This window comes from Papaver somniferum, chromosome 3, assembly GCF_003573695.1.
Source record: "Papaver somniferum cultivar HN1 chromosome 3, ASM357369v1, whole genome shotgun sequence".
Taxonomy (NCBI): domain Eukaryota; kingdom Viridiplantae; phylum Streptophyta; class Magnoliopsida; order Ranunculales; family Papaveraceae; genus Papaver; species Papaver somniferum.
In genome coordinates this window covers 81,847,925-81,920,013 of record NC_039360.1, presented here as the reverse complement: position 1 = coordinate 81,920,013, position 72,089 = coordinate 81,847,925, and the positions used below count along the sequence as shown (strand labels likewise).

Genomic DNA, 72,089 nt, shown 5'->3' with positions numbered 1-72,089 from the left:
CTCCTGGAAGTTTACTATTTCGTCTTTTTCAGGCCCTAAACGTGCTCAAAACTTAAAAAACTTCTGAGTAAAGCTTGGAAATTTCCTGGGCTTGAGGATACATATGCAGATATCGAAAATCCAACTCCAGATGAAGATTTTACGGCGTTTTTAGTAAAAAACGGGGTTCTGAATTTTCCGACGACTAAGTTCGACCAAGTTTTTCGTATATACACATAGATTCCCATTCATTCATTAAAAAATCAGCGCTTTCACACTTCTATGAAGAGGATACAGGGTATATACTTACTTTGGAGGTCTCCCAAGTACTCAAGGAATTATGATTGTCCGTATTAACGACAAGGGGTTCATTACTTCTATTTGGCTCCGAATCTTTGGAAGTGCCTTCGTCTACATTCTCAAAGGAAGATCAAACATCAACACTTTCCACCTCCATGATGACATCTTCCTGGACATATTATCAAGTAATTAGCATTTTCAAATGAAACATTTATGTCCGATGATAGAGGAAATTACTCACAGCGACTTCTTCTTCAACGCTCAAATCAGAAGTCGCCTGCCCAGCAGCAGAGAATCGAAGACCGTCAATACTAGACGGAGCAAAGTCCTATGACCAAATAACAAATATTGGTTTTGAGATCCTGTTAATGCGTATGGAAGAAGTCACAACGGAAAAATATCAACAACTCACCAAAAAGGCGACTGGGGACTTTATGGTGTTGGGAAATAACTTGCAATTCTTGCTCCTGCCTTCTCCACTATGGGCAATTGCCTCCGCCTCTGAGAAATTCACTTCAATTCGAGGTCTCACAGCACGACCCTCCTGCAAAAGAAATTGATGTGATAATTAAAGACGATTATACGAGTTGTATGAGGAGTATGCAAAAGAATACATACCGGTGAACCTCCTGGAGATGTCTTTCGTTTGTCGCCACCAGAAATACTCCTTAGTCTGGGAAGAGAGGCACTCATCTCAGAAGAAGGGGGATCCTTCACTAAAGTTTGGACGACCATCACATAATCATTAAGACGCTCAAGCGGCTGATCCCAGAATTCCATGTAACCTGGAGTCACGTACGTGGTTCGATCAATACAAGGGAACCAATAAGAGCTCCCTTCATCATGTGTATGATCTAAAAAAGTCTTAAGTTGTTCCACTGATGGTCTTCTCCTTCTGAAGGTTGGAACACATTGGTCTATACCCATCTGACGGGCGACTCTGTCAATGTTATACTCCTCCACCGAAAAATCTCCATACGTTGCTGATATTAGGTGACCGGGAGTACAGCTCAACATGAAAGATATTTCGCCATCGCTCAAATCAGCACCGGATTTCAAATACTTACTTTCCAGCATTGAAAGTCTTCAATTGAGAAACGTGAGGAGGAACCACCACCCAAGGACGGAAGTTGAACCCAGACTCGTCATCTAATACGTCAATGAAGCGCGTCTTGGACTGAATTTGCTTCGTAGACCAGCGCATAATCCTAGCGTTGTCTTTTTCATGGAAGATACGTCGAGCATAAGCATAGTATAGACTTTGTAAGACACTACGGGAAATGGGTGCATAGTTTCCGAAACACTCCCACATCAGAGCTTGGAGGAACATCCTATTGGCGTAGCATTCAATCTTCATGAAGCCGTTCGAAACACTGGAGTCTACGACTAAAGAGTCCAGGTTAGAATATAAAGAGCCCAAGAATAAGCTACCTAGCGGAAGTTGTTCACCTTGAGCCAGTTTAATAGCGAAAGGAATTACAAACGGCTTCAACAAGGTACCAGCATCTTCAAACACATCTCTGGACAGCCATAAGCACAAGAAAGCAGCAATAGACAACATACCGTCGGGTTCATCAAGAGGGACGTCTCGTGGCCACCAATGTGTCAACCAATGAGCGTAACAACCTTTACCAAAAACCTTGTTGATTCTTTCCATATAAGCTGTTAAAGTTTTGGAAACTGCTTTCTATTCCGCCGTCCAAAGTTCTTCAGGAAAGTTACATGTATTTGGAAGATGCAATAAAGAAACTACATCTTCCAAGGTAATAGTGAACTATCCCCAGCTGCATATAAATATGTGAGTTAGGATGCACCAGAGAGGAAGAAGAGCTACAATACCTTGTACGTCATGAAAGATATACAAATCTCCAGATATTTGAACGTCCCTGGTAATTTATGCTCTATCCAGCATAGCTCTAACACGAGGAAATCCCAGCATGTGTCTAGACCATCCCGAGAACTTCTCTAAAAGGCGTCGAGAAAGCTTGAATTCAATCATTGGAGCCTGGAATAATCCTCGTTCAAGACAGAACCGAATAGAAGCACGAGGAGTCACCAATTTCTTTTGAGTGACCGTCCTGGGATTGATCAGAAGGCGATATACTGGGGACTTGAGACGATTTTCGGGCTCCTAAACCTCAAAGAAAGTGTCATCTATGTTTAAGACATTCTTGACTCTAGGTGTTTCGTCTTCCTCACCAACAGAAGTCTTATCTATGCATGTTTCCTCTATGGAGATATCATCATATGCACATCTTTCATCTCTGGAAGCGTTAGTGGCTGGAGAATTAGACATCCTCGCAAAGCTGCCGTAAAATCCACACAATGTTTCAGTCATCCGCAAATTCAACAAGATGATTGAATCATGTAAATTAAAATGCCGATGTCTACAAACGGTAAATCTTGAACTCTTACCTCTTTCAATTTCACTAACAATAGTGGTTGCAATACAAGAGTTAACACACAAAACCAATTCGTTCCTTGAAACCTGCAATAACCAACAACACTTCATTAGTTCATAAAAAATGATTTTCTCATAAAATCATATACATAATTTTCATAATGTGAACATTCACACAACTGAACTATGATATTTACAATAAGACATGACTTCATCACAAATAAGTTGTATAGTTTGAGGGTTACTTAAAACCCATGTCTTGATTTTACAAAACAATAATTAATGCAATTTGTTCATATAAGTTTTCAGAATTTATCTAATAAGAACAAATCCACGTGAATAAAATATGTCATCATGTTTCACATAAAATATGTCACGGCTACATATATATAAAAAAAATAATCTATTTTCCTTCGTATTAGCATTTTATTAAAAATGAAGGTTTATGCTACTTTTATGAAAGCTCACACCTATTGTGATAAAATACTAACTCTCATGAAAGCTCATAAATAAAGTTTTATCACCGTACATAAGTTTACATACATAAAAATATATATGTATATTCTCCTCGAATGAACATTATCCTTTAAAATGGAGTTTATTTCGGTTTTGTGAAAGCTCACATCTATTAAGGTAAAATCTCGGTTCACATGAAAGCTCATACACTAAGTTTTATCACTGGACCTAAGTCCACATATATAAAAAATCTCTCATAAATCAGGGGTTTTTATTAGTTTTCAAAACTAACGATCGAACGAACATATGTTTGATAAAATAAGGGTTTTTCTACAAAAATCACGTCAACATATACACATGTATAGAATTTTAACATGATGGAAGCATGAACAACTCATGAAATCAGCAAACTCTGAAAAAAAAACTCACATGACGGCGCCGACCGGAAATTGACCGGCGATGATCGGACGGCGTCGATTCCCGACGGATTTTTTTTTCGCTCCTCCTGATGCTCGGACGTGAGATTGGAGGAAGATGATGATGATGGTGGTCGGTTGTGGGAAGAAATAAAAAAAAAAGGATTAATTTCCTTTTATACCTAATTTTATTTCCAAAACCTAATTCCATAAGGATTTCCCTTTTGGGCCCGACCCGTGAATCCTAAACCAACCAAAGTTCCACCATCGAACCAGCGGTGCTACACGGTTTTATGTTCACTGGATGATGCTCTATTATGCCACAGAGGTTTCCGCTCGAACCATGGTTTGCTCATTCAGTCGAAATTCGGTAATATCTTATCTCATGACTAAGTTCGATTACTTATTTTTATTTTACCTGGAAAATCACCATTCAATGATGACTGAGGAACATGATTGTTCCTCACTAAGCAGGGGACTTAATGTAGACGGTGGATTTTCGACAAAGGGTAGAATTGTAAAACTATACTCCAAATTCGGCAACCGGATGAGTATTGAGGCTCATGTCTCTCATTGCAGCATGAAAGCTCATGCCATGAATCTCTGACTGAGAAGGCTGTCTCTCAGAGTATGTGTAGTCTCTCAGCTGAGGCCATGGCACATCTCATGAATACTGAGCAATTTCAGTAATTACTCCGGATCCGGCAATCAGATGAGTATCGAGACTCATGTCTCTATGCATGAAAGCTCATGCCACTTCTGATGGAGAAAGTCTCTCAGAGAAGATGAAGATGTGTAGTCTCTCAGCTGAGGCCACGTCACATCTCATACTGTATAGAATCGAAAGATTTGGCGGCTCCTAGACAGCATGTCTGCTAGTAGAGAGCGACAACGTCTTCGGGATGTAACCAGGTTTTCCCCGACTATGCAAGAGGAATATGACACTCCAACAAGTTCATATTGCTCAACCCGCAGATAATTAATGCTCCTAGACAGGAAGCCCTTCTAGTATAGAGCCAACAATTAATTATCTTAAATCGTCTGGATATCCAGCATTATTCTACGAGCCATCGCCTGAATATCCAGCAATATTCTACGAGTTGTCAATTAATCGTCTGAATATCCAGCAATATCCTACGATTCCTCGTTATATTTCATTACTTCAATCTGTGGTTCTTCCCAGCAGAATTCCACAGGTTAGTAATAAATATTCAATGAAACGGGCATTTGAGCATCGAATAAGCCCTGACAAAAATGGTGCAAGTTTAATTAGCAGATAATGCACAGACCAGAATTTTAAATGCACGAACGAGCATTTCAAAAATACGAACGAACGAGGAACCTATGCAAAATAGGAAGGGAAAATAATAATAAAATATTAAGCAAAAGCGCCAGGGGACTAGGCTCACCAGCCGGCCAGTCATGCCGTGACCAGTCCCGCGCCCAATTTTATGTTTTATCATATTTTATTATTTTCACGATCTCATGAAAATCCTCTCGTTCGAGCAAATTTCCTTTATTCCAAAGAAATTATCTAAATCACATGATTTTATCAAAAATAATAAAATTAGGGAAAGGTGTCGCAGGACCGAGTACCAGCCGGCCATGTCTTGGCCATGGTTGGTCCCACACCTCATGTCTCCATTATTTTATTATTTTCTCAAATTATAAAAAATCCCTTGATTTTATGAATTTTCCCTAAAATCATGAAAATTACCTAATTTCATGTATTTTATCTAAATCATATGATTTTATCAAAAATAATAAAATTAGGGAAAGGTGTCGCGGGACCGCTGGCCGGTCATGCCTTGGCCGTGGCCGGCCCCACACCTCACGTCCCATTATTTTATTATTTCTTCTCAAATTATGAAAATTGCTTGATTTTATGAATTTTCCCCAAAATTACCTAATTTCATGTATTTTCTCTAAAATCATGGAAAATATTAAAAAAATTAGGAAAACTTGTGGGACCGGGCTCTAGCCGGCCGGCCATGCCCTAGCCGGTCCCACATGCCTATTATTTTATTATTATTTTGTGTTTTGTTTCCTGATTTCACGAAAACTCTCTGATTTCAACAAAATATTTTGGTTTTCAACAAATCTCTTTGATTTTATGAAAATTATCTAAAATCATCAAAATTACATAAAATTGGGAAGAGTGCCTTTGGACCCGCGCCTATTGGCCGGCGGCCATGCCACGGCCATTGCCAGTCTCACACTCCCGTTCCCTATTTTATATTTTAATTTATGTCTCTCATCTCATGGAAGTTCCCTAATTTCGCCAAGCTCTCCAGTTTCATGGAATTTCCCTTAAATCAAAGAAAAATACATAAAATCACATAAAACTGGGAAAAGCATGTGGGACCGCGTGTCAGCCAGCCGGCCATGCCCTAGCCGTGGCCGGTCCCACACCTTGTGATTCCTTGTTTATTTATTATTTTCATCACCTCATGTATTTTTGTCGGTTTGAGCAAAACCATGGATTTTGCATATTTTCTCCAAATGTTGCTCAAACGTGCACCAGAAAATATCAAAATTCTCAGGGCTGAAGCGCGAACACTATGGTGACATGGGTACATCCCCTTGACCGACCAAGGGTGACCCTGAGGCTTGCAAACAGCTGGTCTCGCGTGCTTTAATGATTTTAACCTAATTTGCTCAGCTTCTCATATTAGGTTCAAACTCTTTCCAAACAATTGGAAGTTCGCTCAAACGACCATCTACTGGTCCCACGACCACCAAGAGCCGGTCTTATGACCTCTTGGTCGGCCCTCATATTTTCTACATCAGGTTTTATGATTTGTTGCTCACACGAGCATTATTTCAGTAAATGATTAAACCAGCATTTAATCATTCTTTCATCAACTGGTCCTCAAGAGACTTTGATATTTTTACTCATTCGAGCATCTGGGCGTTATGTGGTGAACCCGTCATCCCATGTAGCCGGTCCCGTGTTGATTTGAAATAAATCATTATCTCGGAAAAATTAGGGTTTTGAATCCAGAGCTCTGCAGAAACGTGATTGTGAGCAGATTCGAACACTATGATAATTTTATGTTGATTCCATGATTAACATTCATATTTATTTTGCTCGACCCAGCAGTCAGTAACTTAAATTAATATTTTATTTGGTCCAGCTACCAAAAATTCATCAAAGAACAATATTTGCTCAAACTAGCAATATTCACTCGAACCGGCAATATTTACTCAATTAGCAATATTCGCTCAGACTAGCAATATTTGCTCAAATCAAAGAATATTGGTTCAACTATCAATATTCAATAATTTAGCAACACAGTTTTGCTCGTCTTAGGTTATAATGATACCTCGTCTCAGCAGACACGTTAAATTCATGAGTTTCAGAACATTTGCTAACCATGTACGCTCAGCAATACATGGACTCATCGTCCCATAAATCCAGCAACTGACTCCACAATCACGAGATTTCAATCGTGTCACATGGGGGGGATATTAACTAGGGTTTTGGTCTGGCGATCTACGGCACGTGTGTTCACACACGATGAGAATGTGAGCAAGTCGTGCAATCAGTTGGAAGAGTCGGCAAAGTAGTGGGTGGAAAGTTAACCAAGTCTCCGCATGATGAGTAATTGGTTTTAACACGATTTCCCCATTTCCCACTCTCTGATTCCAGCAACTGTCACACTTCATGGGATCATGGTGTTTTCAACTCCGGCATTATAAAATGTCCCTTAATCCTGATTGAAAGAACAAGAAGTTTTCGAACAATCGAACAACATTCGCTAAGACGAGCAATTTATCTTCAAAGTTCATACAGACGATCTTTCGTCTACACGAACTCACAGAAATTATTCTCAATTAAGCAAAATTCAATCATTCAGAGCATTTTCACGCTGAATTCACAACACACCTACAACCTCAGATCACCATTGATCTCATGCATTTCTCAGCTTCCCTCCTACAGATCAACCCATCCTCTCTTGTGACCGAATTGACTCTGGAACGGCCATTGTTCTTGGATTAGGCCGGGGTCTTACAGATTGATCTCTCTAACTTAAAGCACTCCCTTCTTGCAGTGCATCTGTGTGAGGTTCAACATTTCTCTCGGTTCAAGGAGTCTCCACACGGTCGACTCTTCAATTCCGTAAAAACCAGCAAATCGTTTTTCCCGACTCACATAATCTAAACTCTCATTTCAATCATTGAGACATTCTCAGAAGACGCTACGTATCCGTTATTCACAGACAGATTCACGTTAGAGCAATTCTCAAAGTGATTGAAACTTTTCATGACTTTCGTCACTAGGTGAAGATAAACTTGATCAAAGCAAAACGCTTTACCAACACACGATTTCGAGAAAAAATTAAGCAATGAATGCTCAGCTCGAAATGTAAAATGTGTATGATCTAGTCTATATAGCATACGACTTTTTGTCTCATAATAATTAGGAGATAGAATATATATACTTTTGAGTGATAGATAAGTTCAAGTCTCCACATAGCTTTTTGTTGATGAAGTTTCGCAGTTCCTTGTATAGATCTTCGTCGTTGTATGATGAATCGCCATGAAGTCCTTGAGTTCAACTGCACTTTTCTATCCTAATCCGAGACTTAGCTATGTAGGCTAGAAATCAAGACTCATAGTTTTGATCACTAACATTGACAAACATGCTTGAGATAGCAACGCATGCGAGGTCGACCGAGCTATTCTCTAACACATCTGTTAGCTTTCACTTTCTGATACAATTCAAACAACTACTCTTTCAGAATTAACTATTCTGGTCTCAACACTCTCTTTGTTTCCCTCCCCAAAACCAACCCTTCTCCTTCCCTTTGTGACCGAAGCAAGTCTGGAACGGCCATTTGTTGGTTTAGGCCGGATTTGTACAGATTGATCTCTCCAATCTAAAGTACTCCCTTTTAGTACATTGTTTAGGGTTTAAGCTTGTTTCTCACCCACAACACACGAAATTACCGAAACCAGCTGAAACTGTTTTCACCCTCAAACAATTGGCGACCACAGTGGGAGATTAATCTCTCGATTACAATATCAGTTTCCAATTCCCGATCTCATACTTCGACCTGGGCATCAAGGCGGTAGAAGCAAACGATCTACTCAGGTATCGACGACTCAGTTACTGGATGACCCGATTACCAGTCATGACATGACAAGGGATGACTGGGGACTTCCCAGAGGTTAGAAGCAAACGATCCGACTACGGATCGACGATTCGGTTATCAGGTGGCTCAGGGACGATTTGGGACTTTCCACGGTCACGGCGGCGTTTCCCACAAAACTCGGACTTGCACCCGGAAGATTCATTTTTCGTTAGGAGATCCGAAAAACCGAGTAAGTCTTGCCTAGACAAAATACATGGCTACTACTCCAAATCTTCACAGAGATGATAAAAACCGATAGCCATATTGTTCCCATGTTTCATTTCGTGTTTTCTACTGTCGCACAACATTCACAATTCCATGGCTTTCCTGGGGTACTTATGCTACTTATAGTCATAACCAAAATAACATTTTTCTAAAATAATTCATTCCAAAAGAATAATCCAAAACCCTTATAGATAAAGTTATCTATCAATTCAAATCAAACCATAAACCAGGCGCTTTGTTTGCCTTTCGAAAAAAAAAAGAGGAAAGCCAATCCCTTTTATAGGCATAACACTTTTGGAATTTGAATAAGGAAAGGATTTCCTATTTGAGCTACGTATGGAAAGAGGCAACTGGGCCCGCAAGAGCAAGCCTCACGGTGCCCAATGGTCCGCGCCACGCCAAGCCAGAGCCGTGCCAAGCCAACGGTCAGCGCCAACGCCAAGCCAGCGCCCATTCCAAGCCGATCCAGCGCTAACAACTTGGATATTTCCGGCACCAACAGCTTGCATCCTTTCCAGCGCTAGAAGCTTGCATCCTTCCAGCGCCAACATCTTGCATCCTTCCAGCGCTAGCAGCTTGCACCCTTCCAGCGTCATCTTCTCCGCTCCACAACCAGCTAAAGCAGCGCCATACTCACCCTTCGAAACAGCGCCATGGATCCAGCACTCCGTGATCAAAACCGTGCCATCTCTGCACGATACACCTATGATCACCATAACCAGAGCCGCTTCCGCCACCCCAACATTTCTTCAATTATGACAGCTCCAACCATCACCAGAGATGCTGCTACTCCACAATCAGGGGAAGATACTGGAAGAGTCGGAAGAAGCCGACCTCCTTTTACCACTATTGATTTAATGAAAAGACAAAGGGTTCTCGTAAGGCTCAGATATACGTGTTTATAACTCAGGAAGAGATATTATTTCCTCAAGATACTGACGGAGCGGACACCATAAGAGTCACGTCAACCCAAGAGGGAGCTGACAAATAATACTTTTAACATCTGGCACAGGCACTTCAGCAGGACGTGCGTTTATAGATGAAGAGGCTCGCGTTTCTCTTGAACGCCCAGTAGAAGGAAATCAGCAATCCAGTTTCATCACACGTAAAGATCAGGAACAACTTCTCCAAAAACGAGGCAAAGCAAAATCAGCAACCCTCCTGAGTTCACAGAGACCCTCTTCCTGTCAAGAGCTGCACGATTTCTGGGGACTTCGCCCACAAAGTCGTGCAGTCTATGATGAAACAGTTATTTGAGATTCTATATTTCTCCAAGTCGTAGCGTCAAGACATATTTGCATCCCTCAACCGCACTGCATCAGGAAAGCAGGTGTTTCTATCCAGGGAAGCCGTTCCCAAACCCCAAGCTCTCCTGGAAAGCACGATCGATAGATGGAACTGTGGACTCCTAACCTCTGTTCACTTGAGGGATGTCGAGCTTAACAGAACGCGGTCTCCGACTTCAACATGGTAATTGTCAAGGCTCTGAGAGTTGCAAGGCGTCGTTTCAACATTCTCTCTAGAAGTGGCTCCGCTTCAACGTTCTCCAACATCGGCTCCACTTCAACGTTCGTTTCAACAGCCGCTCCACTTCAACATTCTTTTCAACAGCCGCTCTGCTTCAACGTTCACTCCAGTAGCCGCTCCGCTCAGCGTTCTCTCTATAAGCTGCTCCAGGATCCGAAGCCGAAGCTTCAGCGCTTGGCTCCTTGAGTTTCATCGTCCTCTCTAAGAGCCAAAGCCACTTCAACACCACTCCTTCCTGCAAAGGGTCGTGCCACCACACTCCCAATGTCAAGGATCATGATCGCATCCAGCCAATCTTCGTAGTCATGGCCACCTTTTGATTCATCCCACCAAAACTCGTGACCATGGATAGTTTGCTCGGTTACGCATCCAGCAAATCCTATCACTTCCATGGATGCTCATACAATTCTATCCAACCTACATTGTTCCCACGACAATGTAGTCTCTTCTGATTACATCTGCTACCAAGAACTGTTGCCGCTTATTTGTTGATACCAGCCAGAGCTTCACAGCAGCAGCAATCACTACAAATATCTACACGGAATCCCTTCACTGTCAAAGCTCAGAAGACACAGTCAACCAAAAGGCCATAGCCACAACAAGGTCATCTACTCTTCAAGGGTGTAGCAGAAGAATATCATCACATCTCTGTCTAGAAGACGCCTTCAACACTTTACGAGGCCGCGGCGGATCCCAAGCCTACTTAGAGGAAAAAAACTTCAGAAACTAAAGAAAAATGCGACCGGGGACTGCTCATCGCAGTTCATCCCGACGACCATCAAAGACTCATGAGATGACTCCAGAAACGCGGCTGAAATATTTTCTTGAAGAAACAGAGGGAGCCAAGATAAACAACATACTCTCTCATTCCTACCTTTTCGCTATCCAGAATATTTCGTTCATGTGCATCCCAGCAACACATCCACAAGAGTACAATAAGCTTGTATCAAATCCCGTGGACATGGATTCAAGGCGATGCAATGAAAGTAGGCTACACAAGGGGACTACCAGCACGGGACAATTTCATTCCCCTCAACCTGGTTATTTCTGATTTCAACATCATCACTGCCGAAGTTTTACGAGCCGCAAGAATTTCTCAATATGAAGCCGTACATGTGCATCTGAAGACTCCAAAAGCACGCCACAAAGATACATTCACACATTTGGCCATGCCATCGGATCTAACAGAAATATAACTGGGGACTTCTCACTGCATCCCATTCCATACGATAGTCCAAGATTCATAAGCTGGTTCGAAGGGTGTCTCCTGGGGAAAAGTCCTTGAAGACTTGATAGCATCACATCGGCAGCAGAATGCCTCCCAACTCATCTATTTCATCATGTGGCTTCGGAAGATTTCTACCATGCAATCATCCACGACATATCATCATCGCGATCAGAAGGCCCAGACACTGAACAACCTAAAATCAAGGATGGTCCGACAACGCAACCGCAATCTCCAAGATTATCCCTGACATGATCATTGCCGAGCATATATTTCATCCATCCATCCCAAGAATGCAGTGGAGTTTTGGTAAATTTTGGTAAATTTCTCAACATGAAGCCATACATGTGCATCGAAGACTCCAAAAGCACGTCGCAAAGATACATTCACACATTCGGCCATGCCATCGGATCTAACATAAATATAACTGGGGACTGCTCACCGCATCCCATTCCATACAATAGTCCAAGATTCAGAAGCTGGTTCGAAGGGTGTCTCCTGAGGCAAAGTCCTTGAAGACTTGATAGAAGCACATCGGTAGCAGAATGTCTCCCAACTCATCTATTTCATCTTGTGGATTCGGAAGATTTCTACCATGCAATCATCCATGGCATATCATCATCGCGATCAGAAGGCCCAAACACTGAACAACCTAAAATCAAGGATGCTTCGACAACGCAACCGCAATCTCCAAGATTAACCCTGACATGATCATTTCCGAGCATATATTTCATCCATCCATCCCAAGAGGCAGTGGAGTTTTGGTAAATTTTGGAATCCACTGGAGAGACATTGCAGAAGAAAGCACAGATCCAGACGAGCAACAGAAGAGGGTCGATGCCTCTTTTCATGCGGACGAAGTTTCTAGAGTTTGAACAGAGTGAAGATTCCTACTTTCTCCATGAATAGATGATTGGGCACGACTATGCCACCTCAGGCCCGCAACATCCCTTCTGAATTCTTCCTGAATTTTACTGTCGGGATGTTTTCACCTCCTAAACGAGCTCAGAACCTAAATATTCCCTCGTAGAGAGATGGAAAATTCTTTTCCGATAGAAATGGAAAATTCGTACCAGAATTCTACAACGATTCTAGTAAAGGGCGCTAATTAGGGTTTCGGCATCCCAAACCCTAATTTAGACAAAGTTGCTATCATTCCACGGAACTGAAGCCGGTCATTATCCTTACCAGGAACTCAAGATAGCTCCACTCCAAACCGTGCAACGCCTGCTGCTCCACTCCAAGTCGTGCAACGCAAGCGAATCCATTCCAAGCCGACCAATGCTGACGGCTCCGTTCCAAGCCGACCAATGCTGACGACTCTATTGCAAGCCGATCGATGCTAGCGGCTCCATTCCAAGCCGTGCAATACCTGCGGCTCCCATTTCAATCCGATCAACGCCGACAACTCGCTAAGCCAGCACCTCCGTGTTCCCTAGCCCAGCAAAGATGACGCGCGACCAAACCAAGCTGACTGCCTCCATCTCAACCAGCAACCGCCTTTATCATTTCGCGGTCTATCCAACAACACCACGGGTAGAATCACACAAGGCCGCCAACACAAGAATCACGAATTCTCCTTACCTCTCGAAAAAGGTTAGTCGGGTCTTCCTGACCATTTTCCATGACTTTTCGTTTGGATTTTGTCCTTGTCTGTCACCATCTTATGCTTACCTCGCAACAATGCTCCTATTCCGAGCTAAGCAGGGGACTTAATATGATGGTGGTTTTTAGCTTAGGGTTACATTCGTAAAACCTTACATCTGACATGACGTCACTAGCGCATTTATTGAATCAATCAGCATGCCTAAGAATTACCAGGGTACCTTTATTTATGTACGTGTGTCATGTTCCACGACAGAACCATTAGTATTGACTGACATCACCTTCGTATATGCCAAACCTAATTCTCACTCCACCATGCCAGCCACGTCTCCGCGCCAAGGCATGCCAACCATGCCAGCCGCACCACCGTGCCAATGGCAAACCATGCCAGCCACGTCTCCGCGCCAAGGCATTCCAACCATGTCAGTCGCACCACTGTGCTAATGGTAAACCATGCCAGCCACGTCTCCGCGCCAAGGCATGCCAACCATGCCAGCCGCACCACCGTGCCAATGGCAAACCATGCCATCCACGTCTCCGCGCCAAGGCATGCCGACCATGCCAGCCGCACCACTGTGCCAATGGCATGCCATGCCAGCCACGTCTCCGCGCCAAGGCATGTCGACCATGCCAGACGCACCACTGTGCCAATGGAATGCCATGCCAGCCACGTCTCCGCGCCAAGGCATGCCGACCATGCCAGCCGCACCACTGTGCCAGTGACATACCATGCCAACCACGTCTCCGCGCCAAGGCATGCCGACCATGCCAGCCGTGCCACTGTGCCAATGGCCTGCCATGCCAGCCACGTCTCCGCGCCACGGCATGCCAGTTGCACCGCCATGCCAATGGCAAACCATGCCATCCACGTTCCCATGCCAACGCCATGCCGGCCCTGCTACATGTCGCTGGCTGCCAAAACGAAGGCGTGCGACAATCAACGACCATCCTTCTATCTGAGACGCCAATCTTAGCCGTCCAAGGTCGCCAACCAACGCATGGTAACCTTTGGCCAAATGCCAAAACCCTAGTTTTGGCAACGCCTAAACCGCGCCAAGGCATACCGGCCATGCCACATGTGCCAATGGCATGCCAGCCACCTTTCTGCGCCATTCCATGCCGGCCTTCCCTTTACGACTTCCAAAACAAAGGGTTGCACCAATCAACGACCACCCTTTCCATCTCAGATGCAAATCTTAACCGTCGAAGGTCGCCAACCAACGCATGGTAACCTTTGGCCCAACGCCAAAACCCTAGTTTTCGCCACACCTAAACCGCGCCAAGGCATGCCGGCCATGCCACATGTGCCAATGGCATGCCAGCCACCTTGCCGCGCCATTCCATGTCGGTCTTCCCTTTACGGCTACCAAAACAAAGGGTTGCAACAATCAACGACCACCATTTCCATCTCAGATGCAAATCTTAGTCGTCCAAGGTCACCAACCAACGCATGGTAACCTTTGGACCAACGCAAAAACCCTAGTTTTGGCCACGCCTAAACCGCGCCAAGGCATGCCGGCCATGCCACATGTGCCAATGGCATGCCAGCCACCTTGCCGCGCCTAAACCCTACCATGTAGGTCTTCCCTTTGCGGCTACTAAAACGAAGACTTGCGACAATTAACGACCATCCTTCCATCTTAGATGCAAATCTTAGCCGTCCAAGGTCGCCAACCAACGCATGGTAACCTTTGACCCAACGCCAAAACCCTAGATTTTGGCCACGCCTAAACCGCGCCAAGGCATGTCGACCATGCAACATGTTCCAATGGCATGCCGTGCCAGCCACCTTGCCACGCCCAAACCATGCCATGCCGGCCTTCCCTTTATGGCTTCCAAACGAAGGGTTGCAACAATCAACGGACACCCTTCCATCTTAAATGAATATCCTAGCCGTCCAAGGTCGTCAGCCAACACATGGTAACCTTTGGCCCAACGCCAAAACCCTAGTTTTGTCCATGCCTAAACCGCGCCAAGGCATGCCAGTCATGCCACATGTGTCAATGGCATGTCGTGCCAGCCACCTTGCCGCGCCTAAACCATGCCATGACGGCCTTCCCTTTACGACTGCCAAAACGAAGGCATGCAACAATCGACGACTACCTTTCCATCTAAGATGCAGATCTTAGCCGTCCAAGGTTACTGATCGGTGCCTAATAATGCATATTTCTAGGTCATTTTGTTGTCTTTGGTCACATCTCAAGTACTTTAATGTATTATTTCAAGTGAAATTATGCATTTTATGTGTCGGGTATCAATAATCCTTTTTGTTTTAAATATTGATGATATTTTGTGCTCATTTTATAGGATTGATAAATATGGGGGATCATAAAGCGAGCCGGGGACTGAAGGTTGGAGTGGCAAAATTATATAGAGTGGAGTTTGCGTGTGGCCTTGAGGAGCAACGCATATCAGAAAGAAGATGGACCAAGTAATGGGCTTAATCTGTGTTTGGGGAATGAGGAAACAAATGAAAAATTCATTTATGAACTATGATTTTGAGCATACCAAAATCTTTCAAGGCATATTCAATAAAGACAAAAAAGGGTTGTCAAATAACAAAATCAGATATCCGCTTAACCCAAATTTTTTTAAATGGCAAATCTACCCTTTACGTATTAGTGTTAGTAATCTGGATTAGTGATATATTTTGATTAGTGGTTAAGATATTTTCAGAATTATAAAGGTTGTTTAGATGAAAAAAATTGTGGGAAAAAAATCAAAGTTTTGGTTAAGAAGGAGAGAAAGAGAAGGAGAAAGTGAGAAAATTTTATTCTTGATTCAATGGAGGATGAGGAGGGTCATAATTCATATAAAAAACCTAGGAAAATACATATCAACTACAACAATGATTCCCAAATGGTTGATTTCTTAGATTATGAGAATGATTTTACACAAACTCAAACTCAAGCTCAAACTCAAACACAAACTCAAGATGATGATTTTTATGAGCCAAATCCAGATGATGAGCACATATATGAGGAACCCAATGCTTCTAATACACAGGTACACTTCTATCTTATGCTCAATCTCACTTCTATAACTACAAATTATCAAAAGTTTGGATTTTTGCTTCATGGTTCGGTGAACCAGGTTGAGGTTCGGCTCACATCTATGAGCCGAATCAACCAAATATTGAATGGTTCGGCTCACTGAATCTGTTTACAGCATGCGTCGAACCTATAATTTTCAATTCTCACCCTTTTGCTACACACTAGTTCGGCTTATATGAAAGTTTCATATTAAGCCGAAAAACATCCTGCATAGCCCGGAATAAGAAAATTAATGGTTCGGCTTATATTAATAATAGCGTATAAGCCGAAACCTATGAATGTTTAAGGTTCGGCACATAATTTCATTACGTATGAGCCGAACATTAGTTTGTTAATTTTTGGGTTAAAATATTGAGTGTGGTTCGGCACATATTTAGAATATCGTATAAGCCGAAACCTGTAAATGTTCATGATTCGGCACATGATAGGATTATCGAATGAGCCGAACCTTGCTATTATAATTATTTTCTAGTATTTAACCTTGTGATTCACGGAAAATCGTGGTTGGACCCATGGAAAATCAACCTGATCCATGGAAAATCAACCTGATCCAGTAGACATGATTCACGAGGATACTAAGGATCACTTCCAAAATGATTTGGTATGTAAGAACTTTTTGTTTACCTTAATGTTGTCGGAATATTCCAAAGTTTTTCTTACAGATTATTTATTTTGGAATGAACGTAGACATGGAAAACTAAACCCGAAGTTCTTGATTGGCTTGAGGAACATGCGATGAAGGTAAATTGTGTACTAGTTAAAGGACAACAAAGCCGATGGGATCGGTTTGAAATGATTTGTGAGCGTAGTGGAACCGGCTCTAGCAAGGTTAAAAAGGGTACCGTATATGTTGGGAAGACCGGGAGAAAGAATAGAACGAAGACGAAGAAAAGAAATTGCCCTTTCAAGATCGTTTTCAACCTCAAGAATAAGACCATGAAGAAAGAAGATCAATATTGGATAATGAATAAAGATATGGATTGTCGTCATAACCACCCACGTCCCAAAAACCTTCATGGACATGCGAAAGTAGCGCGACTCAAACCCGACGAGATGCTAGAAGTGGATAAAATGACACGAGCACGTTTGCCACCTTCTAGGATTCTTAGCAAATTGAAGGCGGACAACAAGAATAACAAGTCGACTATGCAAACTATCTACAATGCAAGACAAAAGATTAGAAGACTCAATTTGCAAGGTAGGATGGTGATGCAACAAGTAATGTGGTTAGGGATGAAGAATAACTACGCTTGCCAAAAGAAGTTGGATGACTTCGGTCAAGTCACACACATTTTCCTTGCCCACCCGAAATGCGCCCAATTGGCTCTATGCTTCCTACAAGTTATTATATTGGGTTGCACGTACAAGACTAATAAATATGAGATGTCGTTGATGAACATTGTGGGGCATACTTCGACAAAGGCACCGTTCACCGTGGCTTTTTGTTTCATGAAAAACGAGAAGAAAGAGAGTTATGTTTGGGGGTTAGAACAATTGAAGTCAATCTTCCGGGAGGGTGCTCTTCCTAAAGTGTTCGTTTCCGACCAAGATTCATCGTTGATGTATGCTATTAAGAATGTATTTCCGGATGCATTCAATTTTCTTTGTACGTTTCACATATGGTGTAATGTAAAGAAAAAATGCCAACCGATAATTCAACCACTTAAGTTGAAAGAATTAGAGAATATTGCTAAGCTACCGTTGGAGACACGAGTAAAGAAAAAGAAGGAATTCTTGAAAGCATATGAACATAGTGAGATGTTGTGGGCTTCTTTCCAAGGCGAATGTGAAGCTTTGATATGTTCAATCACCGAGGATGTCTATGAAGAAAATTTTAAAATGCTTATTAAGCATTGGAAGACCGCCTACCCCGATGTCATTACTTACTTGGTCAAAGATGTGTTGGAACCTAATAAAGAAAGGTTCGTGAGTTGTTTCACAAATCGGCACAAACACTTCGACAACCAAGCCACAAGTATGGTAGAGCCGGCTCAATATCGGTTGAAGAAGAACCTTTTTGGTTGTGTTGACACTTTTGTCACGATTTTTGATGCAATTGATGAATATTTCAAAAGTGATGTTGTGAGAATTAAATCCGCGTTCGAGCATGACCTTATGTTTAGACACAAGAATTATGGTACTAATTGGCTACGGGAATTAACTTATAGAGTCTCCCATCTATGCATCGACTTGTTGATGATAGAAGTGGATTTGATTAAGACATTAGGCGCCACCTTGGAGGAACAGTGTGTTTGTGCAATGAAGACATCTATGGGACTTCCATGCCTCCACGACCTACTTCGATACAAGGATGGTATCATACCATTTGAGGATATTGATCATTTTTGGAAACAATTAAACTTCGATCCTCTCCCAACCGAAGACGACGAGGATGATCTAGAGATATGGGACACGACAAATCAGAAAAAATTGGCGGAGATATTTAGGAATATGTCCCGACCTCAAAAGAAATTTCTATGCCAGTCATGTATCCTTTCAACCCAAGAAAATATTTTGGAACCGGAGAAGAGTGAACCGAAAGGTAGGAAGAGTAAGAAAATGAATAATTTTCAAACTAGACAAGCTAACAAGGAACTATTGGCTAATAAAAGGGATCCATCCGGCGTTGACTACCATGATGCAAGGTTTGAAAATGCAAAGAAAGAAATTGACAAGTTGATGAAGGATGAAGAAGTCAAAGTTCCAAAAAAACGAGGTCGTCCGAGTATTCAAAAAGCGGAAACAAGTAACAAAGAGGTGAATGATAATGATTGTTCGTCACAAGCAAAGGATAGTAAATAGGATGTAAAGGGGAAGGCTAAGATGTATCCTTCACAAACTAAGAACCAAACTAAGATAAAGGAGAAAAGGACCGTACATGAAATTGGTAGGATGAGAGGACCCAAAAGAGATAAGTCCGGTAAGTATATGAGGCCTATCAATTTTATATACGATAACTACTTGGAAGATCTATCGCCAATAATTCATGAGCATATTATAGCAATGGACGGCGTGCAAGGTGATGGAAATTGTGGTTATTACGTCACGGCGGAACAACTTGATCCTTTTATGGAAGGGAATAATCTGGTGCTCCCTGAAAATGAAGTGAACTATATTCGGCAACGATTGTTACAAACCCTACGTAAAAACAAAGAATTCTATAAGACAATGATGAGAACGGGTCCAAGAAAAGATGCAGGGGTGGCAGCGGAGTACGTTGCATTCGAACGTCGTTTGCATGGGGATTTTATCATTACCGAAGAACATTGGATGGAAATGCCCATTTGTGGGTTTTTAATAGCGGAGACATTCAATTGCGTCGTACATTGTTTCGCATGGACGGGTAGTAGCTTTACTTACGCGCCTCCAACAAAACCTTGCAATGATGGTGTAAAGGATAGAAGACTTGTTATGTTCAAGATTTTCATTTTATCGGCCTCAAACTTAGACCCGGTTGCCCATTACCACCCTTGATGAGTGCAGCCTTTTGGCCTATATTTGAAAATAATTTTGCAATGGATTGGTGTGCAAATTATGTGACGGAAATGGAAGATGATAAGCAAGAGGTCAGTGAAGATGATGAGAATGAGGTCAGTGAAGATGATGAGAATGAGGTCAGTGAAGAGGATGAGAACGAGGTCAGTGAAGAGGATGAGATTCGTTTAGGATATCCATAAAAAATGTTTCATGGATTTATCCGTTTATTTTGTGTCTTTTGATTTTCGTGTATGATGAGGATGATATTTTGACTTGTTGCCATAGTTACATGTACCCATCAAAACGAAATACTTGAATGATTTACTTTTTAGTTACGGAACGTGTCGTTTTCTGCAAATTGGAACCATGAAAACAGGAGAAGGTTCGGCTTATCACATAACGAGTATTATAAGCCGAACCTGACAACAACAAAAAAACCAGAGTTTTTTTGTCAGGTTCGGCTTATAATAATATTTCACTGCAAGCCGAACCTAAAAACTTAAAAAAACCAGAATTACTTTGCTAGGTTCGGCTAGTAGTATATTTTTAAAGAAAATCGAACCTTTCATGATTCATGAACACAAGAATTATTATATCATTCCAAATAGACTTTTCAAATTCATAGAAATTGTGGATTACATCCGTGCTACATAGTAGGCTTGCAATTAATTTTTAATATCATAAACGGGTAGTAAGAAACCTTCTAAGAATGTGGTAGTGATCTTTGTATTTGAAATTCTTTGCCTTCCATCGTCGCCATTCCTCTAGAGCTCGAACTTCAATCTCAGAGTTTGTTTCACCTTTGAGTCGATATCGACTCACAATCCGAACTAAAGTTATGAAGTCTGTGACTTTTTTTCTTAATACTTTCAATTCGGCAAAACAAGTTCGCACTATCCCGGTTGTGAGGATTACCTGTTTCCATGCTGAAGGCTTCATGAATTCTAACCAAGTAGTACATACTCATCAGACCTTTTACTCGTCGTTCTTCACCTTTCTTTGGATAGTATGCTACATAATTAGTGCAAAGAGATAAATCTTCTTCTAGAGTAAAAATAGGAGTTGGGGGTGCCATTTTTTGAGCATATGTGGTTAAGAATATGAAAAAACATGTAGGTATATATAGAATATAGTTTTACAACGGCTATATCTTTCAAAAAAAGGTTGTTCCTAGATTTTCGTGAAAAAAGTAAAAGTAACGGCTATTTTTTTTTTAAAATTTTACAGGTTCGGCTCACCATATTGCTGAGATATAATCCGAACTATATAGTGGTGGATTACACCAATAAGGATTTTTAAGGCTCGGCTTATAACTCAAATTATAGAGAAAGCCTAACCTGAAGGACAAATGAGTCGGCGCGTAACTAACATTACTGGATAAGCCGAACTATATAAATTCGGCGCATAACTCAAATTTCAGGATAAGCTGAACTTTATAAATTGCAGGTAGTAAGTAACTAATTAACTGTTAAGCTATTCATTAAAACATGAAATTTAAGGTGTCCATAACCCAATCCCAGCACCATTAAAAACAAAGTTCAGCACCTAAAAGCAAAGGTGTTTGCAACACCATAGAAGTGTACTTAAAACTTAAGAAAAACATTAAAAGGAACTTGGAAACATAAAAGGGAATTTAACCACGACCCATCTTCTTAGTTGCATGACCACCTCTTCTTCCACCTTGGTCTTCTTTATCATTACCGGGTTGGCCGGTAGCACCACCTTGGCTTGTACCTTCACCAACTTGTCGAGACCTCTTAGTGGTAGGCCTGTGTTCGGGTTCCTCGGGTCCTTCTCCTTTGTTGATGATTGCATCCCACTTGTTGATGAGGTATTTTTGTTGTTCCACGTTCATTGGTGTTTTGCAACTAAGTTTGGCCTTCATTTTTTTCAACATCTCCCTACCCGCGACAACCTATTTTTTCTTTTGTCAACAACTTATAATCGTGAGGTTGAAGACATTTTTACCATAACTAATATATGAAAATAGTGTAAAGTGAAGTCATTCTTACCATAATCTTGAAATCCTTGACTACATCTTCGGAATTAGACTTGTTGGTGATCTTGATAGGCTTCACCTTCCCCTTATCAGCTATCTTTTACCTTTTCTTATTGATAATGAAGGGATGAGAAATTTGGTTATACCAATCCATATAGCCTTGATCCTCTTCACATGGATCATCAAGTAAAGGTGTTAACTTGGACGCATCTAATGTGTGATTGTCTAAATTATTCCAAAACTCAATGGTGGGATCGGGATCATACTTTGGTTCACAAGATGAAGTGGTGCTTTTAGTTCCCTTACCACTCTTTGGTAACAACCTGAATTTCTCGTCAAACAAAGGAACCTTTTGGACGCATCCTAATTGACGGAGTACTCGCCTAGGATCGTATATAACATAACCACCGGGATACCACAATGGCCCATGATACATACCTACCGGCATATCCTCATCTTCAACAACTTCATCTTCTTCATCTTCCTTCTCATATGATTGAAAAGTGACATCATCAACACCAAGACGGTCTAACGTCTCTCTCAAACTTGCCACCAACTTCTTTTTGTTCCTTTTCTTGGAGTCCTCGTACGCATACCGTGCTGCAGTTGGCTCTGTATTAACATAATCGACATCTTTCTCATATACTTTGGCCAAGTTCAAAATTGGGAAATGGTCATATATCCACACCTACATCCAAAGAACCACATTAAAAAAATCAAAGGAATTGAATTGATAGAAACAAGTTTTACTAGGAAACATTAAAGTAAGAATAAAGTTTGCAAACTCATAGCACTGTTCGGCTTATATGGATCAAGTATTATAAGCCGAACCAAGTAAGTAAAAAGTTCGGCTTAAAAGATTTTATGGTTATTAGCCGGACCATACTCTGAACTCCAAAAATTACCTGGAGCAAAGTGAAGTTCCCTCCGATGTTTGTACTTGTCAACCTAGACGCGGTGGCAAGTTGGTCCAGCAGGTAAGCGAGCATAGCCGTTCCCCAAGCAAACTTGTTACAAGTTTGAAGATTCTTTACCAATTGGAGATAATTAGCATTTACCTTGTTTCTGGTAGTGTCGGGAAAGATGTCTCTACCAAGAGTATAAAGCAAGTAGGCAGTTCCGGTTTGCTTCACTTTGAAGGGATCAATTATCAACAAACCTTGTTGTACTCTTTCCTTTGTATTCTCAAACTCCTTTTTCAAGTTAGTCAACTTGATCTTCTTATTTCCACCACCTGGTATGCAAACAGTATCGACATCTTTAACTGATCGACAAAACTCCAACTAAGTTTTGTGTGAACCCCAACCAAGCCTTTCCTGGTACAAATTGTATAGCTCATCCCAACTCATATCATAAAAACCAGCATCCACACTTACACCCCTTGCTTTAAGGCATGTAATTTTACTAGCCTCATTAGGAGTTATTGCCATCTCTCCAAAAGGTAATTGAAATGTGTAAGTTTCTGGACAAAAGCGCTCGGTAAAGGCAGAGTCCGACACACTATCATATTCCTTATGTCCATAATTGATGATAGGCCATAAAGCACTGCGTTGTACGTAAGAAATCACTTCAGGAACCTCATCATCAAGACTCCATTACGCTGCCCTCTGGTGTCTCAATACTCGGACTGCACGGTTGTGATCAGGAGTCTCATAAATTCTCTTCGCCCAAGATTCGGCATAAACAATCAACACATTTCCTCAATCTTCCGGAAGACCATGAGGAAAACCATCCGATCGAGGTGTAATTATGTCATCTTCATCAGGAATGTGTAAACCAGTGATCCGTCGATCATCATCGTCCTTCACTTTCTCGGGTTCTGCCACCTTCTTACCTTTCTTGTCTTTCTTGGGTTTTCCTTGGAGTTGTGTTTCTTGATGAACTTCTTCATGTTCTTCTTGATTATCATCAACATCTTCTTGTCTTCCAACTCTTCCTTGTTCAACTTCTTCTTCTAAAATGTCTCCTCTACCTCCCGCTCCCAATCTTTTCTTACCTCCTCCTCGAGGATCAGAAGTTTTAGAAGTAGAAGGTGTTACCTCCATCTTCTTCCTCTTATTAGGTGCATTAGGCCTGACACAAGTATAAAAATTAGAAGTATGCTTTGAACAACAAAGGGATACAAACTATATGAAATATGAATTTGAAAAGCCAAAAACTTGTCAACCAATAAGAAGGCTCGGCTTACCCGAAATAACACATATGATCCGAATCATGTCTTGAAATTTTTATTGGCTTACACAGAAAGTGGATCGGCTCATACCACAAAACAATTATAAGTCGATCATATATATTCGTCTCACAACCGATACTGTCGAATAAGCCGAACCTATGATTATGAACTCAAAAATGTATTCGTCACAACATGATATCATATAAATAAGCCGATCCTATACACTTGTAAAATTTATGGAATTTTACAATGATATTCGGCGCAACCCTAATACTATCGAATAAGCCGAATCTAGACTTATGAATTGAGACATTTATTCGGCGCAAAATGGTGTCACACAAATAAGCCGATCCTACACATGAAGAACTCATGAATTTCAAACAACATTAATCGGCGCAAAACTAATACAACCATACAAGCCGATCCTAGGCACATGCAAAAATTCTGGAATTCAAACAACATTTATTCGACACAAAACTAATACTACCATACAAGTCGGTCCTACGCACATGCAAAATTTCTGAAATTCACAAAACATATTGGGCACAAAAGTAACACCATCGAATAAGCCGATCCTAAATATAATTCTCTGTGTCATTAAGTTCGGCACAAAACTAATACTACCATACAAACTGATCCCATGCACATGCAGAATTTCTGAATTTCACAAAACATATTCGGCACAAAACTAACACCATCGAATAAGTAGATCCTAAATATAAGTCTTTGTGTTATTAAGTTCAGATCAAAACGGATTTAAGATCTACGCCTGTTGATGGTGGATTTTCATGTAAGGCTAAAATTGTAAAAAAGCCAAATATGCGCTAACATCCTGCAAAGGATAAAGCTATTGATAAAGTGAAGGATACTTCTTCACTATAAATTTATAGCATTTCCGATTAAATGCATGACCAGCCTTGTATATCCTGTACTGCTCTACTTTGTGCGGCATGACGACTGAGTGTTGCTCTCAGTAGAGCACCATGAATCTCCAAGCACTAATATGGAGGCATGTACGAAATACCCGTACATGCTACATCTCTCGGCATGTTATACTAGCCCGATTGAGCATACATCTCTCGGTGTGTTATACTAGACCGATTGAGCATACATCTCTCGGTGTGTTATACTAGCCCGATTGAGCATACATCTCTCGGTGTGTTATACTAGCCCGATTGAGCATACAACTCTCGGCGTGTTATACTAGCCTGATTGAGTATCTGGACTAACCATAACAGTCTCAGAAACAATCATGATCATCCAACTTCACCAGCATGATTAGATGACTCAGATTGAATCCAAAACCCTCAAGTGGATTATTCACCACCGACCCAACGCGGGGCCCGCATGGTCGGCCTCCCCAAAAGGGTGGCATAGCTTGCCAAACCGTCCAGCTAAAGCAGTATGGACGAGAAACCCTAAATTAGGGTTTGCGGCATATTACATGTGTCGCAAAACAGTCTCAACCATCCATCTTCGCAGGTATAGATGGAGGGTGTAGATGTGGATTCAGGGGGTCCGGAGCATGTCAACATGATCACCGTGGACCCACCTACACACATGAACAATCAGTGAAAGCCAACCACAGTTGGCCGTCCCAAATCGATCGCCCAAAGAAGGCATGCCGCAACGGCCCGGAAAAAACCCTAATTAGGGTTTCCATCGATCTTGAGCGTCCATTTTCTCCTGATCGAACGGAGTGCTTAGGGGTCGAGTGAACAAGTCCGGTGAACATCAACATGATCACCGTAGACTCATCTTCCTCCCTGCATAATCGTCCAAGGCATATCATGCCTGGTCGCCTCGATTTTCGCGCCCGAAGCAGCGTGGTCACACCTCCCGATTATGAACTGATCTCGACCATTCAACTTCTCCGGATAAATTGAGTGGCTTAGATCACGTTTTCATGGGATAGTCAGGTATAGGCATGTACACCAGCACGCCACCTACACACTAGACCAAACGGCCAAGACCGACCAAGCTTGGTCGTTTTGAAACGCGCGCCCGAAGTTGGCATCACGCGCCGCTTTTGCGGCATCAGATTTCTGTTGCAAATCGATCTGAACCACTCAACTTCACCGAACAATTTGAGTGGTCCAGATTGCACTTTCACGGGACTTTGAGGTATGGGGGTCTACACCGGCATGCCGTCTACACGCATGCCCAATCGGCCATGCCAAAACCGTGTCCCAAGCTTGGATTCAACCAAGCTGAAAAGTGGTGCTTGCATACCTCTTTTTAAAACCCTAATTCCACTAACGGTCGCAAATGAGTGTCTCAGAGATCATCTCGTCCGTTCAACTTCACCGGCTTGGTTATACAACCCCGGTCAGGAGTTAATTGTCCGGTAAGGCGTCATGGTGATCACCACCCGTCACTCTACCACATCATGTGGTCGGTCAAGAGAGGATTTGCTTGCACAACCTCCAAACCATCACTTGAAGTAGGATGGACAAACGCTCAACAACGATGCTTCATACCTGCTGAATACATTCGATGCATTACATGCGTAGAATACACACGATACTTTACAAGTATCGACTTCCTGAATAACTTAGTTATTTAATCCAGCATTACATGCTACTTTCTGTGGGTCCCACGATCCACACACTTGAGACATCAATCATCTCACAAACTGGGGGATACTTACTGGGGTATTGGTTTGGCGGTTTACAGCGTGCATCGTGCAACGCGCCATCACAAAAACGTGTCAGGAAGTCATGTGCGGTTAGTGATGATGGGAGGAGTGGTCTTACACCTGATCGTGTGACAGTTACCAGCATAACTCCACTACTCCATCATTCCACTTTCTCCACTTCCTACGAGAGACGTGAGTAAGGCTCAAATGACTTGTATAAATAGGCTCTCCTTCCTATTTCAAGACAAGACAACAGAGGCAAGTGTTGATACAACCTTATTCAAACACCGGAACTAATAGCTTTCATCCTGCAAGCCAGTTGGGTTTTCTGATGCAAGTCATACATAGCCAACACCTTCACAATCTCAACACCTTCTTCGCTTCCCTCCCTAAGATCAACCCCATCTCCTTCACTTTGTGACCGAAACAAGTCTGGAACGGCCATTTCTTGGTTTAGGCCGGATTTGCACAGATTGATTTCTCGAATCTACAAGCACTCCCGTGCAGTGCATTGTTTAAGGTTTAAACTCATTTCTCATCCACACACCCCAAATTACCAAAACCGGTAGAAATAGTTTTCACCCATAAACAACGCCGAGCCGTTCATATGCACTTTCAGGGTTCATTTTCAAGAACATCTCGGCGCACATCTAAGATTTGTTTTACGCCGAACCATACCCTGAAACCGCCGCAGAAACATGAATTAAATCGACCAAAACAATCAAAAACATCAAATATGAGATGGTTTGTAGAACTAACCTTCTTATTCTCATTTCCGGAGTTGGTTCTTCTTCAATCTCTTCTTCCGGTTGATTTTGTGGTTGATTTTGAGTTTGTTCTTCACTCTCTAAATCTTCTTCTTCGTCAATAGGTTGTTCAATCGATCGATTTGAACGAGATACTGCCTTACGACGACCCATTATATAGATGAGTTTAATCGTCGATTAAATTTTCACGAATCGACGATTAAATTTCCGCGATGATACGATGAAAAAAAAAAGGAAGAAGAAGAAGGGTTCGACTGCTGTGGAGGAGGAAGAAGAAGGGTTATGAAACTGATTTTAGGTGTAGTTGATTATAGGTTTTGTATTAGGGTTAGGGATAGATTAGTAATAAATTTAAAGGATTTAAGGGCATATAGGTAATTGAACTACCCCTTAGGGTATCCTTATAAGGTCACCCAAGTTAGGACTAGTGCTTTGTATGCCTAGGAAGATTTTGGTATGCCTAAGCTAAGGAAAGCATCCAAACGTGCCCTAGAAAACTTTACCATCGTCTTTTCCACGGTCAGAAACAAGTTTGATCAACTTTCATTTCTCTCTTGAACCACCGACACTACATTCTCTGTCAATCAAAACCAAAAAGAACCCTATATCTCTATCAACCCTAATCTAGCCCTACTTCTTAGCTTTCTCTTCAATTGGTACCATCTCACATCAAGTTACCGTTAGAAGCAAGATTTGAAGAGGCATGGAGATAAATTAGAACGTTGTGAAATGAGTATTTTGAAGTTTGCATCAATTGTGAGTTTCGAGAACATCAATCCCCTAAATTTTACATTATCCGTTGTATGTACAGGGGGAAATGGTGTACGAAAAATATATAAATAGGGGTTATGTTTTGTAATTGAAAAGGAGGCAGTGAGAGAAAGAGAAAGTCCTCTAATTAGTTTCATTTGTTCTTTGGGTTCTAAAAGAGATCAGTTGAGAAACAAATCAATTGGGTTTTTGTTGCTTCAATGAACTTATCTATAATTGAATCTCATTTGTCTCCTGTTTTCATTATGTGCTAATTTCTTAAGCTAGGGTTGATATGAAACCCTTAATCTATTGCTAGATATTCATATTTTGATGTTGTTCTTGATGTGCTTTACTGAATTAGGAAATGTTTAATCTTTGCACTGCAATATATAACTTACACCTAGTATGTCATGCATCCTAGGTTGTTAGAACAATTGTATGTTGTTGTATTAGCTCATGTTAAATTGAATACATTAATCTGTGATTGGATGTGCTGTAATAGGACATCTAATACTAGGGATTAATACCTTAGTTGCTGTTAAATTGTCCACATTGAGATCCCTTTGATGAAGCGAAAGACTCGTATCTCCATCGCTGATTCAGTATATGGGAAAAGAACAACTTCATTGTTGAATATCTAGTATAGTTTGAGTGGTGAAATCAACTACCCTAGTACCACCCATCAACTGTTTTAAAGTCTTTTTTTTGTTGTCGCGTTTTACATTTAAATATTTCTCAAAACAAACTATTTCGTCATTTCAACACTCACCCGGTTTAAATTAGTATAGTAGAACTTAGAAATTCAACTTCACACCAACCAAGTCATCGTAGGATCGACCCGTATTTGCCGTTATCTATTTTCTAGACACCGTGCGCTTGCGGTTTGTAATTGTAGGTTTCTAATCCTATCAAGTTTTTGGCACCGTTGCCGGGGACTCGGTAGCGATGTAGCTGAAGTTTCTGACGTTACTCTACTTTTTTTTTCGTATAATCTTGTACATATGTGTTTATATTGTTAGTATAATCTGTTTGTCTTCTTGCATTTTGTTGTTCGTCTGCCATCAGTTTAAACTTAGTCATTTCTCCGCATGTGTAATATAATTTCCATCTCATCTTTTTATGCATTTTCTGTAGCCTGCTAATGTAGTTGTAGCTTAGTCCTGTTACATACCTTCATCTATTTAGTTTTTCTTTTAATTTACTTGCATCTGGCATCATATCATTCTAAAAAAAATAAAAAAAAATCAGTTGTTTTCCTTGACTCTCTTAGCTTACAGTAGTGTAGCTCATTTGTTTATATGATCCGCATTCAGTAACTGTAGGTTTAACATTTCAGTCTATTTCATTCCCATAAACTGCATAATTGTTCATCTTATATCTAGCTAAGTTGTCAGCATCTGCCACCAAACTCATTCTGCAGCTTTAGTTTGTAATTTTGTAACTCAGTTGTGTTCTGTTAGGTTCCTTCGTTTTTGACGTTTTAAGTGTTTAACCATCTGTAAATCTCCATCAGTAGCTTAGTCTTATAGGAAATCTGTAGGCCATTGTAGTTTAACTGTTTATCTTTACTCCATCCGTATAAACTTCATCATATTTTTTGCATTAGATGTAGTTTTAAACTCTGTCATATAATCTGCATTGTTTTGTTAGTATTACTCTTAGTTTTAATTCATCACTGCATTTAGTTAAGTTTCTGTCAGTTCCTGTCACTTGCATTTTTGTTTTTCTTCCATTGCTAGTGCAACTTAGCTGTTAAATCCATCTATATATCTTGCATCGTGTTCCTGTTAAACTGCAGTAGTGTAGCTCATTTGTTTATATGATCCGCATTCAGTAACTGTAGGTTTAACATTTCAGTCTATTTCATTCCCATAAACTGCATAATTGTTCATCTTATATCTAGCTAAGTTGTCAGCATCTGCCACCAAACTCATTCTGCAGCTTTAGTTTGTAATTTTGTAACTCAGTTGTGTTCTGTTAGGTTCCTTCGTTTTTGACGTAAGTGTTTAACCATCTGTAAATCTCCATCAGTAGCTTAGTCTTATAGGAAATCTGTAGGCCATTGTAGTTTAACTGTTTATCTTTACTCCATCCGTATAAACTTCATCATATTTTTTGCATTAGATGTAGTTTTAAACTCTGTCATATAATCTGCATTGTTTTGTTAGTATTACTCTTAGTTTAAATTCATCACTGCATTTAGTTAAGTTTCTGTCAGTTCCTGTCACTTGCATTTTTGTTTTTCTTCCATTGCTAGTGTAACTTAGCTGTTAAATCCATCTATATATCTTGCATCGTGTTCCTGTTAAAATTTGTCGTCTCTTGCTGTAACTTAGTAGCATCCTAGTTATGTAGCAGCATCTGTAAATATTAAATTTTAATCATTTCATCTCTGTCTCTTTTGACTTTGCTGATAGCACCCTGGGTTGAAAGCAGTTTGATCTATTCTGCTCATCTATCTGTCGAGCAAAGTCACTGACGTGCTGTAGATTCCTCTCACAGTTCATCATACTAATTGCCTATGCTGTCTTTTCCTTGCTTTATCTGTCCATTTTTGAGAAACTAAGACTTTCTGCTGAGTTATCAGGTGCCTGCAATACTGTTACGAGCAACAAGGAGGTGGAGAGGAAGGAGCAGCATCATACTCAAACCTCTTTTGCAATTGTTAAACCATGATAGTCTGGCACGCTAGCTGACCTACTAAGCATAATTCTGCGAAGACTGAAAAACATCTGCGTTTCGAATTTGTAGTTTCACTGTGCACCTGTTAATCTCAGCAGAACTCATATCTTTTTACATTCGACGATTATCACACGTCTTTCTTTCCCTGCTCAGTATTAGTGTTGATATATCCTTGCTTCAGCTGTATAATTCTGAGTACTGAAATTCTTTTTTGAGTAACCAGGTGCCTGCAAAATTGGATCGAGCCACGGACAAGGAGAAAAAGGAGCAGAACAATCTGTGGAAATGCCTAAACCTGGTTTAATACCAGCGGTATCGTATTCTCAAACTTGAAGTTCTGACTTGAATAGTGATAGGTGCCAAATATTGCATAATTCTTTATCATTTTATTGGCACTTATCTCATTTTGTGTGCTTTAAATTCCCATTTTATGCCGAATGCTGTATTTTACAGTCTTCAAGAATAATTACTTAATAATAATTAATTTTGTGTTTTTAGGTAGTAAATAAAGCTTGGATCCTTAGAAGAGGAGATAAGGAGCAGAGAAATGGTGGCCAGAGACAACCAGGAACAAATTGGCATGGAGAGTGAAGGAAAAGTATCACACAAAAGTTGCGCAATCCGCTTGGCTGAACCAAATGGTGGGCTTGGAAGAAAAATTATCGAAAGACCCAATACCTTAGCCCACTTCCATCTCTAAACATCAAGCTTGATGCTCCTGCGCAACACCCAGCAACACTTCCACACGGTACACCAATAATCGATGTAACTGCTCGACACCGAATCACCTCATCTTTTCTATTCAATTTCACTAATCGACCAGAAACCTAACTCCATCTTCCCCATATCTGTGTACTCAACCACCACCATTCTCACCCTCTCCATGTACTCCATCTCCCATCTGAAGCCAACCCCTCTTTGTACATGATCTGCCTTCACCATCAATACCAATCAAACCATGTCTCTCCCTCATCCTATTTTATCTCAAACAGTAACCCTAGCTAGGGAAATTCATAGGTTGAGTAAAATTGTACCATTCAAGGAAGAGAAGAAATCTGAAATTGTCAAAGTAAAGTGAAGATTTCCGTATGAAATCAGTTTGAAGATTCTCAATTCCAGTATGGTATGTGATGTCAATGGAGCAGTTGAAGGCAATGGAGTATCTGTTGTATTTGGTGAGTGATTGACATCTCAAATCCCTAATTTCAAGCCCTAAATTTCAGTTTTGCTGTTGAGAAATTAGAACCCAATTTTGGGTGAAATTGGTGTATAAATAGAGAGGGGTTTATGATGTAAAAGACATGCCCGGAGTAGCCGGTGCACCAAGCTCTAGTAGTAATTTAGGTTTTCTATCTTCAACACTTTCAATGTTTTAATTTTCTCTTTGGGTTTAGATGAAACCCCTAAATAAATAGATTATCTTTATTTGATTTTACTTGTTCTCCATGGATTTTTATTGAAAAGTATGATTAATCTCTGATTGCATATCAAATTACTTTCACCTTGTATGTCTTGCATCCTTGGTAGTTTGATCAATTTCTTTGTTATGTTTTCAAGCTCTATGTAAATTGATTTAGTTCAATTTGTGATTACCTATGCCTTAAACAGATAGGTAATTCTAGGAATGGCATCTTTTGCTGAGATTAAATCATCATATTTGTTAGTGATTATATCACATCTTCAAGGTAGTTTGAGGCTAGAACTTCTATAGCTCCTTGATTGAAGGGAGAGCTAGTATATCAAATTAGGGATTTCTATGCGTATAGGAGGTGGATTCGAAGCCCTAGTTTACCATTTATTGCTCTGTAATCTTATTTCTTTTGTATTCATCCATCACTTTGTCGTATCGACGCAAGCAAAACCCCTTTTTGTCACTGTTAGGATTGAATCAGTTGTAGTAAGGCCATAGTTTCAACTCTACACCCACCTTGTCCCTGTGGATCGACCTATATTTTCACTATACACAATAAGGCACATACACTTGCAGTTTATTGTAGGCTTGTTTAAAGTCCTACCAAGTTTTTGGCGCCGTTGCCGGGGACTCGGTAGCGGTGTGGTTGAAATTTTCAGTCTGCATTACTGTTTTTAGTTTAATTCTGTATATATATGTGTTTAGTGTATTTTTGTTATTTCAGTTAAATCTTGTTTTAGCGTAGTACTTTAGTTTGTTTTGCACAATTTGTACCTGCAGCTAGTATTCTTACATTAGTTATTTCTCGTTGAACGTTTCATAGCCAGTAGGTATTCAGCTTGTGTTTAGTTTAGATAATTTTTATTGTTTTAGATTACTTGATGATAGCCTAATACGGTCTGTGCATAGTCTCTTGTCATCCCCACTTATTTTCTTATCTTCTTGAGTAGTAGTATATCATCTCTCTATCGCTAAATTTCACTCTGTCGCTAAATTTCATTTTGTTCTACTGCACTGTTCAGTTCGTTTTCTAAATAATAGAAATAATAGCTTAGTCCTTCTCAGTCAGATCAGTGTATTCAAACTTCAAAGTATTTGTCTTTTTGTAATATTTCAATTTTTGTTAATAATCGGTTTACTGTACTCGTTTCCTTTCTTTAGTTGCATATTCCTGGGTACTGAAATTCTCTTTTGAGTGACCAGGTACCTGCGATATTGTTGTGCAATCCAAGGAAAAGCAGAAAAAGGAGCAGGACAAATTGTTGTAGTGCCTAAACCCGGTTTATACCGGCGGTATTGTATCTCAACCCTTGTTTTACCCGAAGATTGTGTGAGTGGTATATCATATTTGACTGATAAAACTAGTTGATTTACATAACCCTGTCAAAACCCCTACATCGTATAACCACTTTGCATGATCCTGTGACACTTGAGTAACTTATTTGCTATTGAATTGTTATTTCACTGTGCTTATCATCTCTGCAAAAGTTCTGTGTCTGTGTGCCTGAGTCCGCGAATCTGTTTATCATAAGCTTCATCTTTCGCCCGACTTTTGTACTTGTTGATATTTCTGGGTGTTATAACATGTTGAATGGTGTGTCTGCTGGGATATGATTGTTTCTTTTCGTGACCAAACTAACCGTCTAGTTAGGATTCAGCGAGAGGACATAGTCGAAATCCCCATTTCTGTAGTAGATACACCTGTCCAAGTTGAGAAAATGGGTGATGATATCAGTCGGCCCCGTACTCTCCATGAGTACATGTATCCCACAAGAACAAGTCAGTTATCATGTATTGTCTTACCCCAGACTGATGGTCCATTTGAATTGGATGCAAGCATGATACAAATGCTTCCAATATTTCGAGGGGTTGAATCTGAAAACCCCTATCATCATGTTAGAGAGTTTGAACAAATCTGTCGGACTATGCAGTTTGAAAATATGTCCGAGGACTCTCTAAAGTTGTGTTTGTTTACGTTTTCGTTAAAAGAAAGTGCCAAATCATGGTTTTACCGTCTGAGACCGTAGTCAATCACTTGGGACCAACTCACAACAAAAAATTTCAAAAAGTTCTTTCCATATCATAGAATCATCAGCATTCGTCAAAGTATTAATTGTTTTGTCCAGTTAAATGGAGAAACACTTTTTCATTACTTTGAACGGTTTAATGATTTATTGTTTGAGTGTCCTCACCATGGCTTTGAGAAGTGGAGACTGGTCGCAATTCTTATGAAGGATTAGACTTTAATTCTCGAGTCATGGTTGAGTCTATGTGTAATGGTGAATTCATTGATAAAACTGTGGATGATGCATGGTCATTTTTAGCTGAACTAGCAGAACAAACCCATCAATGGGAACCCATTAGGGAAACCATGATACTATCACATGATATGGGTAACTCCCATGAGTTAGAGTCTGATTTTGACTCTAATACAAACATGAATTGCATGACTAGGAGAGTCGAAGCTCTAGAAAAATGTAGAAATGCAAATGTTATTGTCCCTAGGTCCTGTACCCAAACTGAACTCCATGTTTGTATGTCGTGTGATAGCTCAGATCATTTGATTGAAAACTGCCCTGAATTGCATGGCCTGAGGCAATCTAGAACACATCATGTTGATGCTCTCTATGACACACAAGACACCCACTCACAGACTTGCACTCCAGAATGGAAAAATCCCTGTTACAATGATGATGATGAATTAAATTTTGAAAATAGTGTGTCCAGTCCTACTCGTGCAACTGAAAATGAATATGAACCTCATGTAGAGAAAAATGAGTGGACTAAGGACATCAAAGCTGTTAATAGGGAAGAGTATGTGGATTACTCTGATTATGATATGAGGTTAGAGGATCTAGTTCTGCATGAAGATTCAATTTTGGAGTCATGTGACTCTAAATTGTTAGACCATAGTGTAGAGACCTCCATTGATAATGTCTCTTCTAATGTTGATATTCATCGCAATCAATATCCTGATGATTTTGGTACTGATTTGGGTCTTGTGCAATTGTTTTGTGAAAGTGAGCATGTTACACAACTTGTTTGTCACTTAGGGAATGCTGAATTTTTTGTCGACACCAATGATAATATGCATGAAAATAACTTTGATGTGTCTGATTCCCTGCCTAGGTTACAACATGATGTTTCTTCTGGTTTCCTTATGCATGAGACTGAAATTTTTGATGATGATGATTCTGAGTTGGGATTTGTTGGTTTGTTCAATGAATATGAGCATGATATTGCACTTGTTTCTGACTTAGGGAGTGTTGAATCGTGTAATGATACAGATGAAAATAACCTAGACAGATTTGATTCCCTGCTTAAGTCACAACATGATTGCCTTAATGTCGGCCGAGAGCATATTAAACCCACTTTGTGGACAGTTCCAAGCCTTGGGTTAGATTTATGTGCTTCACAAGTCCTCTTGGACTATTTTTCGGCAAAATATGATACCTTTGAGGAGCCACGGTTGGAATGTGTATCTCTGCCCGTCCCTTACAATGTCCACTATGAATTAGACCTTGTGCATAATGCACCCCTGAAATTGGTAGATTTTGTGTCCAAAAGTATCTCTGTTGAAAAATCCAGGTTTAGGGGTGGCACATTTGGTTTTGCAGTCTTACTTGCACTTTCATGTTACATATGTGTAAGATTGTTGATGTTTATCCATGTCATTGTTTGGGTTGATCCTCAACTTTTTAGGCTATATATATATGGTGAATTTTCTTTGTATATAATCCAGTAGGTATATGTTCAATTTCTCTATCTCGAGTCAGTCGAGTCTTATTTCTCTTTTCTTGTATATATTGTGCTAATCCAATATGCTATCAGCTGAGCTCTTGTTGGATTCTAGCATTGAATAATGGAGTTCAAAACTTGCTTTCGTCGACATCCGGTAATATCTTTCCTTTTCTCTACTTAGCATGGTTCTCATGGTATGTTGCAGTTATAATTTTGTTTATCTTTAGAAACATTGAGGACAATGTTTAGTCTAGGTTTGGGGGTGAATAGTAGATACCATGTTACTGTCACTGTCTTATAATTGAATCTGAACTCTGCCCTAAAAAAATGAATAAATAGTTGAGCTCATCTATATTGATCTGTGATGCCTGCACATATCTACTATATTAGGGTTCTCGATCTAGATGATGAGGCACTCGTTTGATAACTTTCTGATTCTAGCACTACAACATGTGAGTTCGATTTATATTTTTTTGAAACTTTTTGAACATGTGATCTGAAATGCACTTGCACGTTCTATCAAGCATGTATAGCGTCTGATTTGCATAATCCGGTAGACTGCCAGTCATCTAGAATACCGATGTTGCCTCTTGTTATAATGTTATTGTAATGTATCTTTTTGTTTTATGAAAAGTCGTATCGTCGTTGTATCATCTTGTCTTCGTGACTCCTTATTACAAAAAAAAAAAAGGAAAAGAAAAGAAAAAAATACAGAAAGCTTCGAAGCAAAAAGAAAAGAAAAAAAAGAAAGAAAAATCAGAAAATAGTCAATGTAAATGTAAATGTAAAGAAAAAAAAAGAAAGAAAATAAAGAATTGATCCATAAAGTCAGTATTTCTTGCTTCAAAGTTGTCAATGTAAATAATCAGTCAATGAGTATGTTGTAATTAGTCTTTGCATTTGTATTGTAAATAGTCTTGTAATAAGCAAAGTGGGGGTGTAGCTAGCTTGCCTTTGAATCGGTTCAACTATCTCTTAGTATTGGCAGTCATGACTTAGGTTGATAAATCAGTTTCTATGCATGCTCATGATAGAATTACACTGTACACTCTTATCGCATATTAACTATTCGAACTCTTGGATTTCAAAATATTTTTTGTGCTGGAATCAGTGTGTGTCACTTGTACCCTTGAAAGCTAGATTGACATATCCATTTTGTTGTGAACTAATCTCAGAATTGCAGGTGACACAGTTCATACAAAGCGAGCTCTCTTTTGACCTAGAAATTTGTGGGTATGTTCTAAGCAAACCCTCACGAGACTTCAACTCGTCCACTAGAGACACTTAGTGGTTTAAAAGGCTTATTGCATTCGCTAAATGCAATCGAGAGACCAGCGACAGTGGTATAGGTAGGATTTCTTAGTTTTTGTTTTACTCGAGGACGAGTAAAATTCAGGTTTGGGTGTATTTGATAGGTGCCAAATATTGCATAATTCTTTATCATTTTATTGGCACTTATCTCATTTTGTGTGCTTTAAATTCTCATTTTATGCCGAATCCTGTATTTTACAGTCTTCAAGAATAATTACTTAATACTAATTAATTTTGTGTTTTTAGGTAGTAAATAAAGCTTGGATCCTTAGAAGAGGAGATAAGGAGCAGAGAAATGGTGGCCAGAGACAACCAGGAACAAATTGGCATGGAGAGTGAAGGAAAAGTATCACACAAAATTTGCGCAATCCGCTTGGCTGAACCAAATGGTGGGCTTGGAAGAAAAATTATCGAAAGACCCAATACCTTAGCCCACTTCCATCTCTAAACATCAAGCTTGATGCTCCTACGCAACACCCAGCAACACTTCCACACGGTACACCAATAATCGATGTAACTGCTCGACACCGAATCACCTCATCTTTTCTATTCAATTTCACTAATCGACCAGAAAACTAACTCTATCTTCCCCATATCTGTGTACTCAACCACCACCATTCTCACCCTCTCCATGTACTCCATCTCCCATCTGAAGCCAACCCCTCTTTGTACATGATCTGCCTTCACCATCAATACCAATCAAACCATCTCTCTCCCTCATCCTATTTTATCTCAAACAGTAACCCTAGATAGGGAAATTCATAGGTTGAGTAAAATTGTACCATTCAAGGAAGAGAAGAAATATGAAATTGTCAAAGTAAAGTGAAGATTTCTGTATGAAATCAGTTTGAAGATTCTCAATTCCACTATGGTATGTGATGTCAATGGAGCAGTTGAAGGAAATGGAGTATCTGTTGTATTTGGTGAGTGATTGACATCTCAATTCCCTAATTTCAAACTCTAAATTTCAGTTTTGCTGTTGAGAAATTAGAACCCAATTTTGGGTGAAATTGGTGTATAAATAGAGAGGGGTTTGTGATGTAAAATACATGCCCGGAGTAGCCGGTACACCAAGCTCTAGTAGTAATTTAGGTTTTCTATCTTCAACACTTTCAATGTTTAATTTTCTCTTTGGGTTTAGATGAAACCCCTAAATAAATAGATTATCTTTTTTTGATTTTACTTGTTCTCCATGGATTTTTATTGAAAAGTATGATTAATCTCTGATTGCATATCAAATTACTTTCACCTTGTATGTCTTGCATCCTTGGTAGTTTGATCAATTCTTTGTTATGTTTTCAAGCTCTATGTAAATTGATTTAGTTCAATTTGTGATTACCTATGCCTTAAACAGATAGGTAATTCTAGGAATGACATCTTTTGCTGAGATTAAATCATCATATTTGTTAGTGATTATATCACATCTTCAAGGTAGTTTGAGGCTAGAACTTCTATAGCTCCTTGATTGAAGGGAGAGCTAGTATATCAAATTAGGGATTTCTATGCGTATAGGAGGTGGATTCGAAGCCCTAGTTTACCATTTATTGCTCTGTAATCTTATTTCTTTTATATAATCATCCATCACTTTGTCGTATCGACGCAAGCAAAACCCCTTTTTGTCACTGTTAGGATTGAATCAGTTGTAGTAAGGCCATAGTTTCAACTCTACACCCACCTTGTCCCTGTGGATCGACCTGTATTTGCACTATACACAATAAGGCACTGTGCACTTGCAGTTTATTGTAGGCTTGTTTAAAGTCCTACCAAATAGTTACCATGTTCTTCCTCCGAATCACTGCTTGAGCATTGCCAAATCCTGCAACATATTACATTTTTGTGCATAACCGTGTCATACTCTGAGTAAACATCTTTGCTAGATAAAATTGTTTGTCCGCCGTGCATCTCAACATCTGCAGAATTGTGTGCTTGTGTGCATTTATCCCTGTTTACCTGCTGAATCTGTTGAGTTCTGTGTACAGATTTCAGAGTTTTAACTCTTGATTCTCAAGGACTTTGTTTCCCTGGATTGTGATTCTCTTGATTTTCTGAGTGCTGTAACATGAATAGTATGCATGCTAGGCTATGATTGTCACCTTCCGTGACCAAACAAATCGTCTAGTTAGAATTCGTCAAGAAGATACTGTTGAAATACCCTTTTCTGGAATAGATAGCCCTGACCAATCTGAGACAATGGATGAGGAGTTAATCCAAACCCGCAGTCTCAAGGACTATATGTACCCCACGAGGACAAGCCAACCCTCGTGTATTGTTTTACCAGAAACGGCTGGTCATTTTGAGCTAAAGGCGAGCACAATAATATGCTCCCTGTGTTTCGAGGGGTTGATGCTGAAGACCCTTACCACCACGTGAGAGATTTTGAGGATATCTGTGGGACTCTGCGATTCAATCAGTTGACAGAAGAGTCCCTGAAATTGCGTTTATTTCCTTTCTCTTTGAAGGAAAAAGCCAAATCTTGGCTATATGCTTTGCGGCCTCAGTCCATTAGAACTTGGGATGAACTTACGAAAGAATTTTTCAAAAAGTTCTTCCCAAATCATAAAACAGCCACCATTCGTCGGGATATCAATAGTTTCGTTCAACTAGATGGTGAAACACTGACGAAATACCTAGAACGGTTTAATGAGTTATTACTTCAGTGTCCTCACCATGGTTTCGAACAGTGGAGACTATCAACAATTCTATATGAAGGGTTGGATTTTTCCACTCGATCCATGTTTGAAGCAATGTGCAATGGTGAGTTCACTAATGAAAGTGCCGACAAGTCGTGGGCCTTTCTACATGAAGTTGCCGAGAAAACTCAGCAATGGGAGTCTGTTAGAGAACCTAGAAAGTCGACCAACAGAGGTAGCGTTCATAGGATTGAGTCTGACTTTGAGGGTAATGCGAAAATTGCATCTTTAGCTAGGAGAGTTGAGGCTTTAGAACTGGAGAAAAAGATAAAATATGCTGCTACTACTTCATGCAACCAGGTTGAGGTTTCTGTTTGTGCTGTGTGTATGTTGTCCACAAATGCATGCATTTCAAGAATCTAGAATGGAAGAGGCCAATGCTTTGTATCAAAATCAAGAGAATAACCCTTACTCTCAAACATATAACCCAGGGTGGAGGAACCACCCTAACTTGGTTCAGGGGCCTTGTACAAGGGGGTGCATCAGGAAACGCACAAGGATATTCATATCCTAGAAACCCCAAGGTACAATCGTACACACAGCACCCTTCTGAGAAAAAATTGTCTAGCATTGAAGAAAGTGTCGGTCTGTTGACCCAAAATCTTTTGCAAAATCAGAAGACCACTGACCAACGTTTTACAAGTCTAGAACTTAAGATAGGTCAGATCTGTGATGCGCTTAATGACAGGGAAAAGGGTAAGTTTCCAAGTCATCCTGAACAAAACCCAAAAGGCACATTTCAAGTACTTCTGCTTGCGATAAGTCGTCACATGTGAATGTTGTTACTACTCTTCGTAGTGGTAAAGTAATTGATAACAATGTAAGCATGCCTGAAAAGAGTGAGTCTGTGTCTAAGTCACAATTGCATACAACATCGCATGATACACCAGTTGTTGAAAATGAATCTGAGCAAGTCCCTAGATCTAAAAGGTCTGTTATTAATGTTTTTGTGCCGTCAAATATGCATGTAGCTCATTTTCCTCAAAGGTTAGAGCAACAAAAGAAAGGAACGCAATATAACGAGATATTGGAATTATTCAGGCGAGTCAATATTAACATTCCATTTCTCGAAGCAATTAATCAGATCCCTGCTTATGCTAAGTTCCTGAAAGATTTGTGCACACAAAAGCGCAAGCTTAATGTGCACAAGCGCGCCTTTCTCGCTGAACAGGTAAGTTCCATCATTCAAAACAAGACTCCACCTAAGTTTAGAGACCCAGGTTGTCCATAATCACATGCAATATAGGTGACCATACGGTCAATAAGGCGTTACTGGACTTAGGTGCAAGTGTGAACCTACTGCCATATTCGGTATATGTGTAGTTGGGTCTTGGAGAGTTAAAACCAACACCTATAACTCTGCAATTGGCGGACAGATCCGTCAAAATTCCATGTGGTGTGGTAGAAGATGTTTTGATCAAGGTTGATAAGTTGTATTTTCCTGTGGACTTCATTGTATTAGATACTCAGCTATGCAAAACCCAGACTGTCACATTCCTGTCATTTTAGGACGCCCCTTCTTGGTGACGTCCAATACAATTATTAATTGTCGTAATGGAGTGTTGAAGTTGTCATTTGGTAACATGACTGTGGAGTTGAACGTTTTTAATGCTAGCCAGCAACATTTAGATGTTGATGACGATGATGATGTGCATGAGATTAACATGATTGAGAGTTTAATACAGGATTCGTTGTCTAATAACATGTCTGTTGATCCTTTGCATGCTTGTTTGAATAATTTTAACTTGGATCTGTTTGATGATGAGTACATAAGTGAAGTTAATTCTTTGCTTGAATTTGCACCTCTCATGGAAACGACTAAATGGAAAGCTAGAGTGGAGCAACTTCCACTCTCGGAATCCAAGTCTGTCTCGTCTCTTGTTGAGCCACCAAAGCTTGAACTGAAACCACTGCCCGATACTCTTAAATATGCATTTTTGGGTTCTTCTAATACTTTGCCTGTAATCATTTCGTCTGCTTTTGATATAGAACAGGAGAGTAAGCTTTTAGAAGTACTTAGAGAGCATAAAGCAGCCTTAGGATGGACAATCTCAGATATTAAAGGCATCATCCCTACACTATGTATGCATCACATAAATCTTGAAGATAATGCTAAAAAATCTAGGGAAATGCAGAGGCGACTTAATCCTAACATGAAAGAAGTTTTTAGGGGTGATATCCTTAAGCTTCTTGATGCGGGTATCATATACCCGATTTCAGATAGCAAATGGGTTAGTCCCATTCAGGTTGTGCCAAAAAAATCAGGTGTTACTGTAGTTCAAAATGATAAATATGAGTTAGTCCCTACTCGAGTCACCACAGGGTGGCGAGTTTGCATTGACTATAGGAAGTTGAACGCAGTTACAAGGAAAGATCACTTTCCTCTCCCTTTCATAGATCAAATGTTAGAAAAGTTATCTGGACATAGTCATTACTGTTTCTTAGACGGCTATTCTGGTTACAACCAGATTCACATAGCACCCGAGGACCAGGAAAAGACTACATTTACATGTCCTTATGGTACATTTGCTTATCTTCGCATGCCCTTTGGGTTGTGTAATGCACCCGCCACATTTCAACGTTGTATGATGAGCATTTTTCCTGACATGATAGATAATTTCCTTGAGATCTTTATGGATGATTTTTATGTGTTTGGATCTTCTTTTGATGAATGTTTGAACCATCTCACTCTTGTGTTGATTAGATGTAAAGAAAATAATCTGGTTCTCAACTGGGAAAAGTGTCATTCTATGGTGAACTCAGGCATAGTTCTAGGACATATCATCTCTAAAAAAGGCATAGAAGTTGATAGAGCAAAAGTCGACCTTATCCAACACCTTCAGCAACCTCGCTCTGTGAGGGAGTTTAGATCTTTTTTCTTCCATGCTGGGTTCTATCGTAGATTCATTAAAGACTTCAGTAAAATCTCTAGACCACTTTGTAATCTACTTGGTAAAGATGTTGCTTCTGTATTTGATAATGGTTGTGTGCGTGCATGGGAAGAACTCAAAACTCTTCTAACTTCAACCCCTATAGTCCGACCACCTGACTGGAAATTGCCATTTGAAATCATGTGTGACGCGTCTGATTTTGCTGTTGGTGTTGTTTTAGGACAACACGTCGATAGACTTCCGTATGTGATATACTATGCTAGCAAGACTCTTAATGATGCTCAACTTAACTACTCAACTACTGAGAAGGAATTGCTTGATGTTGTTTTTGTATTGGACAAGTTTAGGTCATACTTGATAGGGTCTAAGGTCATCATATACACTGATCATGCTGCTCTGAAATTTCTTCTTTCTAAGAAGGACGCAAAGCTCGACTTATCCGATGGATATTGTTGTTACAGGAATTCGATCTCGAAATTTGAGATAATAACTGAAAATGTGGTTGCTGATCACTTGTCTAGAATAAATGTTGAGTCTTTTGATGATTCCTTGCTTATTAGAGAGTCTTTTCCTGATGAACAATTAATGCTTGTGTCTGAGTATCCTTGGTTTGCTGACATTGTGAACTATCTTGCCACAGGAAGAATGCCTTTGCATTGGCCTAGGCAAGACCGTTCTAAGTTCTTGGCTGAAGTTAAATACTTCTTTTGGGATGACTCATACCTGTTTAAGTACTGCCCGGACCAAATCATTAGGAAATGTGTCCCCAACAGTGAACAAAAAGGTGTGATATGTTTTTGTCATGACCAAGCATGTGGAGGCCATTTCAGCGCCAAGAAGACTGCTGCAAAAGTCTTGCAAAGTGGGTTTTATTGGCCATCATTGTTTAAAGACTATCATGCTTATTGTATTGCTTGTGAACGTTGTCAGAAACTAGGAAGTATTTCAAAGAGAAACATGATGCCTTTGAACCTTATCTTGATTGTTGAACTGTTTGATGTGTGGGGAATTGATCTCATGGGTCTGTTTCCTAATTTTGAAGGTAAGATATACATCCTTGTTGTTGTTGATTATGTTTCTAAGTGGGTAGAAGCGATTGCGACCAAAACAAATGACCACAAGGTAGTACTTTCGTTCTTAAAAGAAAGCATATTTTCTCGTTTTGGCACACCTAGAGCTATAATCAGCGATGGTGGTTCACACTTTTGCAACAGATCTTTTGAGTCTTTAGTACATAAGTATGGCATAACTCATAAGGTCTCATCCCACACCATCCACAGACCAGTGAACAAGTAGAGGTGTCTAATAGGGATATTAAGCATATTCTTGAAAAAACGGTTAACCCGTCTAGAAAAGATTGGTCTTTACGATTGAATGATGCTCTATGGGCTTATCGAACAACATATAAAACTCATATTGGCATGTCTCCTTACAGACTTGTGTATGGCAAACCTTGTCATTTACCTGTTGAACTAGAACATCGAGCATATTGGGTTGTTAAGAAACTTAACTTTTCTCTTGATAAGGCAGGTACTCAACGGTGAATTGGAAGAGCTGAGAAATGATGCTTATGATAGTGCTAGGATGTACAAAGATAGAATGAAAGTGTTCCATGACAAGCGAGCGCAAGTCTTTCGCACCTGGCCAGAAAGTGTTATTGTACAATTCTCGCTTGCATCTTTTTCCAGGTAAATTTCGTTCTAGATGGACAGGCCCATTCTTGGTGCGCGCAATATTCCCTCATGGAGTTGTAGAACATGAAGATGTAGCAACGAGAAACGTCTTCAAGGTCAATGGGCAGAGACTAAAGCCATTCCTTGAACCAATTCCGCCTGAAATTGAAACAACTGATCTGGAACACCCGGTCTATCTAGATTGAATCAATTGTCCCTTGTACATATCAGGTTTAGAATTCCTTTTTCTTTCTCTTGCTTTCTTTTGGTTTCAGTTTGATATATTAGTTTTTTTTATTTGTTGTATATATTTGTTGTTTTTGTGATATCTACCTTGTTGTGTGATTCAACGCACTCAACTCTCTAGCTTGAAAACACTTGGTGGATCTAGTACTCTCTAACCTCTTCTTTCTTTTCATGAACTTCATCGCTTGTTATAACTTTGTGAATCCTTAGAAACATTGAGGACACTTTTTAACATAGGTTTGGAGGATGCTAGTATATATCACATGAACTTTGTAGTGATTTAGTATAACTATTTTAAAAACAAAAAAAAATGAAAAAGTGAGCTCATTTACCTTGATTTTTAATTCATGTGCATGTATCATACTTTAGGATTCTTGATCTGATGATAAGGTACTCCTGATTTCTAGCACCATAACATATGAAGTTCGATTTATTTTGTTTGAAACTTTTTGAACATATGATTTGAAAATACACTTGTGCAATCTGTCAAATTTGCATAGCATTGTTTGCATAGTCTAGTAGACTGCCAACCATCCAGACTATTGATGAGACTTGCTAACTATTCGAACTCCTAGATTCCAAAAAAATTCTAAGTGCTGGAAATAATGTGTGCTACTTTGAACTCGTGCCTTTGAAAGCTAAATTGTCATATCCAACTGTTGAGAATAGAACTTGAGATACAACTGTCACATTTCATGGAATTTGAGCTTATATTTTGTCCAAGAACTTTGTGGGTATGTTCTAAGCAAGCCCTCACGAGACTTCAACTCGTCCACTAGGGACACTTAGTGGTTTAAAAGGATTATTGCATTTGCTAAATGCAATCGAGAAACCAACGACAGTGCTATAGGTAGGATTTTCTTAGTTTTGTTTTACTCGTGGACGAGCAAAATTCAGGTTTGGGGGTGTGATCGGTGCCTAATAATGCATATTTCTAGGCCATTTTGTTGTCTTTTGTCACATCTCAAGTACTTTAATGTATTATTTCAAGTCAAATTATGCATTTTGCGTGCCGGGTATCAATAATCCTTTTTGTTTTAAATATTGATGATATTTTGTGCTCATTTTATAGGATTGATAAACATGGAGGATTCATAAAGTGAGCCGGGGACTGAAGGTTGGAGTGGCAACATTATATAGAGTGGAGTTTGCGTGTGGCCTTGAGGAGCAACGCATATCAGAAAGAAGATGGACCAAGTAATGGGTTTAATCTGTGTTTGGAGAAGGAGGAGACAAATGTAAACTTCATTTATCCATGCCTAAGCTAAGGAAAGCATCCAAACATGCCCTAGAGAACTTTACCATCGTCTTTTCCACGGTCAGAAATAAGTTTGCTCAACTTTCATTTCTCTCTTGAACCACCGACACTACTTTCTCTGTCAATCAAAACCAAAAAGAACCCTATATCTCTATCAACCCTAATCTAGCCCTACTTCCTAGCTTTCTCTTCAATTGGTACCATCTCACATCAAGTTACCGTTAGAAGCAAGATTTGAAGAGGCATGGAGATAAATCAGAACGTTGTGAAATGAGTATTTTGAAGTTTGCATCAATTGTGAGTTTCGAGAACATCAATCCCCTAAATTTTATATTATCCGTTGTTTGTACAAGGGGAAATGGTGTACGAAAATTATATAAATAGGGGTTATGTTTTGTAATTGAAAAGGAGGCAGTGAGAGAAAGGAAAAGTCCTCTAATTAGTTTTGTTTGTTCTTAGGGTTCTAAAAGAGATCAGTTGAGAAACAAATCAATTGGGTTTTTGTTGCTTCAATGAACTTATCTATAATTGAATCTCATTTGTCTCCTGTTTTCATTATGTGCTAATTTCTTAAGCTAGGGTTGATATGAAACCCTTAATCTATTGCTAGATATTCATATTTTGATGTTGTTCTTGATGTGCTTTACTGAATTAGGAAATGTTTAATCTTTGTGCTTCAATATATAACTTACACCTAGTATGTCATGCATCCTAGGTTGTTAGAACAATTGTATGTTGTTGTATCATCTCATGTTAAATTGAATACATTAATATGTGATTGGATGTGCTATAATAAGACATCTAATACTAGGGATTAATACCTTAGTTGTTGTTAAACTATCTACATTGAGATCCCTTTGATGAAGCGAAAGACTCGTATCTCCATCATTGATTCAGTATATGGGAAAAGAACAACTTCATTGTTGAATATCTAGTATAGTTTGAATGGTGAAATCAACTACCCTAGTACCACCCATCAACTGTTTTAAAGTCTTTTTTTCTTGTTGCCGCGTTTTACATTTAAATCTTTCTCAAACAAACTATTTCGTCGTTTCGACACTCACCCGGTTTAAATTAGTATAGTATAACTTATAAATTCAACTTCACACCAACCAAGTCCCCGTATGATCGACACGTATTTGTCGTTATCTATTTTCTAGACACCGTGCTCTTGCGGTTTATAATTGTAGGTTTCTAATCCTATCATTACCAGCTAACGCATGGAAACATTTGGCCCGACGCCGGGTACTAGTTTTGGTCGCGCCCAAACAATGCCAAAACCCTAGCTTTTGGCCGCGCCTAAACTATGCCATATTTAAGCCATGCCGGCCATGCTTTCATACCACTGGCTACCAAACGAAGGGTTGCAATAATCAACGGCTACCCTTCCTCTAAAGATGCAAAATCTCGACCGTCGAAAGTCACCACCGAGCCGCCAAGTCTCTCAAGCTCAACTTTCCAAACAACAACAACATGCTACATGTTTTTCACGAAAAAACTCGAGACATCAACTCATGTCACAAACTGGGGGATTCTCATTGGGTATTGGTTTGGCGGTTTACAGCGTGCGGCGTACACTACGCCCGTTACAATACAATGTCATAGGGATGAGGCGGTTAGTAAATATAGGGAGTAATGGTGAAAGGTTTTCTTTTATGGAACTTCAATTCCAGGCGTTACCGGTTACCACCTCCTCCCATTTACTCATCCGTTTTCCATTTCTTATGAGACAAGGGTACGTTTCACTTCGACTTGTATAAATAGGTCGTACCTATTTCCACCGAACAACAAGTTTTGGTCAGGACCATACAACACTCAGAAATCACTTATTAGCTTTCCCATCTGTTAGCTTTCACTTTCTGATACAAGTCAAACAACTATTCTGGTCTCAACACTCTCTTCGCTTCCCTCCCCAAAACCAACCCTTCTCCTTCAATTTATGACTGAAGCAAGTCTGGGACGGCCATTTCTTGGTTTAGGACGGATTTGTACAGATTAATCTCTCGAATCTAAAGTACTCCCTTGCAGTAAATTGTTTAGGGTTTAAGCTTGTTTCTCACCCACAATACATGAAATTACATAAACCAGCAGAAACTGTTTTCACCCTCAAACACATGTATATGATTCTTTAAATTTTCCACTGAGAGTCCATTCTTAAGCATTCGCTACATGAAGATCTGTATTCTAGGAGGAATATTTCTGGCCTTCCAAAACTTCTTCCATGGAAACTCGTAATTAGTTGATGTCGATGGAGTTCTAGGATTCATGGTCATGAGAAAAGACTTGGCAGAAAAATCGCCTTTAGGATGATGATCTGTATCAGTTTATTAACAAGATTGTTTTCATTAGCTTCAGGTGAGTGTATCTCCATAATTTTAGTAACTTCAGTTTGGTTGAACAGCTGCTGCATCTTGTTTTCATCCCACCTGTGTTCTTTTTGTATTATGAGATCCTTAACCCTGACTTCTCTATGCTTCTCAATAACTCTCCTTTCGGGTTATTATTTGGTAGACTTGGAACCCATGGATCATCCCAAACATTTATGTCTTCCCCTGACATCACTGTCAAGTAGCAGCAATCTCTCATGAAAAGGTGAGGGTATCCAAATATACCTCAAGCTAAAACTTTTCCTACCTATAAGTCCTTTCTCTGAAAGTGATTGTCTATGGACTGAGACGAGACAGTACAACTAATAGGTTCACACTTCGTGTGATCGTGTATGGATACGAGATCGAGACAATACAACAACGAAGTATGTTTACTTGATATAAAGGTTCGGACTTAACCAAACACAATAGGATTGCTTATCAAGTAAATAGGAATTAACGTTTGTGTAATTTACTTTAATTATAATAAGACAATTATAATACGGAAAATAAAAGTAAATGACACAACAAGATTTTGTTAACGAGGAAACCGCAAATGCAGAAAAACCCCGGGACCTTGTCCAGAATTGAATACTCTCAGGATTAAGCCGCTACAGAAAATTACACCTAACTTTGTATAGTTGAGACCAAGTAACTAACCCTATAGTTCACCTAGTTCCGTCTGTATTCCCACGCCTCCGACTTATGAATAAGACACGTACTTGGAACAATTCCTTTGGTTTGTATTCTAAACAGTAAAGGAAAAACAAATCTGGTTGGTATCAACTATATTCAACCAAGTGATATGAGTCGGACAAAGGCTCTTCCGTTTATCTTAACATAAACTCCTTCGTCAGGTCCTTAGATCTATCTTATGTTCAATTCTCGAAGTAATCGTTTAAGATTAAGACAACAACACCTTTAATCCGAAGAATCGTATTGATGCCGATCTACTCAATTAATCAATCCAATCTACCACAAGGATAAACCGATTATTAATTGGATTCTCTTTTACCGAAACAAGTATTGTGCACAACAAAGATTATAAAACCCAAGTCAGATCTTCAATATCTTTTTTGTCATCAAATCTTCTTAATCTTCAATTTAAACCTGCACACAATCACTTGAATCTCTTGTAATCAATCACGCATAGAACGGAGTCTGTTAACAATGGATTATCACAAGATCGTTTTTAGAACTAACAACAGTCTAAAGATCCTTGTTGAAACTCTGAACTAGTTTGAGTGAATCTGATATCAGAAGAGAAGATTCTCAAGAATAAAAAAACTAGGTGCAATCATATTTCAACCACTGTTAGTCAATCAAATCAATCCGAAACAAAAGGTAAACCGCAATTATCTAGTTTCCCACCAACGGTACATGCTAGAGCTTCTCAATCCCAAAGAAGACTTTAAACTGAGCGGTCGTAAGATATTTCGCCTAATTAGGTAACTCTCATCTCCGAATAGGCGGCTACACCAGTAACAACAACAAAAGAGGAAGTCTGTTGTTACGAAGGATTATTTTGCTAGAAAGGAAAACTTCAAGTATTTATAGACAAGGAAGTTTGGACACCAAGGAATTTCCAAAACCGAAAATATTCTCAAGATATTCATTAAAGCACAAATTCGATTTTCATAATTCCTGGAAATGCTCTGTCCAAAAATAACGATCGAAATCTCTCGGAAAATCCAATTAGTAAATGCACATTACTAATTCTGGAATTTCCCTACAAAATGAAATTAATAACCTTGATTAAAAGATTTTTAACTTACTTATGTTTCGATCCTGGGATTTTCTTCCCTTAGCCGTTAAGGAATATCTTTTAACAATTAAATAAATAAACATTAATAGCACGTGTTCAAAGTTTGTCGACATATTTACTTTGTAAGTTCTCTTTCAAACTTACAACCTTGAAACCGATTTGCCACAATTCCAAACAAGTTTAGAATTGGTTCATCTTACTTTCAAGAACTATGTGATTGATCAAACCAACATTCAATCACAATCATGGGTTTAACGGTTCTACCAAAACAATTTTCGGTTCTACCTCCATACTAGCTTTCCAAAATTCGGTTGACTAGGTACTAGGATCGGTTCCCCACATATATATAGTATCTAACTTATATGTGTTGCACATGTCCATAGGATCGGTTCCCCTTTTCCTAAAAACGTGTTGCACATCTCCATAGGATCGGTTTCCATTTCTGATATAAAAATTGTTGCACCCCATACAAGGATCGGTTCCTCTTGTGATGTACTGCACCCCTTACTAGGATCGGTTCCCCTCTCCAAAAATTGGTCAGAAACATAAACCCGATCATACCACAGGTGATTACTTAAGATCAGTTTTACTAATAAAAGTTATACCAATACATAAGTCAAGCCTTTGTAAATAGTTCTACCAAGAACACAACAAGTTGTGAGCGGTTATACTCTGTCACACATATTGGTTGTTCATAAGATATGCAATGAATAACAAAACCAATAACACCTGGCAATTTCCTTTTCGGTCCACAAACAAGTTTATGAACTTACTTCCTTATAACACATGTAAACATTGTTCCCTAGGATGAAATCCTCACCTCATACCCATACATCATCACAATAGCATTCAAATGATTATGGCGATGTCTTATATACAAAGTTTAATGGTTAATCAATAAACCTCGTATTGTATTCCTTAATACTATGTCTATCTAAAGTTCAAATATGCTTCGCAGTTATGTTTTCAATATGCACGACTTGAAAGATACGTTGGGGATTGAAACATTTCAACTCAAATATAACTAACCTCAAGTGGAAGGATGATTGTTGTCGTTTTATCTCCTTGCTTCTTCACATCTTCAAGTCTTCGCAATACTTGTAATGTCTCATATCCTAATACTTTCAAGCTAACCTATACATGAGTTTTGATTCATTAAAATATGACAACCAAACTTGACATATCAATGTTTGGTGGGTTTAACCAGGAAATGCTCTAACAATATCCCCCTTCGTCAATTTTAGTGACAAAACTCTTACATCGTATGGAAAAAAATTACAAGAATTCATTACAATCCGCTTGACTCTTGATTCAACAGCACAATAAAACTGCTTACATTCAATCCTTGAAAATGCCGATGTTGACATTATAATAACAAAGCTAATACTCCCCCTAAGGAAGATAGGTAGATATTCAATCTGCACGTCTTTGTTATACCACTTTATATGACATGTTACTCCCCCTTAGTCTGTGCTTTCACTCTTTCGTTAGATAAACATTCAAGTACCAATGTTCTTTTCCCTAGCGATGCCAATCAATATAAAATCAATGCCAGCATCACCTGTTTACTCCATATATTTCTCCCCCTTTTTGTCACAAAAATGACAAAGAAACGAAAAAATAAAGGACAACACGAAAAGAATCTTACAAATCTCAGAATAGACTTACAAACCTATAGAGTTAGGCACGAGGGTTCCACACATCATGTTCTGATAACCAATATCAAAACCGAAACTACAAGTAATCTTATTTTGATATGTTACCAAGGAAACAATTTTCCGAAATAATTTTTCCAATTTAGTTTTGCAAACCAAAAAACAACCAAACACCTTAGTCCCTTAGCTAAACCGATTGTTCAAAAACAATCGCTTAATTCGATAAGACCAAAATAAAGATAAAACTCCATTTTTCTCATCAGGTTCTAATTATCCATAAACTTGAACCTTTCAATTTTAAACAAGACAAGTACTAGGTTAGTTAACTAGCATTTCTTGTTAAGGCATTCGATTAGACTTGAATAATCGAAACCTCACTTCGATAAGTCTAACTAAAATCAGAATTAACTTAGTTTCTCTTATCCGGAATCGAATTGGACTAAACAACTCATCCCGTACACAATTTATTTCGTTTAGCCATAAATAATTCATACAAACCAAAATAAATCAACTTGCATAACTATTTACCTCAACCGAAAGCAATTGAAACAACATAGACATTAAAAGCACTACAATTGCACCGTAATTTTGTAATCCTAAACAATTGATACCATACAAAAGCAAGATAACAATAATTTTTCTTAACCGGAACCAATTGAATCACACATACACATCAATTGTACCGAATTTTTTTTAAGCAAAAGCAACAAATATATATATAATGTAAACTCAGGTTTTTCTTAAACAGGAAAACAATTAACTAACAAGATTGTTACCTCAAATTTCGCATCCACTTCTCCAATATGATTGCATCTTCGTCCAGGGAGAACTGATATCGAAATATCACCAGGTTTTCATCCTTATGCATAAACAAAAGAAAAACAACAACCATCAACCTTTACCAGAGAAAGGTTACAAACCGGTTTTAACAATTGCAAGCAAAAGTTGAAAACCGTCGAAACTCATATACTTTTATGCTAAACCAAAACCGATTCAAAATATTGTGACTTTTTCACATATTGTTTCTATAAGAACCCCTCATGATCCTTTGATAAAGCCTACCAACAAGGGCTAGAACTTAATACTGCTAAATCAAAAGTCACCCAAACCATAAGGGTTCACAATATATGAGATTTAATATTAAGGTAGTAAAACCGAAAACAAACATCCCATAAACATACATAGCAATAAGTAAAAGCAATTAAGCACGGGCTATGTAAACCGAAAACTATCACAAGAAAAATTACCAAACAAATAATTTCATTCATAATAAGATAGTTTTATTAATAATAGACTCTATTGAAATAAATCAAAACTACTGTCTATTTTTCTTGAAGAAATTTAATCTTCTTTTACTTTTTCAATTTAATTATTGAGAAGAACATTCCTTGGGACCAAGTGCTTTTTGTCGCTCTTCTTTAATTCTTGATTCCTGATCCCAAAACTCTGATTCAAAATTTTGAATTCCTTTAAGGGTTTCTATGTATTTTCGAGCAGTGAATCCCATCTGTTTCTGAATACAGTCAAGTTGTTTACCTAAACATTCAAGGTGAGCAAGAAGTGTCTTCTTGTAAGAATTCGGTGAAATTCTTCTGACAACGTCATGGTGGGTTTGTATCCCAATCATTTGACCTGTAATCTTATTAGTCACAACATTAATGCTCAACCTATATTCAAAGTCTTCTCCCCCAACTGATTTGCAGATTTTGGTAATTATGCACGAAAAACCGAGATGCTATTGATACCAGAAGATAAGATAAAATATGATATATTGATCATTTGACTGAAAATGATGCCGCAAAGATCTATGTGAGTACCCTTTTTTAACATAAAATAAACAAATTCTGCAAACGTTTTATCCCAGACAGATTTATCTCTTGTACTTGCAAAAATGGTTGCTAAAGCAAGATTACCGAAAACCCTAAGATGAAGGAGTATATTCTTTGTTGGTAGTCTATCATCTTCCCATGCAACCTTTTTTCCAATGAGACATGCTGAAATGGTATCGTGATCAATTTCAACTCCGGTAATAACGTGATTACTTTCCTCATTGTACTTAATAACATTATTAATAGTCTTACGATCAACATAACAGATTTCTCGACCAACAGGAGTCACAAAGCTGAGTTTTTTGTGATCAATATTGTGAATATTGGCATAGAAAACTCTTACCATATCAGGTGAATATTCTTCAAGATCGAAAATATTTCCCCAGTTCCTCTCTTGAACAAACTTCACATAGTCCTTATTTCGGACATCGGGATTAAACTTCTTTTCAGCCGTGAAATCCATTCCCTTGAGAGTTTCGTATTTTCCAAAACACGAACTGTCAAAGAAACGTGTAAATTCATGTTTGTTATCAATACTGTTAGGAAATATGATTTCATCCATATTTTCAATTTGGATCCGTTTATTACCGGATTTAGTTCTTGATTTCCCTTTTCTCACACTTGCGAAAATATGAAAAACCCTAGTTACGGTTTTGAGCAATCTTCCCCAATATGTTTGAACACATAGCAAGAGATTATCTTTTATAGGAAGACTTGACATCAAGGACCGGAAATAACTAGTGTTAGGAAATACACTCAGAATCGGAAGTCGTTACTTGTGGGGAAACAATTCCTATTTTGTGTCTAGGTCTTTCTTTTGGAAAATCGGTTTTCTGTGGACTGGATCTTTATTTCGGGTTGATTCCATGTTTTTGTCCAATATTTTGTGTACTCTTTTATTACCACAATGCGAATTTATTCAAGAGTTTACTAGAGTATGCTCAGATAAAATTGAACAATATATGATATTTGTTAAAAATATCATCAGAATCATAAACTATATAATATTTCAAAAGATCATTTGCTTCATTAAAACAGTTGTGAGGTGCATGAAGCAATCCATTGTTAATAAGATTATTAACTAAAAACTTATTCCTTGAAGGAATATATATTTTCCAAAATCGCATCCTAGATGGCAAAACATTGACAGAATTATATTTGAAAATGTACACATATATATTTTGGTAGGCAAACCAAAATATATTTAAGGTTCCAGATTTAATAGGAACACAATAACCATGGTTCACACAAATCATAAGAGGAATCTTATGCATTTTCAAGATACAGCTTGTTACATAGGCCTTAGTATCATTGTTACTCAACAAAATGATATACAAACCTTTGTTAACCAAAGGAACATGTAAGTCACTCAAGACATACATAAGCATGATTCCTAACATGTTAAGGAATAGGAGTATTACATACTTCATATGTGATTTCCACCACGATCTTATAAAGTAATCAAATCCTGCAACTACGTTAATTGAATCGACCATTAGATTCAATTCTTATAGGTTGGATCTCACAAATCTTCGATTGTTAGATCTTTTCGTGTTTGCATGCTCTGATACCAATTGAAAAGGCGAGGGTACCCAAATATACCTCAAGCTAAAAAAATTCCCACCTATAAGTCCTTTCTCCGAAAGTGATTGTCTAGGGAGTATGGACTGAGTCGAGACAATAAAACTAATCAGTTCACACTTCGTGTGATCTTCCATGGATACGAGATCGATACAATACAACAACGAAGTATGTTTACTTGATAAGGTTCACACTTAACCAAACACAATAGGATTGCTTATCAAGTAAATAGGAATTAACGTTTGTGTAATTTACTTAATTATAATAAGACAACTATAATGCGGAAAATAAAAGTAAATGACACAGCAAGATTTTGTTAACGAGGAAACCGCAAATGCAGAAAAACCCCGGGACTTTGTCCAGAATTGAATACTCTCAGGATTAAGCCGCTACACAAAATTACACCTAACTTTGTATAGTTGAGACCAAGTAACTAACCCTATAGTTCACCTAGTTCCGTCTGTATTCCCACGCCTCCGACTTTGAATAAGTCACGTACTTGGAACAATTCCTTTGGTTCGTATTCCAAACAGTAAAGGAAGAACAAATCTGTTTGGTATCAACTATATTCAACCAAGTGATATGAGTCGGATGAAGGCTCTTCCGTTTATCTTAACATAAACTCCTTTGCCAGGTCCTTAGATCTATCTTATGTTCAATTGCCGAAGTAATCGTTTAATATTAAGCCAACAACACCTTTAATCCGAAGAATCGTGTTGATGCCAATATACTCAATTAATCAATCCAATCTACCACAAGGATAAACCGATTATTAATTGGATCCACTTTTACCGAAACAAGTATTGTGCACACCAAAGATTATAAAACCCAAGTCAGATCTTCAATATCTACTTTATCTTCAAATCTTCTTAAATCTTCAATAAAAACCTGCACACAATCACTTGAATCTCTTGTGATCAATCACGCACAGAACGGAGTCTGTTAACAATGGATTATCACAAGATCGTCTTTAGAACTAACAACAGTCTAAAGATCCCTGTCGAAACTGTGAACTAGTTTGAGTGAATCTTATATCATAAGAGAATATTCTCAAGAATAAACAAACTAGGTGCAATCATATTTCAACCACCGTTAGTCAATCAAATCAATCGAAAACAAAAGGTAAACCGCAATTATCTAGTTTCCCACCAAAGGTACACACTAGAGCTTCTCAATCTCAAAGAAGACTTTAAGCTGAGCAACCGTAACAGATTTCGCCTAATTAGGTTACTCTCCTCTCCGAATAGGCAGTTACACCAATAACAACAACAAAATAGGAAGTCTGTTGTTACGAAGGATTAGTTTGCTACAAAGGAAAACTTCAAGTATTTATAGATAAGGAAGTTTGGACACCAAGGAATTTCCAAAACCGAAAATATTCTCAAGATATTCATTAAAGCACAAATTCGGTTTTCATAATTCCTGGAAATGCTCTGTCCAAAAATAACGACCGAAATCTCTTGGAAAATCTAATTAGTAAATGCACATTACTTACTTATGTTTCGATCCTGGGATTCTCTTCCCTTATCCTTTAAGGAATATCTTTGAACAATTAAAGAAATAAACATTCATAGCACGTATTCGAAGTTTGTCGACATCTTTACTTTGTAAGTTCTCTTTCACACTTACAACCTTGAAACCGATTTTCCACACTTCCACATAAGTTTAGAATTGGTTCATATGAATTTCAAGAAATATGTGATTGATCAAACCAACATTCAATCACAATCAACGGTTCTACCAAAACAAGTTTCGGTTCTACCTCCATGTGAGTATTGTGCATAGTCACACTAGCTTTCCAAAATTCGGTTGACTAGGTACTAGGATCGGTTCCCCACATATATATGGTATCTAACTTATATGTGTTGCACATGTCCATAGGATCGGTTCCCCTTTGCCTAAAAATGTGTTGCACATGTCCATAGGATCGGTTCCCCTTTCTGCTATAAACCTTGTTGCACCCCATATAAGGATCGGTTCCCCTTGTGATGTACTGCACCCCTTACTAGGATTGGTTCCCCTCTCCCAAAATTGGTCATAAACACAAACCCGACCATACCACAGGTGATTACTTAAGATCGGTTTTACTAATAAAAGTTATACCAATACATAAGTCAGGCCTTTGTGAATAGTTCTACCAAGAACACAACACGTTGTGAGCGGTTATACTCTATCACACATATCAGTTGTTCATAAGATATGAAATTAATAACAAAACCAATAACACCTAGCAATTTCTTTTTCGGTCCACAAACAAGTTTATGAACTTACTTCCTTAGAACACATGTAAACATTGTTCCCTAGGATGAAATCCTCACCTCATACCCATACATAATCACAATATCATTCAAATGATTATGGAGATGTCTTATCTACAAATTTTAATGGTTAATCAATAAACCTCGTATTGTATCCCTTAATACTATGTCTATCTAGAGTTCAAATATGCTTCACAGTTATGTTTTCAATATGCACGACTTGAAAGATACGTTAGGTAATGAAACGTTTCAAGTCAAATATCACTAACCTCAAGTGGAAGGATGATTGTTGTAGTTGTAGCTCCTTTCTTCTTCACATCTTCAAGTCTTCGCAATACTTGTAATGTCTCATATCCTTATACTTTAAAGCTAAATATACGAAGTTGACTCTAGTACATAATCAAGCGACTCTTAACATGAGTTTTGATTCACTAAAATATGATAACCAAACTTGACATACCAACGCTTGGTGGGTTCAACCGAGCAATGCTCTAACATCTCATATGTTCTCTAACTGTCAACATTGCATTCCATGTGGCTGAAAAACTTGTAGGTTTCTTTGCCTCCCAAAAACTACCATTCTTCACATATTTGGCTTTCATAATCTTCCCCCACAGACAGTCATCGTCATCCAAGGACTTCTAAACTAACTTTGAAATCATTGCCTTGTTCAGATCCTTTAGAGTTGTAATTCCCAACCCACCCTGCTCTTTTTCAAGCTCAAACTGATCCCAGTTTATGAAATACATTTTCTTGACATCTTTGTCATGTCCCCACCAGAAGTTTATCATGATTCTAGTTAGGTTTGCTAGTGTTTTCTTGGGAAGCAGAGAAGTTGCCATATTTTCTTGGGAAGCAAAGAAGTTTCCATAAAAAAAGGGGGATAATACCAAGATCGGTTTTAATCAGCATAGTTCTACCTGCATGGGACATGTGAATTCTCTTCCATCCATCCGTCTTTGTCACGATCTTGTCATCGAGGAAATCATAAGAAGAACTTATATGAGCTGGTTTTAACAGATAATGCCCCAAGTATTTGTCAGTACATTTCATCTGCTTAACTCCCAACTAACTAGCTATTTCATCTCTACTATGACTTTGGACACCCTTACTGAAGTAGACCGCATGTTTATTGACTGACCTGACCACGCAGCGTAAATGTGAAGAATCTGGAGTAGAGTATTAATTGTTTTATTGTCCAGGGTGACGAATAATAACAAGTCATATGCGAACATTAAATGTGATACAAATGGAGCATTGTTGCAGATTTTATACCCATTATATAAGGCGGTTTCCTTCATTTTCCTCATTAACCACGACAACCCTTGAGAACATAATATAAAGAGATATGGGGATAAACGGCACCCTTGAAACAACCCTCTCTCACTCACAAATAATCCCTCTGCTTACCCATTTACTATAATTGAGAAGCTAGCAGTGCTGATACATTTCATGATTAACTCGTGAGTGTGCCCAACTATACCAAAAACTCTAAGGCAATAACTTAAAAACCTTCAGCTAACCCTGTCATAAGCTTTGCTTATATCAATTTTCATAGCAAAAGCACCTAGGTTAGAATTCGAGTTTGACATCGAATGAATAATTTCCTTAGCAGTCACAATGTTGTCTATTATCGATCTACCAGGTATGAAAGTCGATTGGCTTTTATCCACTAGCTTATCTAAGTGCCCTTTAATCCTTTGAGCTAGTATTTTGGTAATAACCTTATAAATGATATTATTTAAACCTAAAGGTCTATAATCAGCTGGAGTTGTAGGATGTTTGACCTGAGGAATGAGCACTATGTTTGCATGATTTAGACCTAGAGGCAGAGTAGATGAAATAAAGCAATGTTGGATGGTCTGGATTACTTCATCGATTATAGTTTACCAACACCTTTTATAAAACAAAGCTGGCATGCCATCCGGTCATGGCGCTTTCAAGCTTTTCATCCTCTTCAGAGTGTTCCAGATCTCCTCCGCCAAAGGTGTCATCGATATATTGTTGTTGCTTGTGTTGTCGATCTGCGTCTCAGTCTGGAGGTGGGTAGCATAGTTCTCCTCATTAGGATCCTTTTTGAACAAACTGGAGAAATGATTAACCAGATAGTGAGTGATATCATTTGCTTCCGTAACCCATCTGCCATTTGGGAGTTTCAGCGCATCAATTTGATTATTATTTTTTCCTTTGAAGCACAGACAGGTGGAAAACTTTTGTATTTTTATCCACATTTGGAATCCACTTAAGTTTACTCCGCTGCTCAAAATATCTTTGTTGCATTATATTCAATCTTTCTATCTTCTCACATAACTGCTTATTTTCTCCTCTGGTATCTCTTAGGTGAGATTTCATCTGAACTTTTAATAATCTCTCTTTGTGGTCCTCAATAGCTCTGAATATGTTTCCAAAGGTCTTTTTACTCCAGGCATTCAACTTTTCACCTACTTCCTTCAGTTTTCCTATAATATATATCTTACTGGCTAGACACCCAAGAATCATGAACCACATCTTTAAAGGATGGATGCTCTATCCAGTAATATTCAAATTTGTTATCATGTTTCCTTGTCCTCTTAGTTTTCTTGTTAGTATTCACCGAAATGGGTGCATGATCACTACTAATGCGCGGAAGGTGAAGAACTCCATTATCTGGGAACATAAAAAAACCAATCAGTACTGCACACTGTCCTGTCTAGCCTCTCATAAATTGGCTCATTCTCCACTGCACCATTTGACCATGTGAATGTTGGACCAGTAAATCCCATATCAGTTAAACCTCTATCTTGAATAAAATTAGTTTGCATTACTCCTCTTGTAACTTCCCCCTTTCTTTTCCTTGATTGACCTTATGGCATTTAGGTCTCCAACTAAGCACCATGGATTTAACAGTTAACTAGTATATTAAGACGGTCCCTTCCAGAAATTGTTCATAAGATGGTGCTGAGGAGGCCCATAAACACACAGGAGATCCCAATCCTTTCCTACCAACTGATGAATTCGACAGTGTATTACATTCTTATCAGCATTTAGCACTTCTAAATCAACGTTATTCTTCCACAAAATCACACTTCCACCACTTCTACCCCTAGCAGGAATAGCTCTATTATTGTCGAAATTTAAGGAATTGAACAAATTATCAGAATAAGACTCACCCGTTAATTTCTCCGTTAAGAAATTAATTTGAGGGTTGCAAGCCTTGAGAAACGCTCTCGATTACGGACTGTCGAGATGTTTCTCAATCCTCGACAGTTCCAGGAGAAGATCAGCATTTTCCTTGTGGATGATTCTGGGCAGCCACCATACCCCTCTGAGATAAAATATCAACTCCTTGTTTCTTTGTTGGTGAATCAATTTCCATGGGACTTGCAGTTCTTTTCGATCGGCTCGTACCTCCTCCATTGTAGCTTTCCTGCTGAGTCTTCCCCAGTACCCTGGCTTTTCTCTTCCGCCCTGAATTCTTCTTTCTGGACTTAGTTTCTGTTGTGGATGCCGAAGAAAAAGATAAGTTGTCTTATGAATCTTGATTGAGAAAATTAGGGCTTGTTTGAAATAGACTAACATTTGGGTGTATTTTTTCCCCCGGACGACTGATTTGGTGTACCCAACGGACTTTGTATGAGTTTGTCATGACTTGACTTCGTAACTGAACCTGTTTCCAAAATCCATTTTGTAATCCGAGTCTCCCCTTCAAGCATACGTGAACAATACCCTCCTCCCATCTCATCATGATTCAAAATCGAGTTTGTTTTAGCCTTATTTTCAAACTTTGTCCTCTGCACCACTATCTGCTTCTCTGCCACTATTTTGTATTTAATACCAGGTGGTTTCCTTGGAGATAGAATAACGTCGTGATGTCCATACTGTCCTTTGTAACAACCTCAGCAGTGCCCAATTTGATTTCCACTGAGTTTGTTATATTCCGCACTGCTCTCTTATCTTTTATCTGAACCTTACCGCCATCATGTGACAATATGTCATTTGTACTTTTCCTCGTTCTTCTATCGTCCTTGGACCCATTCATCCTGAGGGCCTCCAAATCAAGATTAGATGACGTGTGTCATCCATCGCACCCTCCATGCTATTCTCTTTAATCAACGGTTCCTGATCATTTACATTCAACTTCTTCACAGCGTCAATGCATTGGTTAATACTGATAACCCCTGGATCAGTAGCTTTGTAAAAAGATCTAATTTCTTCAGTGTATCTCGTCATAGATCTATCATTCATATGTTTTGTAATATCTGGCATACTAAGAGTCGTATCCTCCTCCAGTTTTTTTGACATAGATGGACATTGCTTCATTTGATGCCCAAAAAAACCACAATAGAAACATAGACTAGGTAGTTTTTCATACCTGAAAGTGATTTTGACCTTCTTCTTTGATCTTAGGGTAATCTCCATGTACTTTGGTAACGGCCTTGTTATGTTCAATCTGACTCTAATTTTAGCAAACTTCCCTCATTTCTTGGCCAGTAATTGATCAATAGGCTCCGGATATCCTACTGTTATTGCAATATCAAACACCTTCACTGCATTCATCATGCTGAACGACAACACGTATATGTGAATCCCAAAGCTTACATGCTTAAACTCATAATCTTCCAGCAAGAATCCATCAACACCCCTTTCCATTAACATCAAATCTTCTTTTACAGACCAAGGAGTCCCCTGCATAACTGCTACTAAATCACAAAGCAGAGAAAATCTAAATCACTCGTAAGTACATGAACTTTAAAACTATAGACACATTAATTAAATGGGAATGTTGAACTAACCTTGATTGAACAAGTAACAAAGGGAATGTGGGTTTCTTTTTTTTTACGCGGTTCCTGCTACTCTGGTACTATGGGTACCCTTTTTGACATTCAATTGGTCTGTGCACAAAGTTGAGTTATGTTCCGTCATGCAAGAAAACAAGAACTTTCGCAACTCCCATTCTAATGTTAACTCTAGTTTCCTAGTTCGTTCTCTCCTTATTTTTATTGGAAGAACCTTCACACAAATTTAACCAAGTTCGTAAGGAGAAGAATAAGAATTCCGGACTAGTAAACCGCATTATCTAACCTCCAATTAGCCTTGTATTGACAAATTACACATTAATATTATCAACAATACCATCACTAAATTTGAAATTTGATCGCTTCTTGAACTTGGCCGTGTAGACGTTTTAGATTTTTCGCCGTTCAGAAATATGAAAATCAAAATAATAATTATTATTGCTACGGAAAATGAGTTATTTGTCCAAATATTTTTAAATCACGGTTCAAATGGACGAGTAAAAAATAGTTTGGATGAAATAGCCAAAAAAAATACTAAGCTTAAATTTAAAAAATAGCAAGGATGAAACTGGATACATCCTGTGTAAATTAAAAATAAGAAAAAATATTTGAAAATGGGCACGATGAAACTGGTTACATCCTGCCTATTTTTACATTTTTGTCCATTTAAACAGTATCAAAATCTAACTGTCCATTTCACCCAGGAATTGTTGATTTTGATCTTTTTAACCAATTTTGTGTTATTGCTAGGGGGAAGATTATTTTAAATCCACCCCAAGATATTTATCAAAAAAAAAGAAGGCCTTCCCCTGACAATTTACTTTAAAAGCTTCTTCTTCATTAAGATATAATCCTTTATCAAAGGAATAATCTGCTCCAAATATCATCATAATTACAACCCATTCCAGTAGCCGATGATTAACTTTGTAAGAATCTTGATCATCGCCACGCCTGATTTGATCATTTTCAAAAATATACTTGAATATATCATCACACTGCATTAGAAAACCCAAAGGACAATAATAAATCGCTGCAATAGTGAATCCAAACATCATATGACAAAGAATTATCATAGAACTATTATTTATTGAAAACACAAAGAAATACATAAAACCATACCCTAATTTCGCAAAAATAAAAAAAAGGTGAATTTATTTATGTAAACGACGTCCAGTAAATAATAATATTTTGAATTTCCCGGAAGATATGAAATCCATATCTACTAAAATGCAAACAACCTCTCTTATAACAAGTTTTTTTCTCTAACGCAGTCTCAGTCTACATACAATTTTAACGAGTATCCAATTATGTCTTGAGTAAGCCCTATTCTTCACGTACAAAATGGAGATTCTGCTTATTATCAACTTTAGTCACGTACACACATCACAATCACACTTATAAACTGAGCTAAAACAAATGGACATATGCATCAATAAAAATTACAAAATTCTTTACAAATCTCCCCTTCAAACTCCACAAAACCGCCCTTTCACAACTCTTCCAATTGTTGGCTTCAGAAGTGATCCATATAACCTGCTAATCTCAGGAAAGGTGGGACCCATCATTGTGTGAGAGAGCATTTTTTATGTACTTTCTTTTTTACGGCTTGTCCAAATTACTGTAGAACTTATGCTTTAAAAGGTAATCAAGGTATACAAGAAAAGAAATTAATTGGATGCTATTCATGGAAATTCCAAATCAGATTCCATTTAAGAGTTTAATTCAGATTTCGCGAATGAAAACGATTGGCAGATTGTTTCTAACAAGAAAGTAGACAACATACTAAAGTTTGCAATCAAGGGATAGTTGTATCAATTGATTGTAAATATAAGTCCTTCGTTTTATCTATAAAACATGATGGTATCTTGTTTGACGAAAAGACAAAAAACACTAAAGATATTATTCAAGTTATGGTTAGTACGAGCAAGTCTAATGGGACTGGTATCTAAGCATATTTGTCAGTTTACCACCAACAGTGGGACTGGAAAACAAGTATAATGGATGGACAAACCCTTAAATGCGAGGGTGTGTCCATCGCGTCTCAAGTTGAGTCGATCAACTTAATCTGAGACAACTGAAGCAAAGAAGACCGACCGGCCTTAGTTGAGCCGAGACATGGTTCAATCAAAGACGACACTCGTCTCACCTTGAGCCGCCCGGTTTTAACTGAGCCGAAAACGGCTAGTCTCGTCCAACGTCTATCAACTCCCTCCCTATAAATTCATCTGATTTCAACTCTAAAATCAAACATTCTCCACCTTCTACACATACAAAATTCTTATAATTTCACTTCAAACACTCCCCTCAACACCCACAAAGTTTTATCATTCATCTTCGATCACACCTTGTACACCCGCCTTATAATTTCACTTCGATCACACCTTCTACACCTTCTCAGAGAAAATGGAAAGTCAACCAGAAACACAAAACATTGCATCACAAAGAGTTCGTGGTCCAAAGTTTAGTTTGAATGAAGACAAGCTATCTGCAGAGCTTATGCAGCATTTATGCTTAATCCAATCAATGGTGTCCAACAACCACATCATACACTTTGGGGGAATATTTTTCAGCAATTTTTTCAGGAATTATGGAGAATCCAAAAAAACGTCATGCCTCCGGGTTGTCAAGTCGTTTTGGTACAATCAGCAAAGACCTGAACAATTAGGTAGATTTGATGATGCAGATGAACCGACAAAGAGGGATCGGTGACATGATGTCGATGTGGTAAGATGCATTTCCATACTGTTTAATTGATTTTTAAATATTTTATCAATTTGTTGCAATTGCTAATTTATGAAATTGTTAAATCTATAGTAACAAATAACAATAGAGGAATGGAAAAAACCAGAAGTTCGAGTTTCAAGCACGAAGCTTGCTTCCATACCAACAAAAAGCTTAACCGATATAACCCTGATATGTTGGATGAGTATGTTGTACCAAAGGAATCCCCTTACAAGACCGGTGGATCCCAACATGGTAGTCAACCCCAGCGTGGTGGATCCCAACATGATTCTCAAGGTTCTCCTTATTCTTCACCAGATATAGCCTCAAACCTTCAACCCACCACTGGTACATCACTAGATGGTAATTTTAATCTGAATGTTAATGGAAATGCTAATGGATGGGATAAAGTGGGTGTAAAAAAAAGCAAAAAAGCTCAGAAAGGTAGCTCAACATGCTGCGCACCAATCAACTTTAGAATTCAACCTTCAAGATTATTTTGAAAAGCAAGAAAATAATGATTTTGATAAATTAGTTGAACGTAATAAAATGGTTTCTGAAATGAAGAAAGGTCATAAGGCAGATGAGAAGAATATTTTTAATGCACATGAGAAATAATGGGAATGGACACTTCCAATATGAATCGGGTACAACTGCGATTCTAGCAAGATGAATTTGATATTATTCAAGAACATAAGGCCCAACAATGGCCACCACCAATTGACGGTGATTCTTCTAGGCAAGAAGACGTCTTAGAGGAGGATGTCAATAATGCCATTGCACTAGCTTAGTTTTAAATTCTTGACTTGGTTTTAGTTTAAATTACCGATGTAATCTTTTTTTTTTAAATAAATGTAATCCTTTAGTTTCAGTTTCAATTTAATCCTTAGTTGCAGTTCCAAATCAAAGTACACGAATCAAAGTATCGATATTAAAGTACACGAACCAAATTACTGGAATCAAATTACATTTAAAAAAAAAACTAAATCATATGAGGGTTTCTTTTGCCCAAATCATCCCACAAGTGTGCAGTGAGATCTTCCATATTATTTTATACTATCTTGCAAGCACACCCCAGGCGGGTTAAATTTTTCCCCTTAAATGTTATCCGGATAATGAATCCAGCTTTTATCCCGTTGAGTTTCCTCGATTACCATATTGTGCAAAATGATGCAAATGGGCATAATTCTACTCATTTCTATTGATTTAAACGAACGGTATGGTCCACAAATTATGTGGAACTTTCTTTTCAAAATTCCAAATGTTCATTCCACATATTTCTTACACGCCATATATGTGTTTTTTGTTAAACAACCTTTGAGCACGAACAAATTCCCCGTTCGAAGGTATCTCATCGTAAGCTTGAACTAGAGTTGACCATGCTAGATAGATTCCGTCCGGCAAAAAATACCCCATGTTTTAGTCATTGCATTGATGGTGAAATTAGCAGCTGGAGAATTTTCATGCTTCAGTTCTTCGAACAATGGTGATTTGTGCAAGATATTGATGTCTTTGTTACAACCCAAAAGGCCAAAAAAAAGCATGTCATATCCAACAATCACAAGAAGTTGACGCTTTCAAAACTACGGTAGGTTTTGTGTAATGGCCCTTATATTGACCTTTCCAAGCATGCAAGCAATCAAGGCTACCAAACATTTTGGGAAAACATATCTTCTTATTCTCAGCTAGTAGTCGATTGAAATCATCTTGCGTGGGTTGCCGTAAAAAATGTGGACCAAAATGGTTGACTACAGTTTCGCAAAACATTTTGAGATTATCGTATGTTGTTGTTTTGGCCCTACAAATATACTCATCACAAGCATCCATAGACAAACCATAACCTAGAATCCTGAGGGATGCAATGACCTTTTTTCATGACTCTTCCCTCGTATGTTTCTTAGATTAAATTGATAGTTGAATTTAGGGTTTACCCGATAAAGCTCTCCTATAATATGCATAACCAAGTGTTGTGAAATTCGGTAACGACGTTGAAAATATTAATCGGAGTACACACTTCTGTTAAGAAAATAATCACGTATGATTTTTTGTTGACCTTCCTCTCGAAATATCCACTTATATCTTCTAATCAATACAACTTCTGGTTTTGGATCTCGTGAAACTTGCCTCGTGTATGATTGTAGCATGATGTTGGTTCCGGATCTCTCATCATCTGAATCTGCATCAATCTGATCTAGTTGTTGCATAAACCCTTCTTCTTATTGGATACATATTTACGTTAACAAGTGAGCTTTTTCATTTTGCATATCAGGATCCAGAAATAATGAAACAAATGATAACAAATAATATATTTATAAATTGGAATATTTTTGTAAAAAATAGAGAATGAAAAGTATTTGAGTGTGTGTTAAAATAGGCAGATTGAATGTGCTTATATAGGTGAAATAAAATGTAATAGTTGGGGTTTGTGAAGAAGTAGCCGTTGTCGTACCAACTAGGGACAGTCATCCCAACCTGGGACGAGTCTCGGCTTCCGTTGAGCCGTAAATCTCAGGTTAGGACAATCGACCCTAGTTGGTATGTTCGGCTCATCCTGTCTCAAAAAACCTTTCCCCCAGTGCACAAAACTCAACTTGTTGATAAGTGCATAGTTCATATGATTTTAGTATCCATTCCATACTTGTTTTAGCTATTATTCTTACATGTATTTCTATTATTACTCTTGTTTTCTATTATTTGCCTCTAATAGGTGAATCACCCAAAAAGGAGCTACAAAGTTATGAAAATAGCTAGGAACATAAGTATTCCAAGTATCCAAGTGCCTAAGTCCAAGAGAAATAGAAGAACTTCGACGAAAAGGAGCAAAACGCTCAAAATCAAGAGAAGGACCAAATACTGATCTTAACTTATTCAAATCAAGTATTTCTAATCACCATATTGAAGATAATTGAAAAATAAAAATAATGTAAAAAGAATGAGGTCATTCTGAGTTCGGGCGAAGAATTTGTGGCCAAAACGAGTTTTTATTGAATACCGAAGACAGTAAGGTACGCATAGCTTAGTTCCGAAAATTTCTGCTGGAATTTGAAGTTTGCGGACTGGTACGCGTACTTAGCAAGTGGGAAAACGTGTATGCACACCTTGGAAGGCATACGGGCACGTTTGGAGTCGCTATATCGTGTTTTCGGGTCGGGTTCTTGAACCGAACTAAATACTTGAAGGCCAAGCAATGTAAACCTATAAAAAAAGTGTTAGGTTATGTAAAATGATATCATATAATCTCATATCACAAGTTCTACATCAAAACCTAGGGTTTACCCCTTTAGGGGGAAACCGCCATTCTTCATCTTCTTTGTAATATGAGTAGATAAATCCTTTGTTGATTAAGGATGAATTCAATGTTCTAAGCGTGAAGCTTTATTAATAATACAAATCTATTGAGAGTTTTTATCATCTTCGATTGTTTTTACCATATCTAGGGTTTATGAGTGATTCTTGGATTTATTTGAAGTGCACGCTAGATTGATCTATTGATCGTTCTATTGCTAGTGGAAGTTAGGAGATAAGTAATCGTCGAATAACTCTCTACACAAGTAGAAATCACGAGACCTTATAGAGGGATTCTGTGGAGGAATCGTGTGTGAAAACAACACCAGCAAGTAAACCTTAAGCTAAGAGTTTAACTACTGGGATTAACCTAATTCACAAAGCTTAAAGCATTCATTGGATTACATCTTGAGTGATCTACTACTTGGTGGTTCGGTTGAATAGAATATGATATCGGAGAGCTTCCGTATTCGTGGTAAAAGGAGTTTTTGGGATAGCACTGAGCTAGCTGTTATTCTACGGTTGGTGATGAATGGTTCTTACGAACGATAGATAAGTATTCTAATCCGGTTAACGATTGGTAACGGCGAAGGATTTTTTTGATCATCCCTTTCTTCTTTATTGTCTTTCTATTTATCTTACAACCAAAACCCCCCTCTTTGTCTTTTAATTTATCTTGCTGATCAAATAAGCTATCAATTACACATCTCTCTGTGGGAACGATCTCTTACTACCGCTATATTACCAGTTAATTAGTGAGAAATATATTTATTAATTTGTTGTGCATACGACAGCCCATACAAATTTTGGCACCGCTGCCGGGGTGCAGTCGCTAATTGATTTGTTATTTGTTTAGCTTGTTTTTATTTTATTTTTGTTTTTCTTGTGAGTCGTCATGTTTTCTTACGGAAATAACATGTACAGAGCACAAGACCAATCAACATATAATAGTAGTGATCAATATGGTTTTCAATCTCATTCATACGAAAACTACCAATCATCCTATGGGTATAATCAAAACCAATCTTTTGGTGTTAGAGCATTGCTCGGCCGAACTCGCATGCGTTGCTATCTCAAACATGTTTGTCAATGTTAGTGATCAAAACTATAAGTCTTGATTTCTAGCCTATATAGCTAAAGGTCTCGGAGTAGGATAGAAAGTGTAGTTGAGTTCAAGACTCCACGACAATCATCATACAAGACGAAGGACTACTCAAGGAACTAGTGGATCTTCATCGACTAAAAGGTATGTGGAGACTTGAACTTATCTATCACTCAAAAGTATATTTACTCTATCTCCTACTCTTGAGACAAAAGTCGTTTTGGTATAGACTTTCATTATACACATTTGCTATTTCGAGCTGAGTTTATCTCGTATATCTATTTCTCGAAATGTGTGTTTTTAAGCTTTCGCTTTAGACAAATTCATCTTTGCCTAATGACGAAAGTCATGTAATGTTTCAATCACTTTGGAAATTGCTCTGACGAAACATGGTCTGTGAATAACAGCTATATAACGTTCTCTGAGAATGTTTCAAATGATTGAAATGAGAGTTTAGATTATCTAACCATTGGTAGGATATAAGCATTGTTGTGGAAACACATATATGTATAAGTCCTTATTCTTTGAACCAAAGTTTGCGAACTTTGTTGATCAAGAGAAATGGAAGTGGCGTGAGCCAAGTCCGCGAACTGGCGAAGTTCTCAAATCCGAGAATTTATGCTGGAGTTTGTATACTCCTTCCATGAGCTTAAGTCCGCGAACCCAGTCCGCGAACTTGAGTAGTTATATTTAAAACCGGTTGTTCTTGAACTCATGTTTAAATAAACTAAGGAATGTTTTTGCAAACCGTGGTTAAAAAGTTCATGAACCGATTCGAGTGAATCAAGCCGTTTTTGCTTTGATTGTGTCTTGTGTAGTTACATAAGATTTCCTTGCAATTGAACAACTCTCTAACTAGTTCATTTGAGTCATTTGAACTAGTTATTGTGAAGAAGAATATGGTTGATATGAAAGTGATCATATGGCCAACCATTGGTAACTATTGTTGAACCAACAAATGTTAATGTTTGGGTACGATTCATAAACCCAAAATTGGACATTTCATTTGTGTGTAACAAGCTAAGTTTTCGATCCAACGGTTGAGAAATATTAGCTTGAATCTAATCAGGTTTTCATCTAACGATGAATATTGAATGCTTTGTTACCAAGCTAACATTGATTGCAAACCCTGATTTGAAAGACTATATAAGGGAGAACTCTAGAAACTGGGAAACCTAATCCCCACACATTCTTTGTGATCTAGTTGTGCTAAGCTAGAGTCGATTCTCCTTTAACCTTTGGTTTCTTCTTCTAAACCAGGTTAACGACTTAAAGACTTCATTGGGATTGTGAAGCCAGGCCGATACTACTTTTATCGTAGTTGTGTGATCTGATCTTGCTGTTTCTATCGTTACGATAAAATTGAAATAATTGGCTCGAGATTTTATATCTCCGATAGGCAAGATAGAAAAGAAGTCACAAACACCTTCATCTCATCGTTTGGGATTCCGCAATATCTTTTTTTCGCTGCGTCGATTAAGATTATTGTGAGGTGATCAATAATACTAGGTTGTTCTTCGGGAATATAAGTCCGGGTTATTGATTGGTTCCTGTTCACCTTGATTTATCAAAAGACGGAACAAAACTCGTAAGTATATTCGTGGGAGACGGATTTATCTATTACCGTAGACTTTTCTGTGTGATATAGATTTGTTTATTAAAGTCTTCGACATTGGGTCGTAGCAACTCTTAGTTGTGGGTGAGATCAGCTAAGGGAATCAAGTACGTAGCATCCTACTAGGATCAGAGGCGTAGGAGAATTATTGTACCTTGGATCAGTGTGAGACTGATTGGGGTTCAACTACAGTCCAGACCGAAGTTAATTTGGAGTAGGCTAGTGTCTGTAGCGTCTTAATACAGTGTGTTTTCAATCTGGACTAGGTCCCGGGGTTTTTCTGCATTTGCGGTTTCCTCGTTAACAAAATTCCGGTGTCTGTGTTATTTCTATTCCGCATTATATTTGTTTATATAATTGAAATATCACAGGTTGTGCGTTGTTATCCGACCTTTTGGTTGTTGGTTTAAATTGATTGACACTTGGATATTGGTCTTTGGTACCATCCAAGTTATCTCTCTTTGATAAAGACTCACAGATTTCTATTTGCTTGAGTAAAGATCAAATCGAGAGATTGAGATATAAACTCTTTGTTATACTTTTCTCTAGATTGAGTCTGACTGTCTAGTTGATTCTCTAGAAAGTATATTGGAGTTTGTCCATAAAGATTGCTAATCGAATTATTGGGTGTGATTGTTGTACCCCCGCTTTTTTATTTGTTTATGATCAATATCCCACTGAACCTTATGGATATTCCCATACATGTCAACAACCTTATGGCGGGCATGTAAGTGAACAATCACAAAGATGGGAAGATAGTTGTGCTTCTAATTAATCTTCTAGGTGTGAGCAGAAGCTTGTTTGGTTGATTCTTCAGTTAAAGGCCAGAGTATCCACATCGGAACCACTTAATGAGAAACAAAGCGCGGAGAACAATACACCAATTGAATCTTACTATAATATATCTAACCAAACTCATGATCGTTTTTATGATCATTCACCTATTCAAAAAGGGGAGACTTGTTTTAGAAATAGTGTGGTGACTGAAAGTGCAGGTTCTGAAGAACGTCTTGACCAACTGATCCAAATGATGGTTGAGAATCTACAACGCCAAGATATTTGAGAAGAATCACATCGAGAAATTCAAAGGAATTCAGAGAAA

General features: G+C 38.5%; 1 protein-coding gene across 4 annotated transcripts; it reads left to right on the top strand.

The window, feature by feature from the left end:
* Window positions 1-27,864: 27,864 nt before the first annotated feature.
* Window positions 27,865-38,457, top strand: LOC113356657. Of its 4 annotated transcripts, XM_026599860.1 has the most exons (5): window positions 27,865-28,135; window positions 31,038-31,126; window positions 31,313-31,989; window positions 33,429-37,315; window positions 37,524-38,457. In XM_026599860.1, the coding sequence occupies exon 4, from the start codon at window positions 34,483-34,485 to the stop codon at window positions 35,968-35,970; it is 1,488 nt and encodes a 495-aa protein (XP_026455645.1). In that variant the 5' UTR covers window positions 27,865-28,135; window positions 31,038-31,126; window positions 31,313-31,989; window positions 33,429-34,482; the 3' UTR covers window positions 35,971-37,315; window positions 37,524-38,457. The 4 variants fall into 4 exon arrangements, with proteins under 4 accessions (XP_026455645.1, XP_026455643.1, XP_026455641.1 ...); XM_026599858.1 differs by having other exon boundaries at window positions 27,866-28,135; window positions 31,038-31,989; XM_026599856.1 differs by having other exon boundaries at window positions 27,871-28,135; window positions 30,720-31,989.
* The last annotated feature ends 33,632 nt before the right edge of the window (window positions 38,458-72,089 follow it).

Excerpts from the sequence above, each read along its gene's own strand:
- LOC113356657 (XM_026599860.1), top strand. The coding sequence starts at position 34,483 with ATGGTTGAGTCTATGTGTAATGGTGAATTCATTGATAAAACTGTGGAT.